A 70,380-nucleotide genomic window follows, 5' to 3' on the forward strand; every position below is an offset into this window, starting at 1 on the left:
TCTTACCGTTCTGATCACATGAAATATGCCATTCATTTTCCTGCTTGTTTACCTTCCTTTTTTATTATTTATGTTCCTTGTTCAGTTTTAAGAATATTTTTTCTTTGCATCCTTTAAATATGGATATGTGGGTTTCTCAAAAGAACACAGTTCCTTCTTACATAAATGTAATATTTTTATTTTCTTCTCTTTGGAATCGCACAACAAAGTGTTTGAGAATGAAGTTTAATGTACAAAAAGAGATTTATTTATTTGAATTCACCAACAGACAGTTCTGTAACACTAAGGAGATCACAATCTAAAAAACAAACCAAAAAGAGAGAGAAGAATCACAAACAGACGGTTAAAAGAACCCGATGAACCCACATGATTGTCGTCACCACATGCTCCCCGTGTACAGTTCAGTTATCTGATATAAAAACACACACAGCAGTGATTGTCTCTGATGGAAAGCAGCCGATAAAGACAAACGTACATCGGTGTTACGTCACATCCGACCGCCACACTTCCACACGTCATTTCTTAACTCACGAGTATGAGATCCTTCTGGTTCTCCGTCAACTTAGCGTCTGCAACGTGCTTCCAATAAAGACCGTTTCCAGCTCATTAAATCTACAACTTGAGTTTCGTTTGCGTCGATTAAAATGAAAATGTACTGAAAAGACCTTTTCAACGTTCGATCCCTTTAAGAGGTTACATCAGAGCTACAAGGCACTTGGAGATATGCAGCTTTCCCAGCATGCACACATATTACAGCGTAGCGTCGTGTATCTACATACGAATGTGTGTTTTGTCACAGTGTGGCTGAAACACTTAACGGTGTGGAGGGTTAGAACATTGCTGGCGTACAAAAAACAAAGCAGGATATAAAACAGCGTTGATACTGTAGACGTTCTACGGTATTAAATATGGTTTGGTTGCAGCGTGGCGTTCGCTCCCCTCTCTGCCTTGCCAGTACAGTTCAGTTCCAGTTGCTTTTTCATAGTTTCCATCCGATCTAGTTCACACTCTGTCACTGAAATGCAACGGTAATACATGAGACAAACGGGCTGGGAGAAAATAATAAACAAAAACACTTCAAAAGAATATAAACACTGAAATATCACGCGTGTGGAAATCAGTAAACCTTCCAAAATACCCTCTCTCTAAGAAGATTGTGTTTTGAAATCTGACGGCAAAAACAAAGTTCGGAGAGTTTACGTCGTGGTAAAAGCTGCGTGAGCCGTTACCAAGGCAACACACGCTGTCTGCTTGCAGCGATGACGTGGGCGGACTCCAGCCTTGTGCAGTGATGATGATGATGATGTCACGTGTCGGTTCCTGGGGACTACAGTTCAGTGTCGTTGTATCTCTGGGGGTTGTAGTATCCTCGCTTGGTCTGGTCGGCCAGCTGTCGGCGGTACTCGGCCTCGTCCTCCTCGTAGCCTCTGGACTCGGAGTACGGCGGTCTGAAGTGCTGATCGGGGTTGGAGCTGGAACTGATCACACACACAACACACACACAACACACACACGCACACGCACACAGCAATGATGCAACATTTCCTTACACAGGAATGAAAAGGTTAACGACATGCAATACCTTTTCATAAATATATCTTTTACGGTGAAGAGTGATGCTCTCACCCGATTGGCTGAGGACGGTTGAGGTTGGGTTTTGGCGCTTTCATTGGGACGGCGTAGATGTCTGGATGCTTCTGGGCGATTTCCAACTGTGAAGAAAGAAGACCGGGGTCAGAGTTCGCATTTTGACAGATTAAAACGGCGATAAGGTTTGAATTTTGGCCGAGGATGTGCAGTAGCGACCTGTAAATAAAACCATAAATAAAAATATATATATTATGCCATATTGAAGGAAACACTAGAATTTGAGCTCATTAACTCAACTGAGATAATAAATCAAATTAAATGTAGTCAGCTTCTCAGACTTCTATACAATTGGGCTTCTGAGTGGCAATTTTAAAAGGCACTTCGTCATTGGCTTCACTTTCCATCTGGTTACACTTGAAACAATGTGAACCGAGCGTATCCTTAAGGTTGTTAAATTATTGTTTGTTCATTATCCCTCCCCCCACCGCCGACTTCAGGCCGGAATATGAATAAAACCAATACTCACGCGAGCGTTTTCTGCCTCTTGCAGCTCCAGCATCCTCTGAGCTCGGGCCAGGTGGTCCATCTTCTCGAAAGCTTTGATCTACAGAAGAAAAAAAAAGTGATCAACCATCCAATTTTTTGATAATACAGAGTTAATACTCACATCCACACGGCATGATTCACATCACGGTGACATATGCGTGGGATAACGTGATGAAGTGACGATGATAAGACGAGTAATTAAGACGAATGCACACATTCAGTTACCTGATCACCCGTTTTCTATTTCATATTAGAAGCGACGGAAGAGAAAGAGGAGGAAGAACATAAGTAATCATTTAAAAGCCTCCATCTTAAAGACTAAATGCTGGGTTAGTCAGAAACAGTCAGACACACCTCCTTGTTTGGTGTAAAAACACAGTTTGATGACACTAACCTTGCCCAGGAAGGACTTGCTGGCGGGGTCCTCGGTCTCCTTCGGGGCCTGCTCCTCTGACGGGTGGCTGAGGCGGGACAGGGAGGGCTTCAGGGCCACGGGGGGAGGAGCCGGCTTGTTTACGGCCGCCACGTCGCTGCTGATGGTGCTGCTGGAGTGCGAGTCATAGCTCCGCGATGAGTCAGTCCGAGTCTGCGCCCGCACCTGTCACGGGAAAAGGACCGATTAGATACATCGAAATATTGTATTTAGCTGCCGGAGACGGGGCGTGCTCCTTCAAAATAAAACACCTCCACACCAGGAAAAACCACAGTACAACACAGCATCTTGGAAAGACATGGCTTTTTCAGTATTGCACCTGCAACTCTAACATTAGGTTTGTTATTTCCTCATTACTAGACAGCGTGAGGGGAGGGATCTCACCTTCGGGGGTTCGGGGACAAAAGGAGGGGGAGGGCTGGGATCTCTGTTGAGCATCTCTCTGCTGCCTGACCTCCTCATACGAGCCCGGGGTTCAGGATGAGGCTTCTACACACACACACACACACACACACACACACACACACACACACACACACACACAGAGGGGGGTTGTTAGGGTCACATTATGCAAACAGCGGTGAGGACTATATTAACAGCAGTAAGAACACTGGGCATCCCCACCTCGTCCGGCAGCACGGGCTCCGACGATCGGCTGATGGCCGACACCGGCTGGGGCTCGTCCAGCGTCTCGTCCAGCTCGTTGTCCGTGTAGGCCCCGCCCTCGTCCGCCGTGTCGTCGTAGTCGCTGGTCAGCCGGCTGTCCATGCTCAGGTAGTCCGCGCTCATTGCCGACAGGTAGGACATGCGGTCGTCGTGGAGGTCCAGGTCCTCGTCTGAACCGTCCAGCTGAGGGAAAGAGAAGACGCCACAAGGTCGATGCTGGGTTTGATTGTGAAGCTTCTTCGGAAACCCCGTGAAAACGTTTGGGAAGGACACGCCGCTGCAGGCGTTTCTCAGAGATAGACGATCAGACCCACCTTGCCCTCACACACCCACACAGCTCGGTCCTGCTGCTCCCGGATGGAATCTTTCACGCTGCCGTACCAGGCGTCGTTGGCCGAGGCCAGGTCGACGCTCGCTGCACAAACGGCACACACAATTAAGTCAATGATTCCTTAAATTGAAGCTGAAAACACAATAATAAAAATAATAAAACATGTATTTATAAAGCGCTTTCTATCAGAAAAAAAGAAAAAATTGTAAAATTACAATAAAAAACTAAACACAACTCAGGACTGTAGCAGTAAACAGGTGGGTCTTTAAATACATGAACAGTCTCCATAACCTGAAAACAGCTTCATCTCTGCAGAAGTAAATAAAAGGTGATTCTCAGTGTTTGACCTTGATATGATTATTATAAACCTACAGGTGAAGAGGTGCGAGCACGTCTTCCTCAGCTTGACCGCCTGCTCGTACAGCTTGCGGGCGCTGCGGTTGGATCCGGGGAGGAGGCGGTTCCTCATGGTCTTCACGCCTTGCTTGCTGTCCGGGTTCAGGAAGACGACGATGGGATACCACTGGGTGTAGTTCAGGGTGTCCACGGCTTTGGGAGTGACGTCCAGCAGAGCGTGGCGGTCCTGAGGAAACGACGTTAACGTTAGCTGGGTCAACAGTATTTTCAAATAACGGATAGTTTTTCCTTCCAGTAGACTTTACCTGTTCGATGATTTGTCTGATGGTGTTTAGTCTCACCACACCGGAGGATTTCTCACTTCCTGCGTCCTTGGGCTCCGTTTCTAATGATCACAATGCAGAATGACTTCCATGTGCAATAATCCATAAATACTAGAGTACTTTCACTGCCAACTATTTCCACTATATACTGTATATGACACTTACTGGCGACGACAAACTCGCTCGGCATGTCGTTGGCCAGTTTTTCATTCACCGCGTCGGAAATGGGCCCGAATATCACCACGGGCCTCTTGAAACCGGCTGATGGTTCAACAGAAAACACATTCAGTCACATAATATGCAGGAAAATTATATTTCACGTGCAGAGTGCAGAATGTTTTGGGTACCTTCACGTAAGACCACCCTCTCGTATGCAGGGAACTTCGTGGTGACCGGAGCCGCGCTCAGGTCCTCTCGGCTCTTGCGCAGGTCTTTCTTCTTCGCTGCCCTTTGACCTCTCAGCCTCCAGAAGTCTCCTCGGTCGTTGCCCGACGCTGCCCGAGCTGCGTTCTGGACGTTGGACATCTGCTCTGCCCTGTGAGGAGACAAATGTGATTTATCATGAAGAAACAGTCCTGTAGAGTTGATGGTAGGATCCGACGGCCGACAGCGACATCACCCCCGCACTAACCTGCTCTTGTTGGGGATGATGCCCTTCTCCTGCAGCTGGTTGTTTTTGTCAGAGCGGATTGCCAGCCAGTTGCCAAGTTTGCCGTCGTAAAGTGTGTCGGTCACTTTGAAGATCTCTCCTCTGGTGAAGGGAAGGCTCTGAGGAGCCTCCTTCTCGTACTCAAAGTGGGTCCTGATGAAGAACGAATCGCCTCGGCCCGAAGCTAAGATGTCCTTGTACACTGAAATACAAACAACAAGTCATTCTGGGTCGAAGATCCGTGTTCTCGTGGCTAAAAAAAAACAAAACAAAAAAACACGTTAACAGTACCTTCAGGTTTGCTTTGAGCCAGAATGGTGACGTCTTCTCCTTTGGGAATCTCCAGGAGGAAGAGGACAGCATCTTCACGCACCATGCCTCGGAAGTCCATGTTGTTCACCTGAAACAGACAAGACATACTATAGATGAGGAAAACACACTATAATAATGATAACTAAGACATGACCAGCGGGTCTAATAGGACAAAAGGAATAATATACCTGATCACTGGCAGTAGGGTTAAAGAAAAGCAGATAAAACAGTAGATTCTAATCCTGCTTTGGTTCACATTTACTGGGATCCTAAATGAGACGTATTAATACATTAACGTGGAATAAAGTAAGTTAGAAAGTAAAGCCTCGCCTTCATGATCTGGTCCCCCGTGCTGAGACCCTCCTGCTCGGCGGCGCTGTCCTCCTGAACGCCGGCGATGAAGATGCCGACGTCGTTGCCCCCGGCCAGCCTGAGGCCCACGCTGTCCCCCTTATGGAAACGCACCATCACCGTGTTGGGCCTGGGTGATGAAAGCAACATCTCGTTATACATATTCATAAAAAGGGTGAAGAGAAATGACTTCACATACAATTCAAACTCTATATACAGACCCGTATACGTCCTGGTCCTCCACGCTCGGCTTGAGTGGCACCTTAGGAGGCGGGTGGAACCTGGGGACGACAGCGACGGCTGGTACTGCAGAAACAAGGGAAGAAACATGTTCACTTCTTCTCCACATTTACTCAAACCTGGTAAATATATACAGAAGGAGGGCTTGAGTACCTGGTGGCGTTTCTGGTCGTGGCTCCTCCCTCTCCGCCTGCGAAGGAGCTGCGTCTTCCACAACCCTGTCGGGAAGTCTGAACGGCGTTGGCACGCCCAGTTTTGCCAGTCTGTTGGGCGGGTCCTCTCTGCTAATTTCACAAATTCAGGTATCAGCACATATATATGGATCTTTGTGCTTTTGATCTTAACAATACTCAATAATCAAGCAGTGAAATCTTTAGGTAAGGGGAAATAAATCCTTCCCGTGGCTCAAGATGTAACGGCGTTGTACCTGGGCTTCTCTCGGAGCCTCTCATTGGAGGAGTGGGAGGAGAGGTCGGAGTGGTGACCCCGCCTGTCGTCCTGCGGAGAGTAGGAGCGGTACGACTCGATCTCAGAGATATCTGCAACACAACAACAACAACAAGCAGGTTAAAAATGATCTGAACCTTTGGGTTTTAATATCGTCTTCATGTCAAGGAAACGAATATTTAAAACATTTTCTACTGCGATGCGCCTGCAGTTTTTTAATTACATAATTCACACGGTTCTAATGGCCCACAGGTCCTGGAAGCACAAAAGAGCACAAAAACAAAGGTGGCAAACAAATGAAGGTCACATCGCCACAAAATGGAGTAATTCTATGCATCACCGGCTCCAACCATCTTGACCAATGCATTTAAGCCTGAAGCAATCAAATTACAAAGATGCACTTCAGGCGATTTGAACCAGGCGGAGCCGAAACTCTCTCACACACACACACACACGCACACACGCACACACACACACGCACACACACAATCCTATTGTTCTCAGAGGTCTTTACACAGAGGGACACTCGACGGCTGCTGCAGTGGCGACCTTATCATAATGAAAGTCCGTCATATCCAGTAGCAGGATTATGATGGGGGATTAGATCACACTGCCTGAGGCGAGAGAGCACTTTCACACATGCAGACACATACACACACACACACACACACAGACACGCACGCACACACACACACACACACACACACACACACCCAAAACCAGACAAAGTGGGTCACAAGTCTTCAGGCTATCCGCCCCCCCCCCCTCCCTGCAAACATTTGGTCAGTGAACAATCCACTCACACCACTTAGCTAGATTGGTCCGGGCCAATGGCAGCACGGGGTCCGGTCATGTGACATTAAAACCAGGTATAAAAGAGTGCATGATCATGGCGGTGGAGGAATATCGACGGTGAGGTGGTGAATCTCTGGTTAGCTCATCGTGCTAGCGCTACTTTGTTATATATTTGTACACCTTTTAAATAACACTAAAAACTGATGTTAGTAAAGCTTTTATTTTATGAAGGGAAGACAGGATTGATGGAGAAATACAACAGCAACAGTGTTTCTACAGTCGATTCATATGAACTTCATAGGCGCTGGGTTTTATATACGACGATGGTCGCCAGGTTTACTCTGGATAGGAACTGCTGCTTGTCAGTTTGGAGTGTCTCTCACCATCGAGCTCCGAGTCGCTGTCGGCCATCGGCGGGACTCGGATCAGCACCTGCTGTTTGTCCCTCTGCACCACCAGCTGCAGCTTCCCTCGGGACTTCTCGATCAGCTTCCCCGCGTCGCTGAGAGACAGGTTTTCTGTCACTGTGCCATTAATCTGACAGACAGACAGACAGACAGGATCAGGAGACAGTTTACCACTGCACTAACTAAGAAACGTGCAGTTTTATTTTTCACATAAGAATTAAATGATCAATAAAAGAATAATGAATCCATCATTTCCAATTACATTCTGACATGAAGCGTGTTCCTCGTACCTTTAATATAATGTCTCCTTCCTGCAGGTTCCCATCTCTGCTGGCGAGTCCTGTGCTCGTCATCTCTTTGATGAAGAGCTGACTACCGAGACGGAGGCCGTACTCTGGAAAAGATGCATCCATCACACCATGTATCAACACATTAGAGGATACCCAGCCTTACGTATTTGCCGTTTTACTACACCACATGTTTGTCAGAATGGAGTCCAACAGATATTCATAGCTTGCTCACCTTCATTGGGCCGGTTCTTCAGCAGCAGCACATTCATGGGTTTCTCCAGGGCGTCCAGGTCCCGGGTCGGGCGGGGCAGAGGGATGGGCATGGCGGCGGGCGTCGGCAAAAGCTCCAGGTGGTCTCTGCTCCCGCTCCGCTTCGGCGGCTCCTCGTACTTCCTGGGCTCACTGGGGATGCGTTCGCGTCCTCGCTCCAAGCTGTGGTCGCGTCCGCGTCCTCGCTCGACGCTGTGGTCGCGTCCGTGGCCTCTCGCCGGGCTGTCGCGTCTGTGGCGCAGGTCCGGGCTGTTGGTGCGGTCCAGGGTCCGCTCGCTGCGGAAGCGTCTGTCGGGGCTGTGGTCCCGGTCGAGGGCCCGCTCGCTGCGGTAGCGCCGGTCGGGACTGTGGTCTCGGTCCAACGCCCGCTCGCTGCGGTACCTCCTGTCCGGGCTGTAGTCGCGGTCGGGCATGTGGTCGCCCCTGTATGGGCGGTCCGGGCTGCGCTCTCGGTCCAAAGTGCGCCCCCTGCTGCCCTCTCTCCTGTACGAGCGATCCGGGCTCAGCTCCCTCTCTGCGCTCCTGCCTCGTTCCTGCCAGTTGTAGTCCCTGTCGTAGTCCCGCTCACGCGTTTGATAGCCAGAATCCGTGTAGCCTCCCCCGCCGCGCTCCCTCTCCATGCTGTGGTCCCGCCCACCTCCACTCCGGCCGCTGTACACGCTGCGACGGTCCTGCTCGTAGTTGTAATCGTCGTTGTAGTCGTTGTTGAAGACTCGGTCGTCGGGGGACGCCGGGCGGTTCATATTGACGGGAACCTTCCGGGGCCTTTTGACTGTCTGTTGATTAGAAACAAAAAGGTCAGAGGTCACTTTAACAAAACGTACGGATAAATCATCATTTTAAATAGATGAGTTTGTATCCTGAGGTGGAAGAACACACGTGTGAAACAAAAGGAGAATAAGCTTCAACCGACAAACCGAAAGCTGCACTTACAATTTTTGCTACTTTGCCGCACTTCCTGAGAGTCTGGACGGCGAAGGAGTGGATGGCCCCCTCCATGGGGATGGCGTTCACCTGGATCACCCGATCGCTCTCACTAAAACACAAAACACGACTTTTGAGCTAAACGTAAAAGCTAATATTTAATAGACGAACGAAAACATGAAAAAAATGATTACTATTACTGTTGGTGCTAAATGTGGATGTTCATTCCGGATATTAAGACATAGCTTTTATACATATATTTAAATGTTATACTGATGAATAAAACTATTAAATGAATGGTTTGTTTTAGAGCGTCGTAAAAATACTTCAAATTGACCAGATGGGAATGTTTTGGCAAATCCTGTGAATCAAATAGTGTGCTGAAGTGTCGTCACGACACCTAAATAGTGGCTTCGATACAACATCTTGCCCAAATAGCTTGATACTGAAATAATACCAGGAAAATATTTAAAATGTCAGAAAAGATGCAGTTCCACAACTTCAACGCTAAATAGCTTTACATTAAGTAGTGTATGTAGTTTTCATGCCAAGTTATGACACCAACAGTACGTACAACAGCAGTCCGTCACCCGGTCCTCCCTGCAGGACGTCGGACACCACAATGGACGTCTCTCCGCTGTCCTCGTTGGGATTATCTCGGCCCCCCGACACCGCGATGCCGAAGCCCATCTTTGGATCCTGAGAGAAAAAAAAAGAAAGAAAACATGTAAATCATGTGGACTCTCCATCTGTGTGTGTGTGTGTGTGTGTGTGTGTGTGTGCGTGTGTGGTCCTGTAATCCCCACGGTGTGTGTCTGCTCATAGTGTATTATCATGGCTGTATGTGTATTGTATATGGTGATTAAAGGGATTTTGACTCTGATTGTGATTACTCTCGTGCATACTGGAGTCATGTGTGTGTGTGTGTGTGTGTGTGTGTGTGTGTGTGTGTGTGTGTGTGATAAACATCAAGGTTAATCCTAGGCTTCCTGATGTTTCCCTAGTGTCAAGTATGCACGAGCATGTTAGCGTTAACTGTACTTTTTCCCAAAAAAGGTGTAATTTTAATTAACAAACACACATCTGTGTGTTTTTTTAAAGGTTTCTATGGAAACGTATTTGGGCATTCACTGATTCCACCTGCCACTGCTCCAGTTAGCCCAGATGAGATTAGGACAGAGATTTGGTGACCCTGTCTCTTTATCCCCTCCCTTCCATCTGTACTTAAAAAAAAAAACACCATAGAATTCACCACTTGTCTCTAGCAGATGGCCGTGGAGGCAGAGGGAGGGCGAAGGTGGGAGCAGAGAAACCAACCAACGGAGAGAAAAATGAAGAATACGTAGATATAATAATAATATTGCTAAAAAAAATAGACCGTGGCTGCCAGACTCCAAATATAAAAGGTCATGGTGTGATCTTTGTTGTACAAATCATGTTTGACATGATGGGATCTTTTAAAAGGCTTTATGACCCCCAGAGCCCAGAGAGTATTCTCCATCCACTCACAAAAACACAGGCATTTTCAACCAATAGAAAAGGAGGAAAACCAACAAAATGTAAGAGGGTTTTTAAAATGACAAAGTCAGAGAGCTGCTGTGTAGTCGTCGTCTCCACCAGCGGTGAGAGAGAATGACTCTCATCTACGGCCACTTCTTGTTACTGTGTAAGCCATTCTTATTCAATTATAATATATAGTGGAAGTCTTAAAGCCTCGTAGACTTTTCCTTCGACGAGGTGAGAGAAAACACTAACAAACGGAGGAAGAGAATAAAAAGTAGACGTACAGAGCGTGGTGACAGCTGGCCGGGGCGGGGCTTAGAGTCAGGAGTCACATGCCCGCGGCAGACATTTTTCTTTTTTTTTGCACTAAATCTGCTTTTCTGGCTTCAGTGAATCGCAGGAGACAATGAGCTCGTCACGATGATTACCTAAGCTCGACTCGTTTGCTCTGCACGGTCGCACGTCTAACATCCACGGCGGTGCAGGACCTGGTGCAGTTGGCTGGTGGCAAGATGTGGCACCGATGTGACGAATACACAGATTTAACTGATGCTATAAGTAGTCATTATTCCCGCGGAGCAGCTAACGCAGGCATCGAGTGTCTGCTCAGATTTGATTCTCTGGTTCCCATTCTGAGGTCTTACACCTGCAGTCTGGGCAGGCTTTGCTCTCCGACTGTAAGCCGACTGAAACTTGTCAAGCTAATCATTTAAATGCACGTCGCCCTGCGGAGCATCGCGTTTGCATGAGGCTGAATATAATACATCTATGAAATACTGTAAATGAGATACGTTACGGTGTGTTTGGGGCTGCAGGTGGACTCACCCTCTGCAGGGTGACGGTGTACTGCTCCCACACCGTCTCCTCCATCACCGGGTTCTGAGGAGAGAAAGGAAAGTTTCACTTAACAGATTAATAATGAATGATGTGATGTAACGACAGAAGCTAGTTCACGTTACACAACCGGGAACTCCGAGGGGAACAATGGCGGATCTCTGCGGTTTGCAACAACAAACTTGAAACGACCAGTTAGTTTTCCTTTAACAGGCACTTAAAAATAATTCAGGATGAAAGTACTTCTTCTGACAGAGCGCTCCATGAAACAGGTAACATCCATCAACCAGAAGATACACACCTGCTAACCATCCAAGTCATTCAGTTACCAAGACAACGCAGTAAGGTGTAGGGCTGCAACTCACAATTATTTCCTTTCACTATCACTTAAAATAATCTATTCATCATTGAGGACAAATGAGAAACATTAAAACCAAAACTGATCTTGAATTTTAAATAAAAGTCAATAAAAACAAACAAAAAAAAGGTATTAAATTGTATAAAACAGAGAAGAATAACCAAATCTTTGCATTCAAGAAGCTGAAACCAGTCATTTCTTTTCAGTTTGAGTTTGACTTCTTAGGCTTCAACGCTGTGAAAATACCATATTTTCATTTTGTTGCAAAATTACAATTTGAGAGAGAAGTTGCCACTTTTCCCTGATTTCAGAACAAAACTCAACTCAAACCATTTCAATGTCAATTAAAACAAACAAACAAACAAAACCCACGACCAGAACAGGATCAGAACAGGACCAGCTTCCTGGCCCTCGCCACAGATCTGACCAAATCACACTCACGAGTCCCTGAAGGATACGTATGGTCTTGACCGCGTGGGCCCATTTCCTATGCAGGCTGAGGACGGTCTTCATGGTCGGCCTCTCCTCGTCTTCCCGTCTGCGTCGCTCCCCTGTTCACCGCCAGCGGTGCTCTGGCGAACTGATGTGCGCCACAGCCTCCTCCATGGTCACAGCTGTACAACCACCGGCAGCTCTCCTCCTGCATCTGCCCGCCCGCCCGCCCGCCCGCCCGCCTGCCTTTGACGTAAGAGGGATTCTGCTGGCCTACATTCAGCACAAATCCCACCGTCTGCAGACAGTGTAAACATACAGACACACCAACTTCTGGACAGGCAAGCGGCGATAAAAAAGCACCGAGCGTTCGTCCAAAAAACACAACGGCGAAGTCACATTTGGGATTTGATGTGAGCTCAGCTCTTTAAAGTTTCAGAAATGATTCAAGCAACATGAGAAATGGAAAGGGAACGCTAAACGTGGACAAAAGTGCAAAGCTGAGTTACCTACAGCACAATGTTTGGGATTTTAAGATGTTTTTTTTGTTAATAATTAAAGGGAAATGTGAAATCTGTGTGCTGCTGACATCTCAAGCCCGGGCTTAGTGAACGGAAACGGGGGCACGACTGGGGCTGGCAGCTCACCCATCATAACCCACTTTTTTATCTTCTAGCCTACAAGGGGAAACCAGATGACGAGCAGCGGCAGGGAGACTGGAGAGAGGCAATAAGACGGTCTGTGTCTCTGCAAACAGGACAAACGCTGCCTGTAGGCAACAGATGAGGGCAGAGAGTCCATCTTTGTTTTGGCGCCGACATTCGAAACGTCCACCCAGAAATTAATCTTTAACATACATTTTCTTTGTTTTAAAATTTTTGAAAAGTGACAATAATTTAAAAGTATAATATTATATCTTTGCATCAGAAAAAGGCCAAAGTTGGCTTGAACGAGAGAAATATAATTTGTGTGGACAGAGGAAACATCGTCGGATAAATGACTTCGAAGCAGACAATTAAAGTGCTTAGCAAGCTCAAAGTTTGAACCTCTGTACGATGCGATACGACTGTGAACGCTGCTCGCAGGCCGACACGCTGGCTAAGTCGTAGACTCCCGAGTGTCGGCCATTACATAACAAGACACAAACACATTTTCAGGGAGGGAGGGCTGAAATACTAGGTCAACAACGCAGAGTAGACCGTGAGAAATCTCTGTTGTGGTTTTTTTTTAATGTGTGTTGTCTCAGAAAAACACATCATCAAAATCAGTTATCTTGTATTATGTTATGGGTTCTCAGGGGTAATAACGTTACAACAGTTTTGCCATATAGGATGTTTGAGTCTAAGTACTTTTTTTTCAACATTTAATCTACTGATTCTTTTTTGATTCATCTTGTCAATAAACATTTCCATTTTTACTTAATGTCTTGTCAAAATGCCCAAATATTCCATCGCAATAATATTAAACAGAGAAAAGCGGCAATTCTTCAAACATGTTTGGACATTTTACTACAGAATTCAAACTACAAACACTGAAATTGCAGCTTTAAGCTTTGCAACTAAAGATGTTTGGCTTCAGCCAGATATTAAAATATGACTCAACATGTCAATGACATACTTTTGCTTGGTGACCATTTACCATTTGTAACTTGGAAGTTTGAATCAATACATTAACTATACGTCTCTTCGATTCAAAACTACACCACCGATCCTTTACTAGACAGTCCGGACGTTTCAATGTGCGGCTGATAACAGAAAAGTTTAACAAGTCTGCCCCCTGCTGTGGACAGAGCCACGTTACACTGTGGGGAGTGAGAACCAGGTCAGAAATAAAACCATTAAAATGCTTGCTTTGTGAAAGGTGCCTGCTTGATGCTAGTATGTATGCAATGTCATTGTATGCTGTTGTATGTTGTACATTTACTGTGTGCTCTGGTGGTCTACTGCCTGCATGCTTTATGCATGCCTTGCTTTTTGTACTGTATTTGCTTCAATGCTGCATCTTGTTTGTCCTGCATGCGTGTATTTTATGCCTCCGACTGCTCACCTGCTCACTCCAAAACGATCATATATATATATATTTTTAAATATGTAGATCTTATTAATGTGTTGCATTCACCCTGGATACCGTGTTTTTCTCTTCTCCTCACCCCTCCTCCCTTTTTCCACCAGGAACCAATTGTAACATCTGACCGGGGACTCATGATACTGGCATATTTGCAGACATGTTAATTAATATGTACTGTCCCTGTTAAATGAAGAGGAATAAAATACAAATAAAAATGATACTAACTTTGGATATTTGTAGTTTGCAGACCATAACAATTGTAACTGTTCCTCCTTAAAATACTAAATCTGAGTGTTTCTGCTAAGTGAACTAATGCTGCCTTCACGTGATATCTGAATTTTTGGGTACATACGAGACGCCGTCTCGGAAATTGTCGTAATTACGAGTTAGGTAATGGATCAGTATATATTATTTATCATTTAAAAAGGTAACAAGTCTTAGCCGTTGCTTGTGTACATAATTGTAATAAGTGTGCACACGTTACTTGCTATAAACAAGTGTATTTGTCGTATTATCCACTTCCCCCCTCTAGCATGTAACGGAATCATACATGTATTTTCCCCAAATACGCAGGTAAACAACAAATCCGCAATTCTTCAGTTAAATTCACCCCGACAACAAAGCACTTCAATTCCGACATCACAAGTGGGAAGTACGATCCTCTGACTGGCACGTGAAGGCAGCATAACGTTAACCTGCTAGCCGAGAGAGGCTAACGTTAGCTTAACATCACAGCAGGTGCAGCGGGGATGCAACAGGCGTCCGCGGTGATAACCGTTACTTCTCCTCTAAAACACGCACGTAGAAACACTAGCAGGGGTGTATCTGTGGTAGTATCTGTCAACTTGTGTGTATTTATGTACACTGAGTGAGTACTTACGGTGAAATACTGAGTTGCGTATCTGCTCAGCGAGAGCAGCCCCCCTCCGTTTACTGGCATCACGCACTTTGAACTGCCCCGGGACGGGTACTTCAGAGAGCACCGCAAAACTCCCAAATACTCCCGTCGGATGTAGGACAAAGTTTTTTGATGAAACTGAGAGTTTCAGAGTCTAAAAACTGTGAAAGTATCGCGTACTTCACTTCAGGTATCAGACTTTACCTTCTAAAAACATTAACATCAGACTTTCCGAGCAAAAAACAAAAAAAACTAGCGCCGACGGACCGGTTAGGATTGTACCAAAAGAGCGTGGGAGGGGAGGGGGGTTCAGTTTAAAAAGCAGCTGTGATGGATAACCGCAAACATCAACAACACGTTCCAACATCAACCTCGATGGAATTAACAACGATGACAATTTGGTTATCAGTAATAACCAATCGGTGATGACATTATAGATAGCCTACATGTGTAGATGGGGCCTGCACCTCTATTACCGCTGACATGGATCCGTCCAAAATTCCCATTGATTTTTTAGGGAGCCTGCTGTGAGGCTTCCAGACACACAGGCAGCACAAAACACATTTAATACCGAAGAACACAATTAAAAATAAAGACGTGAAGTTTATAAACCGCATGTGAGCAGACAGAAGGAGTTCATTTTGATATTTAATTTAGAGAAAACACATTTTTGTAAGGCCTATAAACTTATAGCAACCCTCCAGACAACAATGTTAGTTTAATGTGTATGAAATAGTCAAAGCTCTTATGGTTAAAGCAACCCAGAAAGATGAAACCTATAATTTCTTACTCCTTAACGATCTATAGTCTACCACTGTTGCTTTTTTGTCCAGCAATTGCTTGTTTACCCATTTCTCCTAATTCCCTCATGACTGCGGGCATTGTTTCATGGGTGTGGTTTTGTCAACAATGCGGTCTAGAAAATACTTTTGAAATAGCTGTGTAGTTCTAGAGATCATGGTCCATGAGTAAAAGTTACAGCTCTTCCTGTATATTGTTAAAAATACAGGAAGTATCACGTAATAAATGTTGCCTTTTTATCCTATTATTTATGCAGGGAGACCTTATGGATTTTAAGATAATTTGATTGTTTTTCACAACAACAACAAAAAAGATGTTCACTAAAGTGTTCTCTCTCTGTGAAGCAATAAAAAATATTTGTGTAAAGTGATACCAGTATGTTTTAGTACCATTTTTACCGTTTTTAAGCACATTTTGATGATTATCGGGATAATATCGCAATTCGCAACTGTTCTTATCATCCCATGCCTATGAGGTTGAGCTCGTGGGCTCGGTGCAGGCCAATCACGTTCTCCCACACCAAACTAAGAAAGACCATTTTCTTTATGGACCTGGCTCTGTGCACAGCGGCGTGTGAAAACAGGAATGGACCTTCAGCAAAACTACTGCAACAAAGTTGGAAGCACACTATTGTCAAAATGTTCACTGTACGATTTACTTCTACAAGAACCACGAAAAACCGCCCCAGATCAGACGTACTACAGATATATGTAGACGTAATATACACGAGCAGCTGAAGGAAAAGTCTAGACAAAATGTCCTCGTGTGCAGATGTCCCACAATAGCCTATTGTGTGTGTGTGTGTGTGTGTGTGTGTGTGTGTGTGTGTGTAATACTATCCACTCAATCCATTCAACCCCGATTTTATCGATGCAACAAGACAAATCACAGATAAGAACATCAGCTGACCACAAAAATGTCCAAAATCCAGAATATCTATCAAAGTTAACCATTTCTCTCGCTATCCACTATTTGAACAAATGACAGAAGCTTTTATACTCGTGACTTAAAGGACAACACAATTTCCCGAAGAAACATTTGTCTCAAGTCAAATCACCACAATTAATCAACAAAAAAAATGTGAAGTATGTCCTTAAAATGGGTCATCCTAATGCAAAGCAGCTTCACCGGCCTGAATAATTTGTGTGAGCAAGTCATTAAAACAATGAAGCTTCCGGGACACGACATGTCACTCTGGTTAGTCATCATCCTGGATGCAAGGAAGGGTCACCAAACATGGTTGTGTTCAAATAAAAGGGAAAAGAGTCTGGATATATGAGGTGACTCCCAAACTATTAATGCCTTGTTAGCTCACCAAGCATTTTCAGACAAAAAAAATCAAAGCGATGGCATTATGAAGGAATTTCACCAGATTAAAGTTCATGAAATTTCACGTGCAGATTGCAAACATAGAAATTGATGAAACAACAATCAGAACCGGGCTCTAAGCATCAGCACTAAATGTGACGTTAGCAACGTACCATCATGATGGCCGAGTAGCTGCGTGACGACAGGCGACGGAGATACAAGTACTGGGCTTCTCTGGACCAGCGGAACTTGCGGTTGGACTTGAGCAGGTCAGTGCTGGTCTGTTCGGAGGCAGGCAGGTCCCTACACACACACACACACACACACACACACACACACACACACACACACACACACACACACACACACACACACACACACACACACACACACACACACACACACACACACACACACACACACACACACACACACACACACACACACACACACACACACACACACACACACAGAGAGAAACTTTTATCTGACAACTCTTTACTACAAGTGTGATAAACATTTTTTTTAAATCAATAAGACAGAAATTAACCATGTCAAAGAGACGGCATATATTTAAGAGAAAGTAGGCAAATTGTTTGAAAGACGTGGTTACTCATCAGGTGGACCCACTGAGACTACAGACCTGTTACAGACCAGTGGTGGGACCCACTGAGACTACAGACCTGTTACAGACCAGTGGTGGGACCCACTGAGACTACAGAATTTCAACATTCATGCCAAGAATAAACCAAGTAGTTGTTAAAATACTTCAGTCTAGATTAAATTAGAGTCACCAACCAAAAATGCAAAAAAAAAAAAAAAAAAAAAAAAAAATGCAAAAGAAAAACAAACAAAAAATGCAAAAAAAAAAAAAATCAGTTCTAGCTTTTCAAATGTCCTCTGTTTTAAGGATTGGTAAATATATTTGTGCTTTGGACGACATGAAGTCGTCACCAGTCGTCTGGGATGTTGCGATGGATTTCTTCACATTGTTAACTTTTTGTGTCGTCTTTTGCACATTTAATAATGTAAGTATCTCCTTTTTGCACCACACTACTACTAACTAAACTAGTCATTGTCCAGGAAACGAAAACGAAATATTTCAAAAGCACGACGGGACCAGATGAGGAAACATCAAGCTATAAATAGAGAATAAAATGCCATGTTTCCCAGAACTAAGCTACCCATGTATGGCTCTGAGTAAAGCCACAGTAGACCCGGCTCACGCTGATACTACCCACTGTAATGCTATAATCTGCAGTCTCGCTTCGAGAGCGCCGTCTCTGACCTGATCGATAACATGTCGGAGCACGTGGCGTTCTCCGCCGAGCTGAGACAACTTCCTGGCGCTGAGTCAGAGGCGCTCAAACACCGTGTTGAGAGTGAAGGAAGCCGATTTGCCTCTGCATGACTAAAGCTGCTGCCATTTACACATTAAGCAGACATTCAAATCTGAGGGAACGAGTGGAAGAATCCAAAGGAATAACTCAGCAGCATAAAAGACAGATTTAGACCTCGGGTTGGGCAGAATTAACTCGTGTATGTACCCTGTCTAATCCATGTTCCCATTAAATGTTTGCTCAAGCAATCTGGTGTTGAACTTCTGCAAAGTCGAGGGACTCACAAGGGACAGATCCCAGTAGTTATCCCGACTTTTAGCCCCCAACTGTGGATCCTACAAAACTGCAGCAGTTGTTACAACATTAAGTCCACTATTGCTGTTGCACTGTCACAGTAAAAAGACACACACACACACACACACACACACACACACACAGACACAGACACACACACAGACAGACACACACACACACACACACACACACACACACACACACACAGCAGTTCTAACTCACCCCGGGGGTCTCCACAGCTTCCTGCCGGGTGGAAGGAGCTCCCGTTTGTTCAGGGGTACGATCCCTATGGCCGCCTGCATGATCGTGATGAACTTCTTAAACTTCATCTTCTATCTCTCCTCTCACGGCGACCGCATCACAAACACACACACTCTCACACACACACACACTCACACACACACCGCTGCTACACTTCCATCACTGATCATCAGTGCGAGTCCAGAGGTGGATTCAACATTCATCTCCCTTCCGTATCATCAAGACCTAAAAACTGGCCGTCTCCATGACAACGAGGCCACAGCTTCAGCACCGCGGAGCGGCGAAACGTCACCCGTGGACGAGCTGCTAGTGCGAGTCCCCCGTCCCCGACTCCGACAGATGTCCTTTTGGCTTGTGTGAGCGATGGGGAGGATGAGAGGGAAACAAACGGGCACGTTCCAGCCGGGCGGCGGTGGGCCGGCCGACAGCGGATGACGGCGCGTCACTCTTACATAATTCTGGAGCTTCTCTGGACATTACACTAATGAAAACGCAGCCTCTGCCACCACCGCCGCTGCTGCTGCTGCAGAAGTCACTGGAATAATTGTGGTACTAAGTCCTGACAGATCATGGATGCTCCCCGCCCCCTTTTCCTATAATCCCCCCATCCAGGCTTAGTCTTCTCACCATTTACACCCACACGGACCCATCGACTTCACCCTCACATCCTCACACACGCCCCTCCACCGGGGTCAACCCCCTCTACGGAGGTTCATTAACAACACAACTACTACTTAACACATTTAAGCTCTTATCAATCTGCACTTCCAAGATTTGAGGGGACGGATTTGTGGGTACGAAGAACACGTTCAGGGAACAACGTCCTGATATTGAGCATCTGCTCTCATGACTTTCTCCAGCTGCTCTGGTTGTCGTAACACGACAGATTATTCTCATTGTCGAACGCCAATGTTCTCATCATGAAGACCAACAATGTTCGTATTTTAAAAGTGTCTTACATTATGTCGTTTCATTTGTAAAAAGGCTCAGTAATTGTCTCAAACAGCTGGGTTTGCATCGTTTATCGGCTCGTCGATGCTACAAAGGAAAAATAGAGAGATGTTTCACTCGTCAGCTGCACCATCTGTGGCCGCAATTTTGGGAAAAACTGATCCATAAAGTGGAGCTGAAACCATTTCAAGAGTATCTAACGTCTGTTTTCTGACTAAAAACAGGATAGGCAGGCGGTGTGAAGATGGGAGGGATTCGTTGAAGAGCCGGAGTCGATTGATGAGCGATATCTTTGGTTGAAATAAGTTGGCACTTCCTGATGTAAGCACGCCATTCTTATAAATGTTTCTACAGTAAGAAAAAGATATTGGATGAGATGAAAATGTGGAGAATTAGATTTTATTTGTCATTTGTTAAGCACATTATGACCTTTAAGGGTTAAAAGGGCATTTTTCCATTTCGGCTCAACCTTAAGGGAGGAACTGCCTCAAGATAATACAGGCAACTCCGGGCATTTTCAGACCAAAGAGAAGCTATGAGAGACGCACTCTTATGACTAAGAGGTTGACACTAACAGGAAACACATTTGTTGCACCTCTCTCTTACTCATTCACTGCCATGACACTATCTAATAAAAAGAAATAAACCCTAGCCTCCAAATTCATTTCAGTGAGGCGACTGAAGTGACACAGCGTGGTTGTAGATGCAGGACAAAGAGGATGGCACCTGCAGGTCAAATCTGATGATAAGGAACACCCTCCTCAACTCCCACGCTTCAGAAAAAAACCTCGACTTGCACGCCACACACAGATTAAACCGTCGGCATCTCGTCGTCCCTGAGTCACCGGCCGGCAGCAGGCCCACCGTGTCCTGAGAGTTTGAAATAAATAAATTATCTCTGCGGCTTCTTGACGAGCTGCCAGCCGATGCAAAAACCCCCGGACAGGATTTATATTCCAGCAGCTTGGACGTCTGGATTACAGCTCTGGATGGTCGTGCCATGAGAGCTGCTGCAGATTTCACTGAGCAGCAGAAATCCCTCAGCAGTCCAAGCAGACACGAAAATAACGCACTCTATTTTTAAAAAAACATTGTGTAACAACAGCACAAAGGAAGGGGAAGATAAAAGGAGAGAGGGGTCGTCTCCCAGATTAGGAGCCTCGTCTGAAAGCACCGAGGAGCCCGGAACCAATGAGATGTGCAGAATTCACATTCACAGGCTGTTTTATCATAATCCAACACCTTACAGTAATCTCACGGAGACGGAGACCATCCAGCCCCAAGAACTCCATCCCGACAGATGAGCGAGCAAACACAGCACACAAAAGGCACACAGTCCACACCGGCAAGGTTTTCTTCAACCACCCTTGTTCTGCACATACAGATATATTCTGACATTATTTTCTTTTTATTGTTCAAATAAAAAGAGAAAAAAACGTTTTAGTTTTCTTGCTTCTGGATCTGAACCCATAACTTCCACTTCCTTCTCTGTTCTCCGTAGTCCAGATATACACATCTGGATTAAATAGACACATTATTTATCATTTACAGCAGAGATCGGAGGGGTGTCAATCCTCAGCAAATCATTATATTTCCCAAAAATGGCAAGCTATTCCATTTTAATATGGTTTCCCAGTCTCTGCCCTTTAAAACAACAGAATAAGCTTCTGGATCAATATAATAAAACAATTCTCAGCTATAGGGAACATTTCCGCCCTTTTTTTTTTTAGCTCACTTTTGATTTTATGGCACATTCACTGTTTGCTAAAGTCTCAGAGCTCGTATCTGTTTCCTTTCCAGCAGCAGTTTTCAGCAAACAAGCTCCGGTAAACCCACCATGCACGACTTCTCCTCCACCAAACGGCAAACCAATCCAACAACTAACCAGATATTTTGTTGCGACTAGTTGTTGGAGACGAACGGAGCTAAAAAGGGAGAGTATTGGAGAGATGATGTCGTACTCTCGTCTGCTGATTGTGGACGCAGGCAGCTGTTTGCAAGTCGCCATGACAACTATAAGGCGATAACAGGCTTTAATAGAGATTACAACACTGCCAGAATTGTTGTCAACTACCAAATAAGTACAGCCATCTGTTTCAAAAAACAGGATAAAACTGACAAACATCACTCCACAGCACATTAAATCTTCTTTTTCTTTTTTTTTAATCTCCCGTGCACAAACATTCAGTTTGCCCTGATTGTTTCCTACCCGAGATTTGAACATCTTACACTTTCTTTCCTTCCTTCTTTCCCTCCCTCCCTCTGCTGCTGCTGCAGTTTCATAAGTACAACATGAACCGTTTTAATCTTTTGGAACTTGGCAGTGAGCTCTAGTTTTCTCCTCGCATGTAAACTCCCACCAAGTCGCTGGCAATTTGTATCACGTTTATAGTGCAGACTAGATTTAATGGGTGTACTTTGCATTTTTTCCTCCGTCAAATCAACTCAAGCTCACGTTCTGAATTTTATGTATCAAACCTGAAGGTCTTCTACTTTTGAAAAGATCTTAAATTATGAAAGAAGAAGGAAAGTGACTCACTCTTCCCCCTAATCCCCTTTGTCACTGCATGTTATTTAATGAGAACGTCTTCTTTTTCCCCCCCCATGCTGGGCGAGCTAATGCAGCCGGAGTGGTTTGGGTCATCTTAATGCTTTTACATAAGCAGCTGGGTTTCTCTGGCCCTTGACACTTGGGCCCACGTGTCGGAGTGGCGCTGTGCTACTCAGGCCCGGGGGCCATTATGCAACGTCCATATGCAATGCATGCGTGAGACAGATGGAGAGACTGATGGTCTGTGATGAGAGAGAGAGAGCGAGGGATGGAGAGAGATTGGCAGGCACAGCGAGGAGAATCAGCGTGTGCACGTGCCCTCCACAGGTATAATCTGTGGACGGTGAACACGCGGTGACCCGGGGAGGCGGACTACAGGAACAAACTAAATAGATGTTTTCTGCATGAAACAAAAAGCCAGTTCTTCTTGTTGCAGGTTTTTTCCTTTTCGACGGACGGTAAAGTGAGACAATGAGAGAGCAGCTCAGCACAATAACGGCTGAAAGCTCCCGGCGAGGACACTCGCATTGTTCTCATCGTTTCTGTGGTTGACGGCCATGAAATTACACGCGTCGTTTTTTAGGCTGATTCTGAGCCAAATAGAAATAGCTTTACGTTTTTCCACTTTAAATTTCCATAATAGATAGCATGCCGGCGTTACAGAAATAAAAAAAAGATGCGTGACGTCTTGGTATCTAATATGTGTGTCTATTTCCTGCCAGCTGTCCATTTTTCAAGACTTAAATTTCGGCTTTGTTGCTCCCTCTGCTGGCGGGTTAATGGCAGGACAATTCAATAACGACGTGGAAAATCGTCGTGACTTACGGGGCGTGACAGAATTGTCGTTAAGGTGATGAGCAACACTTTTACTGCATTTACTACAAGTCAAATATATGCTGCGAAAAAAATGTTAATAGGATATTAAGCAGTATTTACACTTTAACGTTTACAGAAAGTGTGACTTAAAAATAATAATATCTTAGTATAAATATTAGTTTGATATATTGGCAACTAAAATTTACAAAATCCCCTGATATTTCATGACACGGCCCAATAAAAGATGATCAAATACCCTGACTTTCGAAGTCTGAAATTTTTTTTTTTTAAATTCCCTGATATTCCAGAAATCCTCCAAAATATCTTGCACCATCTTCTTATGATATTACTACCTCATTACTACAGTCAACTACTTCTACCTCAACAGCAAATAGACAAATGGACCATATCATATTTTTATATGCATACATTTTACATACATAACTTATATTTGGTGCCATTATTTATATGTTTATACTTATTTGACTACTTGTGGGTTACTTTTATAGGCTCTTTATTTATGAGCACATGACTCTCTCCTTCCTTGAGGGATTAAATTCTGATATTCCAGAAATCCCCTGATATTCCAGAAATCCCCTGACCCGTGGGAAACCCTGTAGGAACCTTGATAATAGCATAAAGGTGATAAACTTCTAAAAGTAGCCTTTGGTGTAAATGTAAGAACAAAGTGGAGCTTTAGAGCTTTTTAGAGCCGATACTGAATAAGTTTCACCTTCAGGTAACTTGAGCCCGAATAACAGTCTGCTAACCTGTAACAACACAATAGCTTTGGAGCAACAGTTGTTTACATTGCTGCTGATTACAATACATGCAGGAACACGGAGGCCCGAACCCTCAGCGGGTCACCTTTTTCAGGGCGTCGAACCAATAACCTGCAGAGCGGGTGAAGAGGTTCCGTATTATTTATCGGCCGGAATTAAACGTGTGTGAGTCCGAGCAGCAGCTCATATAACGCCCTACGAGGAGCGCGACGGAACAAGGTGCAAACATGTCCGACGGTGAGCTCGAACAATGCGCCATCTGCTTACCAGGTGTTTCCTGTTTTCACGCGACCGGAGAAGATTAATCCAAGAACCGGAGGCGGACGTGAAGGTCGCGAGGACGACGAGGGTCAACGGGACGAAGATTTGGTGCCTATTTGGGTTTCGTCTGTTCCCCCCCACGGGAAAAAAAGAGTCACTTCCTGGTTCTCGCAGGTATGTGGGCGTGTTTTTTTTTTTTTTTTTTTTACAATCTGCAGGTGTGTTGTGTGCAGGTCTGCGGGGTAGTTTCGACACGTGACTCCCTTTGGGTGCGGAAGGTGGTGACGTTCTCCTGAGTCACAGAGGTACGGAGCCCCTAAAGTGACATGGGGAAAGAAAAAAAAACTGAAACGTTTCTCGTGCGCACAAGATACTTTCTCGTGCTCACCAGATACTTTCTCGTGTGCACCAGATACTTTCTCGTGCGCACCAGATACTTTCTCGTGCGCACCAGATACTTTTCTCGTGCGCACCAGATACTTTCTCGTGCGCACCAGATACTTTCTCGTGCGCACCAGATACTTTCTCGTGCGCACCAGATACTTTTCTCGTGCTACTTTCTCGTGAGCACCAGATACTTTAGAAAGTATCGCATGCCCGCATGATGTCTGGGAGACCATCCACTGCATTTGGTTTGTGTTTTATGTGTGAAAATGACAGTACAGGAGTTAGTTCGGCTATATTTTAACTTGGGACTTCATTATAAGGACATTTCTGCTTTGCTTGCAAGTCGTCACCGCTATGTTGTGTCTGAAAGACATTTAAAACGAATTTTGAAGTCTTGTAATCTGTTTCGGCGCAAGGGATACGCCGCGTTGGATCGCATAGTTAATTTCATTAACGAACAGTTACAAACATCTGGCCAACTCTGTGGATATAGGTGGATGTACACAAAATGCAAGGAGAGTGGACTTCACGTAAAGAAAGAAGAGGTTCGCTTAATTCTAAAAGAACTTGACCCGAGGGGTGTTGAACTCAGAGGAAGGAGACGGCTCCATCGCCGAAGCTATTTTGCAAAGGGGCCCAATTATATCTGGCACTTGGACTCTTATGACAAACTCAAGCCATTTGGTATCTGTATCAATGGCTGCATTGATGGGTTTTCCCGGAAAATTATCTGGATGAATGCATTTACTACCAGCAGTGATCCAAAAATCATCGGAGGCTACTACATGGAGGCAGTCCAGAGATATGGTGGTTCTCCAAGGATTGTCAGAGGCGACCGGGGCACAGAGAATGTTAAAGTCAGAGACTTTCAGCGTTTTCTCCGTCCCAACATTCAAGACGGCTCCAGCATTGACAGCTACATCGAAGGGGCAAGCACAGCAAATCAGCGAATAGAGAGTTGGTGGGGCTTCCTCAGAAGGGAATCAATGGAATTCTACATCTCTCTGTTTAATGATCTGAAGGACCGTGGCTTGTTCGATGGTGCATATTTGGACAGAAATCTAATTCAGTTCTGCTTCATGGCTATCATTCAGGTAAGCTACACATGTATTATGTAAAACTTACTTTCATCTTAAATTGTGGCCCATAATTGTTTTTGTTACTGTCTTAATCACTGTCATCCATGCGGTGTCCTACAATAATAATTCATAATAAAAAGCGAAAATAGCTCTAACTGTTTTTTTTTTGTGCACGGAGCTACGGAGTTCACCGGTCTGCCAGACCGTCACATCATTTCATTGTTTGTGTTTACGAGCACAACAATAGGCCTAATGCTTTTTTAAAACAATGATTTTACCAGAAATGTATGTAAATAAACAAAATATTGTACAGCAAAAGCAGGATCAACATTCTCCTTGTTAAATGTGACGTTTTTCCTGCTCTGGATACGCGCAGACGCGCCACGGCTTCTTCATCATGAGTTATTTTTGCTTACTCTGAACTGCAATTTTACTCGAAGATAAATTTCCAAAGAATACTCAAATGATTGCTTTTTCTTCAATTAATCCAAAAGGCCTTCTTATTCTTTCTGATAGCTTTTCATTTCCTTCAGCCGTCTTCTCAATTTAACATGATGCGATCATGCAAAACACAAAAAAGTAACATGGAAGGCTGCTCATCCATCTCTCTGCTCTTCGAAATTTTGTTTATTTCCTATCATTTCTCCTAACTTCATCAGAAAATTCAACATTTAACATGATTTATTTCAAATCATGTCATATCTTATCTAAGGCCCACACCTCATGAGAATAACAAATTGCATATCAATTAACTTGTTTTCTTACTTTCTAATATATAATTTTTTCCAGGACGAATTAGATGAGACCATCCATGTGTGGGATTCACATGTCATCAGACCATCGAAGAATGACAGGGTACCCAGTGGTCGACCTCAAATCATGTACATGTTCCCAGAACTCTACACAAGTGATGACTGCATTTCCCCAGTGGACAGAGCTGATGTACAGTTGTGTCAGAGTAACTGCACATTTCGACCAGCAGTGCCATGTGACACAGACATCTACAGCATCTGCAACATTCTGATGGTGGAGTCACAGCTGCATCTTCCAGCTGATGCTCATCAAGCATTGGATTTGTACCTACATTTGAGGAATGAGATAAGATCTGCTCTCTAATTTGAGATGGTACTACATTTGTATCCATCTAAACTGAACACATGATCAGACAATTCTTCTGCAGTCAACCATGCTTTATTCACCAAACATTCTCAGTTGTAAAGTTTTTCCAGGAACTCTGTAGAAGCTATATTTGGAACTTTGGATTATTTCTCCTGGAAAAAGGATTGATCTGTCACTACGTGCTCACTGACTACACTAGACACACACAGAGACATTAAGAACATTTGCAGCAATATTGTGCACACAGTATTTCAAGGTACTTGGCAGATAACTTTCAGCAGATCGTGTGTGGATTTAGGCTGTCTCAGTTGCTTTTGTCTCTTCAGGTAATCCCAGACTGATTCAATGAAGCCCAGAACTGTACATTTTTCAAATGACAGAGTATTAGCTCTTATCAGTAATTTGTGCTAGAAATAGACTTCAATTTGTTGCACAGCATATAGGAGTATTGTCATAGATGTTTTACTTTGCCATCAGTCATGAACAGGAAACAAACAAAATCACAACAAAGAAAAACACCAAGGCAGAACATGAAAGTGGAATTTAATTTTTATTCAACAATATTGTGCTCCTGACAGTTACTGTCAGTATGTTTAACATATGAGGCTGCAACAATAACTGGGTAGCCATTTGAAATGTATGTGCCTCGAACAGGTATTACTATTTTGTTGAATGCTGAACTTCCTTCTGAATAACAATTGCAAAAAACATGCACATGAAAATGTGAAAATGATACAGGCCTGAAAAAAAGGGATGTTCACATATGAGAGCAGACCTTTCTGACTTATCATATTAAGTGTAATAAAGCAATGTCATCAGATAATGCATCTGATCTCATCTCCATTCCTTGTAGTACAACTCTTTCTAAGTTGCAATACATGAATGAACAAATAAAGTGTTTTAAATATAAATAAATGTAAATCTGTAGAAACAGTTTATTTCAGACAAATGCTATAACGATGTCAGTAGAAAAGGAACATGTGTAAGATCCCTTACATTCACTATACAATATCCATTGTAAAGCAATCGCCAGACAGGACATTGTCAAACTCCTGACGAAACTCTGGGTATGAGCTGTAGGTGCATGGTAACTCAAGAACTGCTCCACATGTGTGTGCTACAGGCCTGCGACTTAAACCACACAATCTATTAAAAGTTACTTCAATTGTGCCTGTGCACAGCACAGTGGACCCTGTGCAGAAGCGTAAGAAGATCTCCAGTTTTCTTTGGTCAATGCTTCTCACATACCGTAGCAGGTGGTTAAGAGCTGTCTGCTCTTGTGGATTTGGGATTTCAGTTGATGGCTTTATCATCTGTGCCACTTTCTTGTTAGTTGGCCGCTTAGATTCGTAAAGCTCCATTATGTTTTCTCTGGTTATGAGTGTTGGCACAGCATTGTGAATACTGGAGTGGAAACAGTCAATTATGAACTTCGGCTCTTGAAGAAGAGCTTTGTGTGCCATTGTTAAAATGGCAGCCCGTACGTTGTCTTTAGAGGGCAGGCAGTGTGAGCCCATTCTTGAGAAGATGTCGAGTAAGTCCTCCTCAACAGTTTCATCAATGTTGCCCTGTAGTGCTTTTTCAAGTGATGCACGCTCATTCCCTGACAGAAATCTGGCAAATGACATCATCAAGAGTTCTTCATCCACTGAACTAAGTCCTTGACAACAGGCAAGAACAAAAGCTGGTGACAGTCTGATTGGTATGATTTTGTGGTCCAGGTATCCTTTCAACCACACTCTTCCAAGAGCTTGCCATGCCTTCTCAGAATAATCTGGTCGTAGTCTGGGTACTCGTTCATCTTCCCCCTCACACTGTTCCAAGAAATGTTCCCAGAACGCGGAGTATACCTCTCTTGACACACCATCACTGTCCACAGCTTTCTCATTTGTAAACTCCATTTTAAGATTAGCATTCAGTACTTTTGGGTCCATGAAGATATTAAGGACATCATCAACAATGTTTACTCGTCTTAATTTCACAAGGAGGAGTTCTTTTTCAAATGGGTCTGGTGATGCTGGAAGACTGCTTGATGGTCCGTCATTCAGTGTAGAGTGCTGCAAGATTTTTTAAAAAGGAAATTAGGTGTGATTATTAATAGATTATTCAACTGGTGAACAGAAAATTAATCAACAACTTTGACAATCAATATATCAATTAGCATGCAAAAATGAATTATGCTGTGGTTCTAGATTTGCTGCTTTTATATTTATCTTTTGGTTTTGGAATGTTTAGATGAAAAAGTAATGAATAGTGAAAACTCTTGAAATTAATCAATGATGGCAGTAATATTTTTTGCAGCACTGTTAGAAAATAACTTAGTTCTACACTATACCTGCATACTGTTGAAGTCATGTGGATTCCAGGGAAGGGTGGAGTCTTGATTATCATCATCATCATCATCACAAACAGGTCCAAAGTCAACTTCAAAGTCCTCAAGAGATGCTTGGATGGCAAGGGCAAGAGGGTAATCCGACTTGTCACTTAACAACTGGTCTGCATCTTGATTTGACACAGGCATTAAACCGTCGTCTTCAGATCCATGCCTGCTTGTTGACTGCCGAGTATGATTGCCAACATCATCGGAAGATGGTGGATACAGGACCTCTGAGTCACTCATCTCAGAAGTTGCTGGTCCTGATTGGCTGATTGGTTCTCCTCTCTGTTTATAATTAAATAAAAAAAAACATACTTATTACCTTATCTGATCAAAGCCGTCATGTGTACTATCACATTCATGTGATTAAAACACCTTGCACCTGAGCAGATTTTTTGGTATATGCATATTGAGTTAATGTGGCATTGAACTCAAAACCTTTTGCCCACTTCCATCATCTTAGCTGCAGTTTAAATTTGAGATGGATTTGTTATTTGCAACAAAATCAAGGTCTCTTAAACCCCATCTCTGTGTCCTCATAGACTTCACGAGTTGAGAATTTTATCTTTGACATTACTTTTTTTGTTATAACTTTGTATTGATTGATTGATCAATTTTTGTTTCAAAGCATTGTTTGAACATTTTGGCACAAATTAATCTTCATACAACACAAGTTCCATACTGTATATCACAGACTGGGTCCATAAAAATGCAATAATGGGGCTTACTTTTTCATGGTTTTCCTGCATTGAGCCACTGGGTGCTGGATCTAAATCACTGGAGCTCTCTGTATGATCCACTCGATGATCAGTTCCAGTCCTCCAGTGATGACCTCTCCTGGTTTTGTTCCTCAAGGATCGTCTCTGCATTGTCCTAGTCTATAAAGATAGGCAAATTATAAGCTTATACAGCCATGATTGTTCAACTGTTCAAAACAAGTCTTTCTAAACTTATTGTGTTTGAACATGCACATAAGTGGAGAGAGAAGTGGAGCAAATATGTCTAGAAAACTGTATTTGCATCTCTTGACCCCCCCTTTTTTGCAGGCTTCATGTTCTTAATAGATTTGACATTGAGTTAAGACAATAGATTTATCCTCAAAAATCAGTGAGGCCGGCAGTGAATGTACAGTCATATTGAATAAGACCACAGGTAAGAAAGCTAAGGTGGACCTTATTAAACGTACTAATCTTTGGGAAAAAAATGTGTCAAATGCATACCTTTTTACAGTCTATATCTACTCATTGCATATGAGACAGGTGCGATATACAATGATAATCACACCAACCATAAAGGAAGTGATTCATTCTAGCTGTTCAATTTCATGAGGAGAAAGACAGAAAAACAACATGGCTGTAAGACTAAGATTATTTTGGCCAGATCCAGAAAGAATGAATTGCGCCTGCTATTTAATCACATCAAATGTCAATTTTAACCTTAAATTCATTAACTATTTATCACATGTGCATCGTGAACCTTGAGTACTTTCCATATCGTATAATCCATGTAACAGCACTTACATATGGATTTCACAAGAAACATCAGGCTATACTTATATTCCGTTTGTTGCCAACAGCCGGCTGCAGCATCACAGGGCAGCTCTAACTTTACGTGCATCGCTACACTAAGAGGCTGATGTGTGTGTGTGTTCGCACGGTGCTGAGGTTGCTTTATTAACATGCAGAGGCGATTCTAGAGTCTGTTGGGGCCCCAAGCAAAGTTTTCAGTGGGGCCCTTCTGACTAAACAATAACAATAATAATCTTCTAAATAATCTGACGCCAACGAAAGATGTATGAAACCAACGTTTTTTATATTCAAAATGTGCATATATAAATGTCAAGAACAATAAAAACAATATAATAACTAACTAAATAACAAGGTGCTTGTCTGCACATTTGGCATCAAATATAAAATTAACATTCATAAAACAGCCCTCGGGCCGAGTCTCGGGGGCCCCCTGGCAACTCGGGGCCCCAAGCAGTTGCCTGCCTTGCCTGTTCACAAACAGCGCCTCTGTTAACATGATCGGCCAGGATTTGATGATAATTAATGTTCTGTGTTCATAGGGGTCAGCTGTTACACACTGTTTAGGGGTTTATACAGATCTTATGGATCAATTCTTCTATTTTTTATTTTAAAATCTGAAATACATGTCAGCCTTTATATCACTATAAATTCAGTATCGACAGTGTATTGATAACAGAAATGTGGCAGAAGATAAATTACCTTCATTAGCCTCTCATCTGTGGGCTCGAAGTCCGATGATGCATCAGAGAGAAGTATTACGTCTTTAGCCTTGGAGGTTGTGTAGATGCGCAGCATTCGTAGCTTAGTCTGCTCGTACAGCTGACTCACTGTGACTTCAGGGGATACTGCATTGTGACTGTAATCACGAATATCAAACTCGAAGTCTTCCACTGGTCCTTTGGATGAATATCCATTTGTGAAAAACAAGCCCTTGCCCGTCTCCAGCAGTTCACCCACAGTTACTGATTTCTGGACAGACAGGTGCCGTGTTCCTCCTCCATTTTTGGTTTTGATCTGGTGATAAGTGCCGTTATCAAAATGGAGCCACCCCATTTCAACCCTCCGTGTGGCTTTGGCTGCATGTTTATTGCCAACAGTACCGGAGCCTTCTGTGTCTCTTTTGGCAAGAAGTTTCCGTGTTTCCCCGAGCCTGTCTCTTACTCTCTGCATGAGAGCGGACTTCACTGTCTCCACTTCTCCGGACTTTTCGTTTGTCACAGTTCTTTGACGACAAAATGCTCTGAGTGCAAGTCGGTCCCCATATCGTACAATATACTTTCCTAACTCCTCATCTGTCATAACACCTATGACGTTGATGTCGATCTGTAATAAGCAAGGCAAACGACAAAAACGTTTGAACAATTACGTTAACAGCAGCAAATTAAGCTATACATGAATTGCTTAGGTACTTTATGTGACTAAAGTTAACATTTATCTTTACCTTTTCATCTTTTAGTTGGTTGATGACACTATCAGGTATATTTCGCGTTTTCAGGAAAGAGAATAAATCCACTTCTGCTGCCATTCTTTGAGGTTAATGATCTTAATGGGCCTGGAGGCTTACACACAGGGCGCGAGAGTTCACAACTGAGGTTTCTCGCGAGCACGAGAAAGTATCTGGTGAGCACGAGAAAGTATCTGGTGAGCACGAGAAAGTATCTGGTGAGCACGAGAAAAGTATCTGGTGAGCACGAGAAAGTATCTGGTGAGCACGAGAAAAGTATCTCGCGAGCACGAGAAAGTATTTTGTGCGCACGAGAAACGTTTTTTTTTTTTTTTTTTTCCATGTCCCTTTAGGGGCTCCGTACAGAGGTGTCAAAAGTCATACGTATACTTATAGACTGCTGGTGAAAGTACAAGTACTGATTCAAGTACTTTACTCAAGTAAAAGTGTGAATGTACAGGCTATGAAAGTTTACATTTATACTTTATTTATAGTTTATAGAATTTATACTCTAAAACATTTTTTATTTTTTTTAATGTTTTATCATTTATATAATAATAATAATAATAATAATGATAATTAAAATAAGCATTAAAAATCAATTCTATTTTATTCTTTTTTATACTTTTTATAAAAAATATAAAAATAATAAAGTAAAATCATCCCTTAGGAGTAGGACATTTCTGCTGGCTGTTATAATAAAAATGCTACTTATATACAGTAACAAAGTATATTCATACTTCTGACGACTTATCACTTTTACTCCCTACATTTTAAAACAAATCTGTTCTTTCTTCTCCTCACATTTTTAAAACAGGCTCGTTATTTTAATTTGAATGCATTTGAGGGGAATTATTATTTTCTTTTTTATTAATAATATGAAGCAAGTTTCATTTAGCCTTGCAAAAAACAAACAGTGGTAATTTTTACTTTATACACTGAGTACATTTCAGAGACTGTACTTTTTCACTTTTACTTGAGTAAAGAAGTTGAATCAGTACTTCTACTTTTTTTTAACACAAGTTATGTACTTCTACTTGTGTACAGAACGCCTGTACTTTCACTATCGACTGTATCCTGTATATATGATTGTATTGTTGCTGCGCCCCCTTGTGTTTAAACAAAAGACAGTCATTTACTTCAGAATGTTGGATCTAGACAATACACTGATTTATAATTGTGGAGAAAAAGATGAAGATATAAGAACATAAAATATGAATTTATTTCACAGATACAAGTTTCAAATATTGCTATAATGCCGTTGTTGGCCTATAAATCACATATAAGCACAGATTTCTTTAAAAACGTTGATAAAACATACAATATATTCATTTATTTATCTTCGGTATTCAAAACAGTTTGAAGCAGGTTTTTTTAAAAAGATAGGGTGATGAAAATGAAGTGTACTTTCTCGAGAGAAAACACACATTTTCTCGACAGATGAATCCATCATTCAGATTCCCGACACCGTAACGATCACAGCTCATACGTAACTATACAATTTGAAGTAACAGCGGTATATTTCGCTGCAGCTGATTGAGGAACGAGAAGATTTATTCCCTCAGGGATCCAGCCGCTGAGGAGAGTAGAGATCAAACTTATTTTCTTTGTTGGTGCTGTAGTTAAAGGGACTATTCGCCCCCACATAAAATATATATATATTTCTCCCCTCTTACCTGTGTTGCTATTTATGATCGTGTGATGGAGATCAGCCAGAAAGATGCCTTCTCTCCAATATATTGGGACAACACTACAATAAGAGGGAAAATCTATATATGTTTTTATATCGGGGGTTAAGCGTCCCTTTAAATAAGCAGCAAAGTGCAAATTAAAGGTGAGGAGACGTCTTCATAGTGTTTAATATCAATACAGCGGTTTAGTGATCTAAAAACACATAAACACTGTATATCCCCGTCTGGTAATATTGGGATTTCTACAAAACAACCAGTGATTTGGCACATTTACTTCGACTCAGAAGAGGGATGTCGCAGACACTGTTGTGAGGTCCTGATGTCTCAACACAGTGGGACTGGGGGGTCAAAGGTCAAACGTCCAGGCTGCTCCTCACTAGAAAAACAAGAACAACAAAAAAGATGATTAGTTCCCTTTGAGTCAAACTAATTAAAAGACTTGAACATCAGGCCATGGCTGCGTTTCAAACAATTAAATTCCCACAAACCGTTGGATTGGATGATCTCTTTTTTTTTTTTTTAAGGCAAAGAAAGGTGATAGTGTGCATGTCCAAACCCAGTTACAGAACAGAAGTAGCATGCAAAAGAAAACAGGAGATAGTTCTGCTGCCCACTAAAGTATCAGGGTTCAGGTTTGGGTTTTTAAAAAGGGATTTCTGAAGAATGTCAAAGGGAACGTCAAATATAGTTAAGCATGTTTTATGTATTAATATCCTGATGGTCATACTTGACTGATTTCAAACTCCAACACAGTTTCAGTAAATCAGCAGTAATGTAAAGTTTATGCATTTAAGAATTTCATGCAAAACCACAGTTGTGGTCCTCTTTTGGTCAAAGGTTAAAAACGTGAACTCTCGAGTTGTGAAAACAAACAGAGAGGTCTGAGGTCTGGAGCCCTCGGTGGTTTTTTGAATCCCTCTGTCTTCTGTCAGAGGCTTTGGGATCAGATTAACTCCGACGTCTGCAGCGCGAGTGGAACTGCTTAATGTGGGTTTGAAGAACCGCTTGGTGTAAGCCTGGGTGAGGATTTTGTGGTTATGTAAGTGCTGTAGAGAAGGGAAAAATAAGGGATTCATGGAGGTTTCTCAGGCTGACACAGACGTAAGGACTTAGCTGAGTCATGCAGCATAAAGGTCACATACAGGGGCCTCGAGGAGCCGAGCTACCACCACCGAAGAAGAACTTTCCAGGAAGACCCGAATGCTGCTACAGCAGCGACTGAGCTATAATGAGGTCGCCTGGATAACAGGTTCACATGTGTCGGTGTAGGTGATTCTATAACTGGAAGACCCCAGAAGCAGAAAGAGTGTGTTTTTTTTTTTCTAAAAAGAGAAGATCAATAACAAAAATCAATAGATCATCTATGGATGTCGTTTTGCTGCTTACAGTTTACGGCCGCTGGGACTCAATCGACTGATGGACTCCAGCTGGGTCGCCTGGGTGAGTCTGTGTGAGGCTGAAAATGCAGAGACACCCAGTGACCGCCGGATTCATCATCACGACTGATCTCCCCAAATCCACCAGCACAAAAACCTATGATGCACACTGAGTCTTTTTGGTTTATTGAGAATAATGATGAAGTTATGATGATGCAGTCGACAGTTTGGGGAAAATAGCTATGATTTCAGGAATGTTGTCATGATATTAAATGGCGATTACTTCACTATTTAAAACCTCATTATCCACCCCTGACAAATTATTATAGATTATCTCATAATGGAGTCAGAAACGTGGTTTTCGTTCAGCGGTAAAAATATACTTATTCCGATCTTTGTGCTAAGCTAAGCTAGGCTAAGCGGCGGCACACCAATATGAGCGCAGCGTCGATCTGCTCTAACTGTCTGCTGAAAAGCAAATCAAAGTATTTCCTAACATGTTGGACTGTTGCATCAAAACCAGTGTGGAAATATTTCAAACATGCTCCAGCAGCTCCTCCAAAAGTCATAAACAAGTCAAAGATATTGGCTCCCGGGACTTTATGGTTCAGTTTAAGGTGTGAAGACACTGTCGTGGTGTCTGCTAGTAAAGGAGAAGGTTGGTGGTATTAGACAATAGGATAAATACTTAGTCATTAAAAACCTTTCATACCAAGTAGACATCCAGCTCAGAGTCTGACTGACTCCCGCTGAGAGACGGCAGAGGATCGTCCAGAGCGATCGTGGAACTGGAGGCTCGTCGGTCTTCACTGGAACACAAGTGAGCAGACGTTCTGCTTAGAGCTGCTAAACCTGAATTTCAAACTTCATTTTTTCTTCATTCTTGGGGAGACTTTGCTGCAGATACAGCACTGAATACATAAATACTGTATATCTGAGAGCTGCAAGTTGAACCGACCTGTTTTCAGCGTCCTCTTCTTTATTTCCGGTGGACTCGAAAGTAACTCTGGGAAGGAGATCCGGTTGCTTGGAGGAACTGTAAACTGTTGCAAGAACATCAACGTCACTCAAAACGTGACATAATGTTTATTAGAATATGGGGTTGAATGGATTCCTTACAGTTTCCATCCAGGTTGTCCAGGCTCTGGGCCTTCTTCTCCTCCTTCATCTCCTCCTTCGGTGGAGACAGGAACTCCTGAGAGGCTGCCTTCACCACATAGAGGGAACTCCTCTTCCTCTTCGAAGACGCTCCCCTTAAAGCTGAGAGACGTGGAGAAGGAGGGATTTTAACAGAGAGAGGCTCGCTAGCGTCACGCAGGATGAAGAACACGTTTCGTAACCATGGCGACTTACGATGCATCTTTTTGAACACAGTCGAGCCCATGAATTTCAGAAATCTGTCCGCGTAGAAGCCGGGCCTGTGAACCGATACGGTGTCCTGAGAAGCAAAGAATGCTGTCAGAATAACACACACACACACACACACACACACACACACACACACACACACACACACACACACACACACACACACACACACACACACACACACACACACACACACACACAGTTGCTGCAGGATTACGTACCCCATCATGTACAAGAGCTTTCCAGGAGTGTTCCACCTTCTTGATGAACCTTGAAGAAATAAATAATACAAAAACATGCATATCTCATCACCTGTTTAATTATAATAATCAAATATAAATTAGGCCTACTGTGTGTCTCTTTAAAAAAATATGTTATATGGAATAAGATTAGATTAGATAAGATTATTCGTTAGAGACAGAACAATTAAATTCAGCTACATTTTATATTTGTATTGTTTTAAATGTCTTTAAATATCTTACAACTGGTTTAAATAAATCCAAATAATTATTGAATTATTATTGAAAAAGTCTAATCAAATCAAAACTAACAGTATGTTTGTTGTGATTCTGTGAGCTCACCTGTAGGACTGAAGGATGTCGATGATCCCTAAAAAGATGAGAAGGTTCTCATCTTTATGTTTGGCAGGAATTCCACCCAATCTGAGATAAAAAAAGAAAGATGTCTTAATGAATAACAGAAACGTAATAGTCCTAATAATTCATCTCTATTTGGTGGACTAGTTAACGCTAAACAGTATAACTGTTTATTAAAAAGCTTTAAACACTTGCTACAGTGCAATCAGCACGAACGTCATCGCCGTTATCAAATACATGTCATCTGGAGGAGATCCAGTCATTGTGTAACATTTCACAACAGCGAGCTTTTGTTCATTGGAAAGCAATTTGTGTAAGAGGAGTGGAGAAAAGCAGAAGAGCAAAGAGAAGACACAAACAGACCTCATACAAACGGAGGGAGTGTTCTAGTATAATAGAACAACTCCATCTATCTGTATGCAAAGCAAACTCGAATATGAAGCCACGCTTTGAGTTGGAGCTGTATTTTCACATATAACATGCAGAAACAATAGCAGAGAAATGGTCTTAAAAATAAGCATTCTCACGTGTCATCACAGTCCACGGGTTCGGAGCTCTTGGCGTTCCCCTGGATGGACTCCAGGGCGGTGGAGTAGAGCACCTTCTGTCCCTTCCTGCTGTCACACCGGTTTTCTCGGACCAGCGGCTTCCGGTCCAAAACGTGGATCCCCAGCAGCAGACTGTAGTCCATGATCTTGAAGCTCTCCAGGACCTGACGGGGGAGGAGAGCAACGGCAGCGCTCAAAGATCTGTTCTTAAAATATGTATTGGACAGCTGTGGGGCTGACAGACACGTCCCATTTCATTTAAATGAATTTGAATGCTTATTTTTTGTTGTTCTCAGATCCTCAGACACACTACAGCACACAGAGAGTATTTAATATGCATAATGACATCTATTTTAGTTAGAAAATACTAGATATGTATATGTAAATCATTGTACATACTGCAGCTGCCCTCACAAAGGAGTTGTGCGTGACCTTTGACCGTGACCTTGTGCAACTCTTTTCCCCAACGATATTATGGATTTAATAATGCTAATAAAACACATGAATACGTCCACGGGTAAACAACAAGCTTTGTTGTGACCTCTCCCTCACCGAAGCGGGTTCCAGTGAGAGGGGGCTAAACCTTGATCCACGAACCCAAAGTACAGTACAAACGTAATCCCCAATCCCCGTGACCAAACGCTGATGTCATGAAGTAACCGCCGTAAACAAAGAGCCCCCTCACTTTGCACCGCGTTACCTAACACGCGAGCCGGGGCCCGATCGGAGCAGGTCTCACCCCCCCGGACGGGGCCAGTCTGAGTCCAGCTGCTCAGCTTGATCGTAAATTAATCCTCCATCAAGTGGACACTGCTGGTTCACGCTAATGAAATAACAGGCAGGAGCTGACGATTGTCACAGCTCACGGTTGTATAATGTTGTCTAATACGCCAGGTGTTTTTTTTTATTTATTTAATTGTGAATTAAATATATTTAGGGTTTTTTCACACTGGGTTCTTGGAACTTGGGATTGGCATTTTTCTCGTTTTTTTGTCATTTTGTAGAAAAACATTGATACATTAATACATAATGAAAATGATAATCAGCTGCAGTCATATTCTAAATAGCATAATGACATAATAACTTGCTGCTCCCTGATTTCTTGAATCAAATACCTTGATAATGTCTCGGCTACCTGCAGATTACTAACTAATTTGCTGTAGATATTCGTGGTCTTCACCGCAGGGATGGATCCTGCAGATTTTTGGGACCACTTGACCTTTTGTAAAGCTCCATTGTAAGGCTGAAATTCTCTTTGACCCAAGAAAGCTAATCTCAAAAACCCAAAGCTGGTCTTTAAAACAAATCTCAATCTCTATCTCACCCTGCCGTGGGGACGAATGCTGCCTCGCTGCTCATAATATGGAATCTTAATGTGAACACACCCGACAGTCCCTCTGCAGGGTCTTCATCAGGGCGCTGTAGGTGTCCTGGTCGAAGTGCAGGCCCTCGTGCATCTCCTGCAAGTCCAGGTCTTTGAACGTGGGCGACGCCTTGGTGCGCTCCTTGCGCGAGGCGCGGCGTTTGTACGAGGAGCCCTTCAGGTCGTACTTGTAGTGCATCCTGATGGCGCGCGGCAGCACGTTGTTCATCACCACCACGCGGACGGTGACGCCGCTGCACTGGATGCAGTAAAGGCCGTAGAACTTGGGCAGCAACGTCCTCGGGTTCTGGTTCAGATTCTAGGATAAACAGTTCAATCAGTTAAATCACCCCAAAATCATCCCGTGCTTTATGATCTATTTGACACTAAATTGACCATTTACTAAACAAACATCATGCTAGAGACTTCCTTTTGCAACTAGAGGAGTCGCCCCCTGATGGCCAGCAGAGAGAAAGCAGGTCTAAGGCACTTCTGCATTGGCTTCACTTTTTAGAGTTTGTTCAAGAAATCTGCACAGGGCGCCTTCAAGTCCAGAATGTCCCTTTAGCAGTTAGCTGTCTGTGCGTTGCCGTGCATGCAAACATGGACGGAGCTCACCATGTAGTAACCAGGGAGCAGCTTCTGCAGGAACTCCGCCTCTTTATGCTGCACCGTCTTAATGATGAACTCGTCGTCGCTGGTGAGGTAGAACCAGGAACTGCTGGCTCCGGGGTTGGTCAGCTCGATCAGAGGCTCGTTGCAGATGGAGTACTGAAATACAGAACGACGCCACGGACTTAGTAGTTGCAGTCGAAAACAACAACCCAAACTTCCGCCAACACGGTGCAAAACCACAATGATGGTGCGAATTTCCACACTGACCAGATAGTCATCTGGTTTGATGCCAAACAGCTCTCTGAAGTAGCGGAAGGCCAGCGGCGCGTACGTTTTCAGTCTGAAGTCTGGGTAGTGGTGAGCTGGAGTCAGGTTGCTGCCCTCACTGGAGAACAGAAGAAGAAAATGTGGACAGTAAAACATAAACAGTTTGCATCACGCAGGTCTTTTTTCACATTAGAGGAGTATACGTGTAAATAATAACATTAATGATGGCTGAATTCCATTTAGCTGCTTCAGGTTTAGGCTCCTGTTATTCTGCACTCTGGCTCACTGTCTCATGAAGTTGAATAGAGCAGAGCCACCATTAATGTTATTAGTAACACCATTTCTTTTCCTCATCGTCAACATGTCTGCAAAATTATATTGCTGAGATACATGGTTTGTTTTTTTCTTATTTACTAAACCAGGCGGATCAGGTTGTAAACTTTCAAAAGTGACTTTTTCTTAACATTAATACAAATGTGTATGCTGCTACATCTCTATATAGCATTTAAGTTATGTTAGATATTTGATAATACTTTGTCTTATGCGTCCCATAGTTTACATTCTCAATTTTCTAATTGTATTTTCTTTAATTAAAAAGTGTGCATGATTTGCTCCAAGAAGGGCTTGAAAAGTGTTGGAAAAAGTTTAAAAACACACATTTTCATTTCATTTTGGAATCTAAAAATCTCCAATCCTCTTGCTAGCATCTCCAATGTAACCGACCCAAACTCACACTTGACTTTGATGATGTGCATTAGTTGGAATTCCACGGTAAAGATGTGGGAGGGGCCTACCTGGGCAGGAAAATGCTCTCCACCACAGAGAAGTCCTGCATGAGAACATCTCGGTCCGGCTTGGAGCTCAGGTTTCCGACGGCGTAACCGATGCCCAGCTGGATGGCTCCTTTCAGGGCGCCCGCCGTGGGCTAACAGGGAAGAGGAAACAATGAATCCAACTACTTCTTCTAGCTTCCAATTCTACTGAAATCTGTTGAATGCATTTTAGCAACACTAGACATTCAACATTAAACGGGTTATTTTCTACCTGCAGAGGGTTTCGCTCCTCATAGTTATGAAGTGTCACTAGCAGAATGTGGGAGTATATAGAAATGTTTGGAGTCTAGGTTTAAAAATAGAGAATCATTAAAATCAACCCTCAAATGTGACGATGGTCTAGAAGTTCCTAATAGAAAAGCACTTCATTAAGGAGACAAGCATGACACGGCATTCTTATTTAGAAAGTAAATCTCTCAAATGCAATAAAACACAACATTTGTCATTGAGTTCATTAAGTAATATTCCTCCAACAAATCTGTCAACCTGCTCACCTTGTTCACTCCTGCTCTGTTCCTGCTGTTACATAATACTCTCTGGCAAAAACAACAGGTGTGGTTTCTCCGTGCTTCACCCATCTGCACTTTCACACGTTTATTTTGATTTTTGATGGAATTTTTAGTTTTATTTGTTTTTTTTTTTGCTCTCTAAATTTCTGAACAACAAACTGTTTACAATTGTGTTTTTTTGTGTCTTAATAAATTAAATCAACATAGAAGTTTCATTCACAAGAATTAGGAAGTCTCCTTAATATGAGATGAGTCCAGTGTAATAAATATCTACTGATTTGTGTTTATGACTTAATGACTTCAATTAATTTTTTTGATGCATTCAAAAAAGGGGATGTTCCAGATCTTTCCTTTCCAAGCAAAGCGTCTATAACATGAATGGCTCACCTTTTTGCTTCCTCTTCCTGCGCTGTCTACGGTGGCGGTTGACATCTTTCGGGCGCAGAGATGTTGATTAGAGGGAAGCTCGGCTGAGGCTGACTTCCTTCTTTCGCCTCAGTGATGAAAGACCAAAGGCATGGACTCCCCCCCTCCCCCCTTTTGAATGGGCTTCACCGAAACTGCTCTGTCCAGGTGCACTGCTCCTGTAAAAGGTGAGGTAGAGAGAGAGAGGAGGGGTGAGCTGCATTTGCATGGATGTCAATGCAAAGCACATGTAGGGAAAACCCGCACGGCTTTGACTGGTTACCCGCGATGCATTCGCATTTCAGGGTTTTTTCTCCTTCAGTTTGTCTCGTTCAAAGACTCCACGTTTGACTTACAGAGTCTTGAAATGTGCAGACGTCTCTGTCCGGCTGCACTGCTGAGTTCTGAGAGACCACCAGCGTTCGTTTTGAGTCTTTAAGTCCAGAATCCCTCACAACGACCCTTGGCCCTCATTAAGAAGGATTGGGAAACCATTACATGAACACATTCCCCCGGTTTTATAAGCGTAAGTAAAAAAGGGGGCTCAGTGCTTAGTTGTATTACGTATGTGACCCTCAACTTCCTAAGAAAAACAAAAAAGGTGGGAGGGATTACAAGAACAGAACGAGTTGTGCAGCGGAAATATTCCACGTGTTCATGGAATTGAAAATGATTCTCATACGACACATGGAAATGAACTTTTAACGGTGTATTCTAACAGTTTGGAAGCTCCAGATAAGGTTCAGGTTTATATCAACAAATCCACCTATTTATATAAAAACAAAACAAAATGAAAGCGGTTCAATGTGAGGACGCTAGTTTGACCGGGAGACCGAAGGGGTCAGGGAATCTGCTGGAGTTAAATCCCCTTCGTAAACAGACTTTTAGCGATTAGAGGGTCGAGTGAATGGGGTTAATTATCTGTTTTCAGGTGCAGCGCCTCACAGATTGAAATCAGCCAGAGTGACATAACGGCACAACGTGGTGGAGAACGCGTTGGATTAGACGTCCGTAAGTGCATTAGTTATCCTTCTGCATATCAGAGAACTATTAGCTGGCTTGCTTTCCATTGAAAACAATGACATTTTTTAAATTCTTTGTCTGCTGATGGCTGATTACTGACGCAAATGTGTCGTATCACAACAGAAGTCATCTCAGGACGCTGAACACATTGAGCAGGACTAGAATACGCTCAAGATTTCCAGAGTCAATACAATTTTAAAGTCCCAACATCACCCAGGGGCGTCACAGCGACAGGTGAGAATAAACTGCCTTAATAGGCTTTTAGGCAGAAATCTGGTGCAGCCCAGGCCCTTGTGTTCCAACTGTATTTGGTGTTGGTAGTAGTATAGTAGTAGCAGTAGTATTAACAGCAGTGGTGGTATTAACAAAAGCAATAGTGTTTGACTATGTGATAAATAATCCAACAACTCTTATTAAGTGTTGCCCAGTTTATTCAACTCATGCGATTATTGGTCAACAAGACATTTGAGCTACGTGCTAACATATGCTAGCATGCACACATGACAGCAATGCTAACATACTGATACATAGATAACATACAGTGTTACACAATCATGGTTTAGCATAAACAGTACACGTGTCAGTAGTTTTCCAGGCCATAAACCAAAGCATCGTAGCTGCAAAGTTACATTTTGGCCTGATGACACTTGATTTAAGAGTCCGAGGGTCTCCAGAGGAAGTTTCCACGACAATCGACCCGAGGTATTATACTCAAGATCAAACATGTCTCAGCTTGGCAGTCAGGAGATCACCAAACATCAAGCAGATGTTGAGATATCTCATGGGATAAAGTAAAAGTGTGACCTGCTGGTGGAATATCGAGGAAAGGTCAAGGGATCACCAAAGTTAGTTCCTCCTCTGGTGACCATGAGAGTTGTAGAGAAAAATGTAATAAGATATTTCAGTCTGGACCAACCGACAGACAGAAATTATTAATTTAACTTAACGTTGGTAACATCATGCAGTACATTGAACAGTAAAACTTAACATAAAATATTGTATAATCCATCCTGAAAATAAGTAAAACAGAAAGTGAACCCCTTCCTGAAGGAGGATTTCTCAAAGCTTTTAGCAGGCTGCATATTGTGACTCTCACACGACATCTTTTGCATACATGTAAATACCCTCGGCCCATTCGTGCTCAGTGGAGACATATTTATTTTCTCTCTGACTGAAGTGCAATTCATTTCCTCTTGTGATTGCCATCAGATCGTCTTCCTAGTGATCGACGCCACAGACGGCCTGTACGCTCTGTGTGTGACACTATCATAATAATCGTGATTATTCTTAGACGACGACCAAAAAACCTGCAGCTCAGACATTGAAACAGACACACAGGAGTGAAAGAAGTGGCTCCGTCTTCACTCGACGACAGGAAGAAGAAGAGAGGAAGACTTCTTACCTTAACAGGCATACTGGAGTGATGAATGCAGCCGATGCTTGTGTGAACTCTGTGGCAGACTGACTGTGGTGAGATGAGCAGCAGAACTGTTGCAGCGACTGTCGAGCATCCTCACCACTTCCTCCCCCTCCCTCCCTCCCTCTCTCTCTCTCTCTCTCTCTCCACCTACCTGTTGCATTGTTCCTCAGAAGCTACATGAGTCACACTCATGTAGTCATCATAGACGTAGTAGAAGTCTGTGGGAGAAAAACGTGTGTGAGACCAGAGCCTTAACACCGTTTTCTGGCTCCTTTTTATTTTATTTGTATTAATTTAATTTTAATTTTTATTAATTAAATTGTATTCTATTTTGTTTTGTATTTTTCTGGCTCCTTTTTATTTTATTTGTATTAATTTAATTTAATTTTTATATATTTTATTTGTATTAATTTAATTTAATTTTTATATATTTTATTTGTATTAATTTTATTATATTTTGTATTTTTCTGGCTTGTTTGTAATACGTGTATTAATCTTTATTTAATCAGGCTGAGACAAGAAACCTACACAATAAACTAGAGTTACAAGAATCATATCATATCAGATAATAAAGCTTTAAAATCTCCAAGGAGAATACAAGACCGAGGGCCGTTTCAGTTCATTCCATTTAAAAGAAAAAGAGGGAGGAAAGTACCTGAAATGTTGGTGAGTACATGAGGGATATCTATGGCTGAGTAGATGAGAAAGACATGCGACAGCAGAGCTTTTTAAATGACTCAACAAGAGTAACTTGAGTGCAAAGTGTGTTTAAGTCCAATTGTTAATACAATGAATAATTTCAAAATGCATTTTTAGTTCAATAATGCTTGGGAGTTAACGATCGGCAGGTTTATAGTTATGATCATCTATTTTCTGTACACTTCTCTCTCTCCTGCTTTGTCTTTCCCTCACTTCATTTAATGTACAGTAATATTGCTGCTCCACTGTACGTTGGCCTCTAGAGGGTGCTGTTGCAGCTCTGACACACCTGCCAAACCCTCCAATTCCAAATGGATCATCGCTTATCATTGTCATGATTGGTTTCCACGTAGAGCCACCCTGCTGTGTTATAATCTGTCCTCATCCGACCTGCTGTGTGTTTTCTTCCTCAATTCACACATTTTAATTCCTCACTTCAAGTTCCATCTTCATCTTTTTCCTCTCTCTCATTTACTCCTGAGAACGCCGTCTCCCTGATTCCCAGCTCGATGTCACCTTTCCTCTAAGTGGGACAGAGTTCGACTTGTTGGAGGTTTGTTTGGGAACACCAGACGGGGGACGGGCTGCCTGCCGACTCGGCCGTCAGGACGCTGACTATCAGCTCGCTCCTCCGAGGTTCAACACACGACCTTTGTCACATTTGGCTGAGACTCAGATGTGTGTGAGAATGTGTTTCTCCCTAATCTACTGAAGGAATTTTCAACCCAGTCGGTAGTATTGATCGTTTCTGCAAACATGCGATGCCACGTGGGTTAATGTCGTGAAAGGATTGGTACGGTTGACGACACACTTTAATTTTAGGGTTAAGTTTGAAAGAAAGATCATGGTTTCCGTTGAAAATAATAAAACGACAGTAAATGAATAGCATCCGTCCTGAGCGGACTTTCTTGGACACGAAAAGCGGTCTCCTGGGTGAAAGTCCCGTTTGTTTGACCGATTCACCACTCACACTTATTACTTGATATTAAAGCAGGTAACAATCAATAACAGCTGCTCCATTTGCTCTTTATTACTCGTTATGATACTTGAAAAAACAAAAAACACCCACATTAAATGTCTCAGAACAGAAAAATGAATACTGGGCTTTAATATTCCACTGTGTTCGAGTGTACAACCGATAATATGAGTTAAGTTACACCAAAAACAGAAGTGGGATCAGATTTTGAGTATTTTTAGCCTCAGCCGTGTGTGTTTTGGGTCTGAAGGTTCCTCCGACTCCAGTGTGTCGTCTGTTTATTTGGGTGAGCAAAGTATCGTCGTCTCATATTGTGGAAGTCGGAGCCACAACACCATGACTTTTTAACTGTGAACCATCTTTAAACAGAGGCGTGTCTCAGAAATGCTCAAAGCAACCTATAACACAGGTTGTTGTTCTGTAACCCAAAGTGTATTTATCCAAATCACGAGCACATTTTGTGGATTGTGACACATCCTTTTTTGAGGTTTCAGAGCGGTTTATTTTGTCAGCTTTACAAAAGTCGTTGTCATGGAAACCGTGTTGATGCAGCTGCGCTCGTCATCAGACGCAGTGGGAGTCAGAATCTGTCCTCGATGCTGCTGGGAGGCTCTCGGACAGCTAAAACAAACACACAGGGACACGTGGGAGATCAACCTGACGTCCAGCGTGGTCATGAGGTTTCACCAGACAGTAACGGGACCCCGGTGCAGGACTAGAGCTCATGTTGATGCTGCATTTACTGGATCCACCTCGGGGCTCTGGACCAATCACAATGCAGAGCTGACAATCTGCACCTCGCTTACAACTTTTGCAAGAATTTGCAAAAACGTGGCAAAGTTGCTTCGAAACTTTTACCATATTTGACCTCACCTACTACATTGTTATTAATTTATCAATAATTGCATTTATAATTAAATCTTACAATCTTAAAAATGATCTTTTAATGCATCATCATTGCAGATAAAGAATATAAATGAAATAGCTGAGATTATTTTAAACAATTAAAAAATATAATAATAAGAATAATTGTTTTTCTTCTTGAGAGGTCAGAGGTCATGCGTCAGTTTAAAACAACATTTCCCATGCATAGATTCCCTTAAACGTTACAGCTATAAGTCAGAGAGTTACATGTCTACGTACCCGTTTCTCCAGCTTCTCAATATGCTGAAGGCGCCTGTCGATCATTCTGTCTTGAGCAGAAACCTGTGAAGTCAGACCGGCGAGCCGTCTGCTCTGTTTATCCATGAAAACCTACGACGCAACAAAGACGCCTCATCTGTCACTTAACAAAGTTAGGCTTTGATTGGGATTGTTTGTTCGTGGGTCACGTTCTTGGTTTTTCTGCTCACCTTCATGGAGCCCACGTCCAGCTGAGTCCGACCCCGTGACCTCAGCTCGCTCAGCCTCTTCACTTTCTGGAGGATCCGGTCCGTCCGGTGCTGCACGGCTCCCTGCTCCGTCTCCAGATCCTGCAGCCCCTTCTGCAGGTCTTTGGCCACCCTCCACAGCCGGTCCCCCTTGGCACTCAGAACCTGCAGCTCCTTCCTCACCTCCAACAAAAGAACCTTGTTTTTCACATCTGTATGTTCCTATTAGAGTATTTCTCCTCTGACTCTCTCTGGAAAACCTTAAAACCAACTACAGGATAGAAATCTCACTGCCTGAGCCAAATATGACAATTAATTTTATACATTTTACATTAAAAAAATACCCAGAATAAATCAAATCTCTGCACTACGAAACATTGAGGAGCTTCTATCACTGACAAAAGCACGTTGTGCAGCTCACCTGAGGATTTATTACAAAAATACTTTAAAATCTAGAAGAGAACCCAAAGTTTCATGAAGTATCAAATATTTCAGGTTGAATCACATCTAGAAGGAAATATGTTAAAGAGAAGAAAAACAGATGCTCGCCATGTTTAGTATTTCTGCTTTTAACGTGACAGCCTCAAAAGTCATGGTGGCAAAAAACACTTCAATAAAATAAGAAGGAGAAGACAAAATAAATTAGATAGATGTTTCCAGAAACAAACAAACAAAGAAGATGGAAGTAAAATAACAGCTGTAAAACAGAGACAGGTATGAAATTGGTTGATTTTTTTCACTATTTTCATTATATTTTAGATTTGAGGAAGAAAGATTAAAAAATAGTCGAAAATAATTGATTTGAAAATGAAAATCAATGTCCCAGGCTTCCAAAAACCCTGTTTGTGGGCTTGTTCATCTGAGTCGCTCCTCACCTGCCTGTGAGTCCGTCCTGCCTGGAAACTCTGCTTCCGAAGACTCTCCAGTCTCTCGGTGGCTCCGTCCAGCTCGGCCTCCACCTGCTCTCCCTGCCGCTCCAGCTGCTCGGCGTTCTCCTCCACCCCCTGCAGCAGATGAGCCAGGCCCAAGGAGAGCATCCTCAGCTGGGCCACGGGGACCCCGTCGGCCCCCTGCGACGCGGAGGATGGAGGTCCACGGTGGGCCTGACACAGTCCCGCCAACAGAAGTGAAAGCTGCAGCGCCCGGCTCACCCTCATACCCCAGGATTTCATCACTATAAGTCCCTTTCTGCACAGGTCTAGATCCTAAATCTTGAGGGGCCCAGAACCAGATCTGATCACCATGCCAGATCTGTGGCTTCACACGGTGGCTGCTTAAAAGCTCAGGAGAAGAATCCACATCTGCTGGGACTCTGGAGTCCCGATGTGCCTCGGATGTTCCCTGAGAAGGTCTGGACCGTAATAAAGGATCGAGGGCTCCGGAGAGGGAGCATGAGACGGAGACAAGGGGGGAGTTCCCAGACTGACGCCCGGACTACAGACCAGGAACATTTTTATTCTAGTTCAAACAACCTGAACCGGTCCCAACAACATTAATGAAATAACAAAGTTTGGGTTAAATGCTGATAAAGTGCACAAGTACACCTGTAGTGAAAGCTGCAGGTTTACAGCAGTCAACACTTTACAATTCTGTTCTCAGCCTGTTGTTGGATTTATACCTGAAAATAAAGCAAGAGCGACATCTGGTGGCTGTTCGAGGAGCTGCAACAAGCGTCCTTCCTCCAAGGCTTTTGAAATTGTCCTGATTACATATGCTGTGTTGGAAATAACTAAATCAAATATGTTAATGTCATCCAAAAAAATACATAAACGAGACCTGGTGAAGCACCTCTAACTGACAACGGATCACACAGCTTGTATATGAAACGGGTCCCTCATACGGACAAACCCACAGAGAATCATCACCCAACTCTGCAGCTCTACGGAGCTTTATGGTGTCTTTCAGTTTATTGTTTTGGTTTTTCATTCAGTTTTATTCCCATATTTCACTCTCACTGTTTTGCTGGTGTCGTTTGCCACCCTCTGTGCTCTACCTGCTCAGGCACAGTGGAGCATGTGGGGCCTAGAGGGGCAGTTATTACCCCTCAGGAGGTGGTGGAGACCAAACCAGAGGTAAAAGGTTATGGTGCTCTGTGTGTGCTGGTTGTGTTTATAAAGGCTGTTTGCCATACAAACTTAATAGTGGGAATAATAGCAGGTCAGGTTATTTTGGGACTACCCTAAAGTACACACAGAACCAGTACACTTCCCCGACCACAGGCTCTGTTTTTTCCTTCGCCAGATACATGAATATGAAAATACATCCGCCTCCGCTGCTAATGCACATTCTTCAAGCGTCACTAAGTGAGTCCGTCTGCGGCGGCAGGTAGAGTACAGTGAGTTTCTCAGAGATCCGTCTGCCAGTGGAAACAAGCACGATGACCATCAGGGAACGTCCTGCCGGGGAGAATTTGAGGGACAATAACGTGACTTCCTACACTCGGACTGGCTGAATGAGGCGCTTTGTGCCAACGAGAGCCAGACCCACAAACTGTCCTTTGAACTGTTGTGGAGTCGAGGCAGGCCCCTAATGCACAAACGGCACTGTCAACTCATAAAGCCTGATTTATACGAGGGGAGAAAAGGCGTCAGCCTCAGCCCACTCCTTCCTGCCAGTCAGGGTGCAGGGAAGGCTGCAGCGAGGCCACGGACCACACATATACAGTAAGTTCATCATTTTAACCGACATTCGGATCCGTTTTGGTGAGATGATTTTAAACAAAAGAACACATATTTAAAGATACTAAAGTTTTCAGATGAAGACGTCGTTTCTCAAAAAGTAAGATTGACATTGTTTTCTGTATATTTTCTATAATCCATGTTGTAGTTCCTTTAATATGCATCATAACGTGGAACTGCTTGTAATCCTTTCATTTACAGATAATTTAAAAAACATATTTCCACTTATCTTAATTGAAAAGAATGCAACATTTTGGCAAATGCACTTGTTTGCTACACAAACAGAAATATAATAAATACGTTCCTTGGTGCATTGAGTGTAAAGAGTGCATTAATCCACTGAGTCAAGGTTGTGGTTACTTGTGTGTGTGGACGCCGGTGCTGCTGCATTTCAGCCAAAACACGAAGATGCTATGAATATCTGGTGTGTTCATGCATGTGTGTTTGAATGTGTGCTAAATATAAATCCACTTGTGAGTGAGACGGAGGCACGGAGGAGCGAGACGGCACGCAGGCGTGTGGTCGATCGAAGCGTCACGTGATCTCACGATGTTTCTGTGTTCAATCATTCATTTCAGTTGATCTATCCATTTATTATTCAGATGTTGGAACACTCCCCGGGGTTCAATGTTGACCGTTTCAGTCATATTTTTGTATAAATAAAAGTCACCTTCTACCTTCTTCTTCGACATCCCCTTTAAATGTACTAAATGTAAACGTTATACTGTAAATATTCCGTACTCGTGGCTCAGCTTTAGGTGTTTAAGATATTAGACATCAGAATCACAATATCCGTCATAAAAAGCAACATATTTTATACTTACTATAAAGGTTTCTATTTAAATGTTCCTTGGAGATAAAACGTTGAAATTATTCATTTTAATTCATATATATATTTACATTTCTTGTTGAAAATCATTTGAAATGTCTTACAATTATTATGGAAATTTTAAAAAGGGAACATTTAAATGCTGTTTGTGGAAAACACCCTTTCATATAATCTCTCTAGGAATGCAGGAACATGCGTTATCTCCCCTTTAATGTGTTATTATTGGTGCCATGTGCCGAGGCACAGCCAGGAATTCAAACGTGTTCTTCCACCAAGTTGCCCTAATGCCTCTAACACCACCCCTCCGTCACCGGGCGCCTCCACCAAGTCAAGCATGGTTTTGATCCTGACTCTCGGGGGAGGGGTTCAGAGGTCAGAGGTACACGGTGACTGAACAGCTGGCGGGGATCACATGCCGAGATCACGCTCGGTGCGTCCTGCCTCTGTGGATCAAACGTGTAAAAAGTGAAACCCCAGCAAGCGGCGGCGAGCGTGTTGTTGTAGTGTGATTCCCGTTAGTGAAGCTCCAGCAGTCGCCGGCCAACCGGAGCGGCGTCCAGTGGGATCGTGGCGTGGGGTTTTAGCACGAGAAAAACGCCTCTCAGTTCACCTTGAACTCTGAGCACACATGTGAGGAACCGGGAGGAGTGACGGGGTTAAAGGCACGCGGCTGTCGGGGGCAGCTATGAAGACATAAATCACTGCTGATTAGTTGAGGAGATGATTTATTCAGTATGTTTACATCCACGTCACATAAATGGAGCCAAACAAATTCTGAATTCAAATTCTAGATCTGATAGCTTCGGGTCAAAACTGATCATTATGATTAAGGAGATCTTTTATCCCTCACATGCAATCTGAACCAAACCCACCGAAGCCATCTGGTCCCGGTCTTCCATGAATAATGTATGTAGAAATACATGTTCAATAAAACATATAAGACCTTTGACAAACTGCAGGTAACATTGTTCCGTGTGGATGTAACGTTCCTAGTTTGTGAATCCAGGATCGTTCCGTCTTTCCGTGGTTGTCCAGAGGGGGTTGTGTTGAATACCTTGGAGGTAGAGGCTGCTTCCTCCATGGTGAGTAGGTGTTGTATTAGGTGGGTGGTGGATTGTTTGCCGGTTCGGGTGTTGTAGCGGTGGTGTGAGAGGCGGGTGGACAGGCTGTTTCGTGTCTCGCCCACATTTCTTACATCTGATCAGGTAGATGCAGTTCTGGTGCTTCAGGTGGATGTTTTTCTGTAAGGTGTGTGTTTTGAGGTTGGGTTGGTAGCTGACCTGAGATGGTCAAGTGAGCTGGTTTGTGTCATTGTTGAGGGGAGTTTCGCCCGGACCAGCATGTCCTTGAGATTGGGGTTCCGTTTGAATGAGATGGGATAACGTCAATCCTTTCATTAAGTGGTGTCCCCTCCATAATGGTGTCAAAGTTCTTTTTCGCTCTCCGTATGGCCTGTGTGGTGTATCGGGAGCTACAAAGGTTGTTTTTTTTGTTTTGTCCCACCTTGCGTCTCTTCCCCATGTTGTGGCTGGGATGTTGTTCTTCCATAAACCTCTTTTCTTGCAGACCGGAGCAGGGATCTAGGGTAACCTCTTTTCCTGAGGGCTTTGAACAGAGTGGCGGTGGCCAAGACGCGATTTTCGGTTTCGGAACAGATCCTTTGGAAAGGGATAAGTTGGGGTTTTAGGAAACCCTGAAAGGTATGTCGTGGGTGGAAGCTGGTGCGTCGGTGGGCTTGAAAAAACCTTTTGTGCTCAGTTGTCCTGTTGTCTGATAGTCCTTGTTTTTGCATGTGGTTACATCTAAAAAGTCTATTTCTCTGTCATTAGTTTTGGCTGTTACCTTGATGGAGGGGTGGTGGGAGTTAAGGGTGTCCATGAATGTCTTGAAGTCCTCATCTGTGTGAGGCCAGATGCCCCAAATATCATCCAAGTACCGGTGGTAGTGCGAAGGTGTTTTGTCACATTTGGGGAGAATGGTGTCCTCCCAAGTGGCCATGTAGATGTTTGCATAGGCTGAGGCAAAATCTTTTCCCATTGCTGTACCTTTAATTTGAAGGTAACTTTGTCTGTTGAACTCAAAATCGTTCCTGGTAAGGCTGAGGTGTAAGAGTTTCAGGACGTCTTGATCTGGTCGGTCTGGGTGTTTTTCCATCACTGATTTTACCGCTTCCATCCCCATCCGGGTGTCGATGTTGGTGTAGAGGCTTTCTACGTGCATGGTGAATAGTAGGCAGGGTTCCTGTGTTTTTGTTGTTCTTACTTTGTTTAGGTATGTGTCCTTTAGCTGTCGCGTTGGGTGGAAAGGGGGTTTAGATGGTGGTCGATGAAGCTTTCACTACCACAATCCGACACGATTGGTCTTCCGGCGTGTAGCGTCCCCGGCTGATCGATGGTCGGACTCTTTGACTGATGGTTCACAAGAGCTACGGAATGAAACAAAAATAAAGTATTACCATCTTTGTAATAGCATGTTCAACAATATGAAAATAACCTTTAACAGAAAGTTAATCCTCATTTACAATCATTAAATATCCCTATTTAAGTTTAACTACAACCTCAGAATAGAGAGCAATAAACAAATATATTTAACTTAAAAATGTATATTTTAACAGCCATTTTGCAGCTTTAACCTCAAAGAATTATTATAAAATGTACACAAAAAAGAATGCTGCATTTAATAAATACCGTCCCTTTCAGACCGACTGACATGCCCTATATCACGGCCAAACAGCGTTTTTGCTAGCTTAAAATACACGTGGATAAAACGATGCCAAACAATAAAAAACAGTAAAACAATCACATTTTGATAAAAGCATTAAGCAACACATTAAAACGAAATGATGACAAACCTTGTGCCCTTATCAGCCAGGTGCTAAACAAACTTCTTACTCGACATTTTGTGAACTTTTTTGCCCTTTTTAACAGACCCGTTTGCCGTGCACGTCACTTCCGACGTCTTTTCCGGTTACACGCTATCAAAATAAAAGCACCAACCTCAAAACAGGAAATAACGGTAAAAAATAAACTAATTTTAAGAGACTATTTAGAAAATGAACACTTATTGAAAAAACACTTTATGGGAATATGCTGTGCCAAGGTCATTTACACGGGGGTGCATTTTGAAGGGAACTGGCCAGGTCTCCGGGGGTTTGTGGATCTTGGGGAGAAGGTAGCAACTTTTCCTTGGTGTGTCCTTTAAAAGCTGCGATAATCTGATAAATTCTTCATTAAAAACAGATTCAATAAATATGCGTTTGTTAAACAGTTCCCTTATAGTGACGAAGCCACAAGTAATCTGCAGCAGGTCTACATACATGACGAGAACCTGAACCTTCGTGGCCCAGCTGAGCTCACAGAGGTGGGTCCTCAGACCAAGAGGAGGTTTCATAACCGGAACCAAAAACCCTCATGGATTCAGTTCATTTAACTCCATTTAGCTCCAATTCTTCCCAAGTTAGACGAGGAAGTAAGCTTCTTTTCTCTTCGGTACAACTGGGGCAGTGTAATAAAATCTCTTGCCTCCATTATGTCAGGATTAAGGAGTTGCTGGAGAATTGGGCCCAAAAGTGATGATGGTCTTGGTCCAGTCGTCTCGTTGTATTCTTTGCTCAGCTTGAATTTGATCTCTGTGGTCTTGAAAGTTAAATTTCGGCATCCTCCTTGCTTATCACCAGGGTCCAACAAACTGCTCCACCATGATGCCTGCTACAAGAAGAGGTCTCTGTATTGCAGAGTTATGACATCACAACCTTACGGAAAACTCCTCACAGCTCTTTTAAAGGGGCTGTGTGTTTCTTCATGGAGCACAAACAGCACAAGAAATCTCACTTTCTTATAATATGGGACCTTTTGGATGAAATAAATCTCCCACCCTTTTATGTTGAAATACAAGGTGAGGATAAGAGACAACAGATGGAGGCAGAAAGGGTTTTCTCATTTTATCCAATGAATGAATGAATGTTTAAGCCCTCACACCTGCTGCCCGGCGGAGCGAGGGGTCGATTATCATTAGTTACTATCAGTGCAGCACGCTGTCATTTCTCTCCGGAGCCAGACTTCCTCGGGCCTCTCTGGAGCTCCTGATATAGTCGTAGCACTTAATGAGGGAAATACCCAAAGTTAAACCGAGCATGGGAGCCTGAGAGGGCAGAGCAGGGGGGGAGGGAGGATCGGAGGAACGTGAGAGAGAGAAAAGAGTAGCAGGAGGAGAGAGAAAGGAGCGAGAGATGACGGGAGGAGGTGCAGAGCTGGGCGCCGGTGTCTCGGCCGTGGCGGTGTGGGTCTCTGGCATGATGATTTGGGACAGAACATTAAAATCACATTGCCAGGGATTACTACACTGCTATGGTGTCGGCTACTGCTGATGGTGGATCTGGAGGAGCATACTTGTTTTTAGGAGAGTCCAGCTTTGCAACGTCTGGGAGAAGAATTATTCAAGCCGGGCTGTGGAGCAGAGCTTTGAAGGCAAGAGCGTGTGTATTAGTGCGTTTGTGTATCTGCTGGTTCTGATCAGGTGCAGAGCTTAGTCGACTGATGAACAGGGAGACTTAGCAATTTGTTCACAGTGGCTAAGTTCTGCACTTGTTCAGAGATGAGAGGGAGGGGGGGAGTGTTTGACAAAGTAGTTCCTCACTTACTGATGTGTTTATAATCTTGTAAAAAAAAAAGAGATCTTTATAATGATTTTGTACTACAAAATAACCAGTTTGTGTGCGCGCTAGTCGTTGAAGGATGGCAGCATAAAGTTAATATAAATGGTTATAACAATGAACTGATCCGTATTGTGTGTTTATCAAAAACCTCTCTGTGCTTCAGAGCTAAAAAAATAAAGAAATAAATTCAGTGCCCTTCTTTTTATTCATGGGATCTTTTTAAAGATTGGTTCTGTATTTAACTGCCTATTACTGAAACAGCTGAAGATTAAAATGTTTTGTACTTGCATTAAATGTAAATTAATATATATTATAAATGAACATGTGTTTATTAAATAAATTAAAAAAATTCAAGACTTGATAATAATACATCTCCCTGTGATAGAGTATCTTCAAGCAGCACAACAAAACAAATGGATTCAATAATTCAACAATAAGATGACTGTCTTCAATGGAGAAAAGAAATGTGTTTATTTTCCTCAGGACTGATGTTAACAGATAAGATGATATCATTATGCAAAAAATATTGTTTGATGTTTGGTTCCCTCAAATAATAAATGCGTTTCTCGTGGAAATTAAATTTCCTGTCGTGTCTTGATAAATGTGCAGAATCCGACCAGAGGGCGACAGTCTCGTGACGGCAGCGTCACTCTGAGGAAACATGTGGCCTCCCTCTTGTGCTTCTGAGCTGACAGCAGTTCGATCAAACTCACTGGCTCAGTTCAGCAGCAACAGGAGTCCAGTCAACACGCATCATGTTGTCATGTTTAATAAGCAAATGAGCTGTGGTGACATCTGGGCCTATTTGTATGTATAATGGCAGGTCATTGAGCCTGATGCCATTGCATGTGTTTGGTTATATTTAAGGATAGTTTATGCACAAGTACTATTATGTAAGATACTGTCCTAACAATGCATTATTTCCATATTAATGCATATTATAAGATTGTGTAACTGTCTTCCCTGAAGCTGGTGCAGTTACTGGTTGTGCTCAGCGTATTCAGAATCATGAATGTACACTGCTCTCTAGTGGTCATAGGGAGGAACTACAAGAGCACACTAAAATGTATGTACCGAGCTCCAGGAAAATAGACCGAGACCAATCATAAAAAACAGAGGAACAGCAATAATATTAACTGATTATATTTAAAGAAAAAATAAAGAAAAAAATAATGAAAAACAGATTATGGAAGCCCATTTCAGCCACTGTCAGAAAAAAAAGAGAAACGCTCTGAAAATAATGGCTTGGTATATCAAAATATTGACATACAGCACTAACTCATTATTTTGAGATACTAACTAATTATTTTCAGAAAGTTTCTCATTATTTTCAGAAAGTTTCTCTTTTATTCTGGCAGAAATGGGCTTCCATACCAGACATCTATCAAGAAAGGAATCATAATGGCATGACGCTGTAGCTTTTCTCCTCCAGGGGGCAGCAGTCCTCCAGCTCTGCCGTATATTATCACACGAAGAAGAAATAGCGGAACAATAACAAGCTGAGTTTTAACAAGTTGCTCCGAGCAGAAAACAACGTTTTGCTTCCTAAAAATAAATAAATTACACCGTCAAGTTACTCACAAACATGTCCGGGCTGGAGGCGTTAGAGAGCCGGATCTCCGCTCTGATGGAGACCGTGGTTGAAGCGGCGGTGATGGAGCTCGGCAGGCTGCTGGAGAAGCGCTCCACCTCGGCTAACGTCGCGGCCGCTCGACGCCCCTCTGTCGCGGCTCCGGTGAAGGACATGAAGACCGAAAAGGAGGAGAGCGAAGTGACTTCGCCCGACGAGACGCACCTGTTTAATAAAGCCATAACGGTGACGTAACACGCGCGAGCGAACATCGGTGTCAAACGTTAGCCGAGCGAGTTGGCAGGTAGCTAGCTAGCTAGCTTTTTAAAATTCTGTTTTAATAAACCTTATTTAGAATTTACAAACATTCAGTCATCTCTGTTCATGACAATACATATTTATAAAAATAAATGATATACATACAAATAAAACTTCTGGTTATGGACGTTAAACACATTCAAGTCGTGGAATAAAATATTAAAATGACATTTTATTTTGAACTTTTGTTATTTAACGTTACCGGTATATTATTAAGCTCATTAGCTTCAAATATTTTTAGATTTTGGTGTAGCTAAAGCTGCTAAAGGCTCACAACAGCGTCATAACCGGTTCATGTTGACTCAAGGCAATTTTGTAACTTAGATGAAGATTGATGAAGTGAAACAACAAGCACATTTTATTTTTTAACGATGAACCAATAAACTACAGTCTGAAACCCAAGGTGACCCCTCTACACGCTTTTGTTGTCCAATCAAGACATCCCATTGACAATAACATTAAGCAGCATATTGTTACATTTGATACACAACCATAACCCAAATATATGGTGCTTTTTTTTCTTGATACATTTCCTAAAAGCATTATTTGTGTGTCAACAGTTGACTTATTGTTCAACCACCAGATTTTCCACGCGTTGCTCTTCATTCTTTCTTACCCATGATTCCACAGGACCAGTTTGCATCCCACATGGAGACGTCAGCCAAAGATGCCGTGGAAAAAATACTGATGATGCTGAAAGCGTCCGTGTGTGAGGTCGAGGACGAGCCCGCCGCGGAGCGGAGGGCTGGGCTGAACGAAAAGGCGACACAATGCAGCGAGACGCCGGAAGCAGCGCGAGGGACTGGGTCCAAAAGGCGTAAGTCAGTCGACGGCTGAGACACTTTTTGTGTTGACATACTGGCATTTTATGTATTTAAAACAAGGTTTTATTTATGTTGCTTATTTACAGAATCTGCATTCAGAAGCTCTCGTCTGAAAAGAATGAAAATTGAGGGAGTGTCCAAACCAGTGGAGCAGAATGACCACATGTACTACCGAGGTATCACAGCTTCGGTTTTAGTCTGACTTCAGAATTCAATGATGTTGAAATTAACAATATGATGACAGTTTGAATCCCTCTCAATGCAACTGCTGTCTGCTTCCATTCATGCCAACAAACCTTTCCAAAAGTATTCAGACATATCGTAGCTTTCCATCAGTTTAAATTTTCAAAATGATATGTTCAGGTGATGCAGCCGTCCAAAAAATTCAGTGCTTCGCAATCACATTTGCATTTGTAATAGCCGACTGGAGTTGGATAGATGGCTCTGATTGGACAAACTTGGCTCCCAGAATGAAAGATTCACTGATTTCATGTTTTGTTTTTTCAGAGGAGCAACGTGCCAAAGAAACGACAGCATCAGAGACCAAACCTGGTAACCACAAACCAGCAGAACAGATACTCTTCACACTACTTTTTTAATCATGTATTTCTCACTTCAAGGAGCCTAATGGAGCGTTTTGTTTGTTTCAGCTGACCCAGCCACACACGAGACTAACCGCGGCTCCCCGTCTCCACCTGAAGCAGCCCCAGAGCGGGCCTCCAATGTCAGCGGGGAAGATGGCGTCCAGGAGGATGCAGTCGCTTCAACCGCCTCATCCAGAGCTAAGAAGAAGAACGCCACGGGCCCGCTGAAATGTCCTTCCTGTGACAAATCATTTGCTCTGAAGTGTTTGCTGGACAGACACTACCTGAGTCACTCCAAGCCTCACCTCTGCTCGGAGTGTGGGAAACGCTTCGCCGGACGGCGGGGGCTCGTCGCACATTCGAGACGCCACACTGGGGAGAAACCTTACAAGTGCTCAGACTGCGGGACAGAGTTCGCTTACAAATACACCTTGGAGAGACACATGCGTCAGCACAGCCTGAAGAAACTGAGCACGTGCGCGCTGTGCGAGAACCAGTTCAGCGGCGTGTCGGCGCTCCAGCGACACAGGTGCTGTGCCTTGAAGAAGACGTTTGTCTGCTCGCTTTGCCCCGAGACCTTCGAGTGCAGGCAGAGTTTGGCCGACCATGAGAATCTACACTCGGGAGAGAGAGATTTCGTCTGCGAGACGTGCGGCGAGAGTTTCTTCTCGTCCTCTTCCTTGGCGACGCACCGGGTCACTCACGCACACCAGGAGAACTGCTGCGACGTGCTCGGCCTCGGCTGCAGCGACTTCAGCGTTCTTAAGAATCACCTGAGCAAACACACCGGGGAGAAACTCTTCTCCTGCGAGGTCTGCGGCAAAGGTTGCAGTCACCGCAGCGCTCTGAAGCACCACATGCTGACCCACACGGGCGAGAAACCGTACGTCTGCGAGACCTGCGGGAAACGCTGCGGCCACGCCAGCGCGCTCCAGAACCACCTGAGGATCCACACGGGCAAGAAGCCGGGCCAGCATCTGGTCTGCAACGTGTGCGGCAAGAAGTTCCGCCGCACAATCAATCTCAAGTATCACATGAGCGTCCACACGGGGGAGAAACCGTACGCCTGCAACCAGTGCGACAAGAAATTCAGCAACCCCAGCAATCTCAAGTTGCACTTGGTGACTCACACGGGGGAGAAGATGTACGGGTGCAACATCTGCGGCAGGAGGTTCACTCAGTCCAGCAGCCTGAGGCTGCACCGGCGCGTCCACACGGGGGAGAAGCCGTACTGCTGCGTCGTCTGTGGGAAAGGATTCATGCACAACAGCGACTTCAGTAAACACCAGAGGGGTCACCTGCCAGACGAGCCAGGAGACGGGCAGGCCGAATCAACTGATGTAAAAATCTAAAACTTCATGTACTTACATGTTGACATGCTGTGGACACTGGAAATCGAGCAATGTGACAATAAATACTGTGAGATTATAATAGATATTGTCAAATCCTCAAACCTTTTGTAATCCTTCTTCAGAGTTCCCCTGGCTGTATTACAAGATTGCACACTTCAGCAGAATAAATTCACAAGATTGACCAAAAATGATAAAACCGTTGCACAATCAACCGGCGCTCGACTGCCATTCACAACAATTTTGACACATTGGCAACTAATTCTGCTGCTATCAGGGGTAAACATTTCTTAAACATTATAAAATAGGAACAGCAAAAAGAAAAACTGAAACGGGGGCTGTGTCCGAAATCCACTATATAGGGAGTAGGGAGTGATTTCGGACACAGCCCTCGGGTGATTCGTCTGTCTAAGGAGAACCAAGACGGCTTAGAGGTCATCAGTAGAAATGATGGCTAAGTTTCACTTGAGAGACTCACAGTTCAAGACATAAATGCTGAAAGGCCAATAGATCACTTGGTTTGATCGTACACAGCTAAGAACAATAACTATAATTGTGTTCAGAAGTCGTTAATTGAGTGTGAATCCAACCAAAACCATTAAGTTTGTGTGTTCTGTTGAGTCGTCCACTAGATGGCGGTAGAAGATCAGCACACAAACTGCAGTGTGAACATTAAAGGGGAACTATGCCCATTTTCAAAAAGAATGATTATTATTCCTGCGGTTTAAGTCCAAAAATATTTGCAAACTCCTAAATAAAAGAAAAACACTCAAAGTTTTGTTGCAATCAAGTATTAAGTGTGGAGACGTCGCAACAAAAGCCAAACCAGACAAGAAATTGCACAGAAAGGAGACAGCAATTCAACAAAAACTGGCAAAATCAATCAAGATCATTTATAAAATAGGACTCTTTAATCATTTTTGAAAGTGGATTGGATGTGATCAATACTGGAGTCATTACCTGTCTCTTTTTCAACAGTTGTTTCATGGAAAATGAAAATAATATCGGTTTGAGCTCCAGAAAACTGAAATGAAACCTTTTTCCTGACTGTGAAAAGCTCCGTGTAACTTGTGGCTGCAGCAACGCCAACTGTTTCCCTGTGTGACGCCGTCTTAGTTCTGCGCTAAGCAGGTCACAAACTTGTAATACCAGTTTATTGCATTTAGTATAACCTTCACGCCAGCACGATTTAATGCTGCGAAGAATTCAGAGTTTCTACGGAGATTAACCTCCCACTGACACTGAGGTGAGCTGCTCTGCAGGGGAATTGTCTAAAATTCCTCAGGTAGTGTATATATATATATGTAAAGCCCAGGATTTTCAGTGATGACCGACAGCGTATCAAAAGCACGCTTTGAATCTTGCGTGAGAATCGATACAGCAGCATTTCACCAATTTTAAAAGCGGCTAAAATTCCGTTTAGTTGCTGTTTGCGTGACATTTTCAGTTGAAAAAGAAGCCATTTTCAGCAAAGCTCGTTGTATACTAGCTGCTTAGCACCAAAAAAAGGCAGTCAGACACAGTTAGCCACTAACCGGGGAACGTAGTTAAATATTTAACAGGTTAAGTGCCGGATATTCCCCCTCGGAGTTGGAGGAGGAGACCAAAATCAGAGCTAAAAGGAGAGTGAACATTGGACTGAAATTTGGATGATGGGTAAAAAAACAGGATTTAAGATTTTAAAGATATATTGATATTTGTCAAAGTAAAGTGTAGAAATACATTTTAGTATCTTGTATTTAGAGAAGTACCGTGTTCCAAGATGGCCCCCCATTTGTTTCCATGAAAGTTGCCCACTAGGTTCATATGCCCAAAACTTTTTTCCCACTTTCAGGGGGTTTGATTTAGTCTTCTACAGCTGTTCCTTTGATAAACATCCCGTTTGGGAAACATTCTTCTTGGGCAAGCGTAATCGGCCGTGTTGCCCCATCGATCCGTTTGCATACAGAACGTTGTTGCTTCAGTTCATTCCTGAAACATCAGCAGCTCGGCCGCCTGCAGACAAACCTGCCGCTGCCTGCCAGATTGACCTCCAGTGGCTTTCATTTTTCCGTCCACTATGGTTCCCTGCGTGTTGTCTAACTGTGATTAATGGAAGACGGTTTCAGGGGTCACTAGCCTGACGGTCAGCTGGAGCCGTGCGGTGACAGAGTGTCACTGACTGCAGAGTGATGAACTGTGGGGACGGGGGAAAAAGGCGATCGGCATGCAGAGGCGCTTTCCTCCCGACTGTTGGATGCCAGGTCCAGATTTAGTCACGCAGGTAATCGTACCTTCACTGTCGGGGCTCCTGGACTCTGGAGGGACCGGTCTGACGGGATCAGAGAAGATAACCCAATTAGTTCTTTTAAACCTCATTTAAAGACCCACTTTTACAAGTTAGTGTAGCGTTGTAGTTCTTTTATTATTTGCTTCCTTGACTATAGTTTAATGTTCTGCCATTGAGTTTTTATAGTTAGAAAATGTATAGTTATTTGAATATGAAAGGATTATTATTGATGGATGGATGGATGGACGGATGGATGGACGGATGGATGGATGGATGGATGGATGGATGGATGGATGGATGGATGGATGGATGGATGGATGGATAGATGGATGGATGGATGGATGGATGGATGGATAAATGTTAGGATGGATAAAACAATGGATGGATGACATGATGTATGAATATTGGATTGGGTAAAATGATGGATGGGTGGTTGATAAGTTAATGGATGGAGGCAGGGATGAATGGATGGATCGATGATGTGATGTATTATTATTAGATTGGGTAAAATAATGGATAGATTGATGATAAATTCTAGGTGGGATAAAAGAATGGTTGGATGATGTAACGTATGATTGTTAGATTGGTTAAAGAAAGGATGGATGGATGATGTAACACATGAATGTTAGATTGGGTAAAATGATGGATGGATGGTAGGTTATTGGTTAAAGAATGGATGGAAGGATGAATGAATGAATGTAGTTCTACCTATGGGGTAGTATTTGGATACCAGTAGATCTATATGGATTAAGGGCCCGGCTGGATCTGGTATCTGGGGTGTTGTCCGAGGCCACGGAACCAGATCGATGTGCGTCACGCTGGGCATGTGGCTGTGTGAGAGCAGCACGTGATCAATCAATTCGAGGGCCACGGCTCACTGACACGACGACTCTGACCTTGGGTAGACACCATTAATTAAAACTCTGTCGAGCTCTTTATCACTCACTGCCCCCCCCCACCCTCGTAGACGTCCCATCAGTCAGCCAGCGGCCGTCAGCATTGAGGAGGATAATGTGAGTGTTTAGCGTTCTTACATCACTGCATTATGCAACAATCACAATCGTATGTGGGGAGAATCCTAAACAGCCGGCTGAGCTCGGAGCTCAGGGACGATGTGGATGTTCGCACATCAATATGTTGTTAATATTATGGTATTGTATATACTGAAGCTTTTATCTCTGAAAGGTGCAGTGTGATGGGGTTCGTTTCTATGACAACATGCTGACGTATGAGGGACTAGACACACCGCTTATATTTTTCAAACTATTGTTTTTTGTTGGACAGTTTTGCCCCAGCATGTCACATTTATTTGTTACTGCAAAAAGTAATATATTACTGTAAAGTGTTCCTTTTGAAACACTGTTTATGAAACAACAACAACGTGGAGGCCCTGTAATCCAAATCTAAAACTTTATCACTGCTTTCAACTTTGACAAAGAGATCCGATCCACTCCTTCCATTCTGAACATTCACAATATACATTAATATTCACATGGAGTATTAAAATGTCACTTACGACAGGTTTAGGGAGGGATTTGTAAGTAAAGGACATTAGAAAACAATTAAAGACGGAGAGAAGAGAAGCGAGCTCCTGTTCCTGATATGTTGAGTTAATTCCAGCTGTCAGATACAGAAGAGTGGACTAAAAATGACAATATTCCAATTTGAAATGTAGTGGAAAGGAGGTTAAAAAAAAAAACTCCCAAAATTGAAAATATTACAGTAAAAGTAATTCCAGCAAAACGGTACCACCCACCTGTGAAATGACAGTACAATCAGCACAAACATTTCAGTCGTGACCAAAAGTATATTTGCCTCCTTCGCAAAGCGAAAATTGAGATTTGCGATATTGGGCTTTATAAATAAAAATTGCCTCAACTTGGCTTAAAAATGCAAACTGAATTTCCACGCGCCGGTAAAACCAATAACAACAGGATGTCAGTGATCGAGCTGTTCAGAATCAATGGTTTTTATAGCGAATGTGCAGCAGCAGCAAACGATGGAATCATTTTTCCCTTTTCCTGATGAAAGGAGAGTTAATTTCATAGACTGAGGGAAAAGGCCAGAGTGGGGGGGGGGTGCCGACCCCCAAGCCTTAAAAGATGGAGTGATATTTCGTGTGAAGAAATCCAAACAAGGCATCTAAATGGAGCCCACGGGGACGAGACGCTCAGCTGCATTATTGACAGCAGAAGAAGAAGAAGAGGAAGGAGCTCACTCAGAAACGAGGGGCGCGGAGGGATCACGTCTGACATTCATTCAGCTGATTTCCCACTTGGTTTCCGTATCCTCTTACCTGTGGACGACATTTCATCAATCCTGCATTTATTAATGACTGGAGGAAGGTCTCACTCCAGATGCAAAACTAATTCTGCTGTTGTATTTTGAAATTAAAGGGACATATTAAAGAGGAGTAAATAGGTGGGAGTGGTATATAAAACATCTTGAATAAATATAGATATATTGATATATATGTCATGCAAAAACAACATGCATATATACATGCTATTGATACACATTATCCTTTCTGGTAGGTCCAGTAATGCTCCTGCCATAATTTGCTTTTTCATATTATCAGTCATTGTTTCTTTTTCGAGGATAAGAAAGAACAGCTTTATGATGTCTGTGTCTTGAAGTGGTTTTCAAGGACGAAGGACGATCCGTCCTCTGATCCGGTAAAAGCAACATTTCAAACGCTCCTTTATAAACGTGTAAGCCGTGACCTCAGTGGTTCAACACATCCTCACTCACCAGCTCAACAAATACAGATGCCAGACCACCACGAGTCTCTTCTCCGAATACACAGAACGACAGTGAAATACAGTAAATCAACACAAAGTGACAATAACAGCAGTCTCCTGAGTGAAAGTCCTGTGTTTGTTTCTCGTGGACTTCCTCGGTCTTTACACTCTGATGTTCAGGCCTGCGTACACTACTTTGCACACCTGCATAAATCACAAGTCATTTCTAAAAATAGACAGGAAAAGCAGAGCAGGGTTTGGCCGCTCGCCCTCGACGAGGAACGGAGGCGCTCAGGATCGCCATCATCCTCTAAATCATTTCCAAAGACCTGTCTGTATTTATTTAATTATGCTTCTATCCCCCCCCATCCTTGTCTTCTCTTCTCTACGGTTAGATTACGGATTCACTTAATAGAAATTACTTTTCCAAGCACTCGTTCAGCTTCACTTATGTCACCATTTCTCAGCCATATTAGTATAGCACAGGGTGCCATAACACATATTTCAAGGAAGCCTCAACACTTTTTCTTTCTGACTGCCTTCACAGCCCGAGCGCGTAAGTTAGTGCGAGCGCATGTGAGTGTGCCTTGGCGTGTGACTAATCTACCTGCTCTAATGGCCCCATTAGAGGGTTTCATCGGGGGCTCAAATCGGCCGAGGCCCCGCTCCTAATGGAGGCTACGCGGCTACGCGGCCGAAAGCACAGTCCGGTGGCTGCAGAAGGACATTTGGCTCCGGCAATAATAAGATCTGCAAATTGTTCAAATAGCAAAATCAATACTAAACTGAAACGTTGCCATGGACACGTGGAAGCTGGCGGAGGTGAGAGTGGAAAGGCACCAGTAATCCGGCGCCGGTCACATTGTAGTTGGAGTGTTGCACCGGGGCATTTATCTTCCGTGACGGAAGAAAAGTGGCTGAAAGTGCAAAAATCATTTTTGAAAATATCTGGCCTCCTCAGAACAAAAAGGACTTCATATGGCCTCGATGAAAATGTGGTGCTTTAGCCTCCGCTTTAGGTTCATTTATTTGTTTGATTTGAGTCACAAAACCCTAGATTTCAATTCCAATTTGGCGAAAGGGAGTTTTGGATTGTTCTGCCATGTTGCCATTTACAAATACTTAATCTTGCTCCCATTACGCCATAAACAGAAATGTTATATTACTGGCAGATGGACACCTCACGATGGATAAACAATCTAAGAAATCAGGATTCTTCTTCAATGCAGCTCTTTGTGATCTAGAAGTCTTCATGGGTTCTCTTAGTTCAGAGAGAAGAAGACTCTTGAAGCTTTAAAAACAGTTTCTATTACTATAATAACAAAGTTAAAGGTTTGTGAGGTGTCGGTGGAGGTCAACATGTGTGCGAGTATTTGAACTACGTTGAACAACATTTATGCCCTTTGACTTTGCCCTCTCCTCCCGAGACGCTCTCATTCCAAACTCATCACATACTGATGTTTGTCAGGTCTCTTTCTAATGTAACATGTGGTTAATGTTGAGAAATTCAAATAAAACCACTTATGTTTGGGGAAAACATCATAAAATAACATAAAATAACTATGTAAATGTGAGCAACAAGTACGTAAAACATGTCACAAGCTTCCAAATAACTCAACACCCCTTTGGAACAGGAACACCGGCCTCCTGCGTGAAAGTCCTGTGTTTGTTTGACCCATCCACCCTGTAAATGGAGAAAAATGAAGTAGACTGCATCGTCGCTTCGTTTGCAACATACTGAGGCACAGCTGCAGATTATTCTGCAGGACTATAGAAAATCAACCGATGGTAACCATGGAGCCCTTTCTTCACACGCAGGGTGAAATGTACGAACGCTACTTACGTCACATGCAGAAGCCTGTAGAGCCACGTTACCGCGGAGATATTTAATACCGTTGACGGACAAAGGATTACAAAATAAGGGATGATGAAGATGCTGTTTTCTGTCCCTCAGTCGGACTGCTGAGCAGATTTAGAGGTAAAAGAGAGGCTTGTTTTCTCTCTCTTTCTCCGGCTCTGAATGTCAGGTACTCCGTTAATGAGAAAAATGTGGATGTCAGAGCCTGAACTCGTGGGCCCTTTCTGCCCATCTCCAAGGAAACAATTAAGACTCTCTCTCTTCATGGACAACCATAGCCCTCCCTTTCATTTAAGAGTAGGCTTAAAACCTTTCTCTTTGACACCGCTTATAGCTAGGGCTGGCTCAGGTTTGCCCTGAGCCAGCTCTTGGTTAAGCTGCTATAGGCCTAGACTGCTGGGGGATTATAGTGACACACTGAGCCCTCTCTCTCTCTCTCTCTCTCTCTCTCTCTCTCTCTCTCTCTCTCTCTCTCTCTCTCTCTCTCTCTCTCTCTCTCTCTCTCTCTCGCACGCGCGCGCTCTCTCTCACTGTGTATGTTCCCCCGGAGTCCCTGTGCTCTCTTGCCTAGCAGGTCTCCCTGGACCGTGGTGGAACCTGATCCGGACTGCACCGATGTTGTGGTCTTGTTTGCCTCTTACCGCCTGTATTTTTAATTAAAGTAATTGACTAAAATCGGCATCTCTACTGTCACTAACTTGACTACTCCCGGGATCACTCCCGGGAGTCTGGCTATGCTTTCTGGTCCAGCAGAGTCCACTGAGGTCCTGACCGATGCAGACTGCTAACTGGCCTGATGCTGGAAACACCACATTGTAGCTCCACCTGCCCGCTGTGTGACTGCTCAACTACTCCTGCTTTCTGGTCTACGGCGACGTGGTTGGGATGGATCCATCTCGGCGTGGCTGTGCCTGCTGCCATGGACTACTACTGTTGATACTATTGCTACTGTTAATACCACCGCTACTGTTAATGCTACTACTACCATACTACCAACACCAAATGCAGTTGGAACCCAAGGGCCTGGGCTGCACGAGATTTCTGCCTAAAAGCCTATTAAGGCAGTTTTTTCTCGCCACTGTCGCTGTAACGCTTGCCCCTGGGTGATGTTGGGAATTTGAAATTGTGTTGACTCTTGAAATTTTGAGCGTATTCTAGTCCTGCTCAATGTGTTAAGTGTCCTGAGATGACTTCTGTTGTGATTTGACACTATAAATAAAATTGAATTGAATTGAATTGAATTTCAGCATGCAGGACATCTCTCTCTCTTTTCTCTCCTCTCTATAGAACTCATCTATTAGGGACATTTCAGAGAGTCAGAATATGACATTTGGCAAAAGCGCAATTAATAAAGTTCAGTTTTTGTGTCTTTTCAAAGTGAGTTGTTAGCAATGTTTGTTCAGATTTGGAATCCCATGAGGATTTTTTTTTTTTTTTTGGCATTCAAGACCAAGCCATTGTGTGTGTTTTTGCATGTTTTCATTGTTATGATAATGCGGTTGGAAAATGTAAATGATGCCGTGGTTGTTTTCACAGATACGGTTAGATGACTGACAGCTGAAGCTCCACGAGGCTCGAATGATCAAGAAACCGTCTCCGGGTGAACGACCGTGTTGTGGTCCGGTTCTTTTAATGGGAGTCAAAGATACAAGAGTGTGTAAACAGAAAGCTCCCAGGGAGAAGTGAACTACTACTCCCAGGGGCATTGTCGGCACACGGTAACACCTCCAATCAACCGCTAACAACCTGAAGCTAACAGACCCGACTGAACATTCAGAAGTTTATCAGCTAACTTACTACACTGTTCGTGTCTCATTTTGAATTTGCAACATGTATAATTCATGCATCCGACTGGCTTCTTCTGCACAGCGATGCTCCGGAGCCGCCGCCGCCGCAGCGAGGTTGCAGACCTGTCGTCGGCGGGCATTAGCATTAGCGGGCGTTAGCATCCCGCGCTACAGCACCGCTCTGTGTGAGTGCAGCTTCACGGAGCAGCTCGCGTCACTACAGACTTAATTAGGATCTGCAGGATTCTCCAAAGTGAAAACAGTCGGACAGGAGGGAACACTGTTTCACACACACACACACACACACACACACACACACACACACACACACACACACACACACACTTTTTTCTTTCTTTTCCTCACACTTTCCATTCATTCTGCATCTTTGTGGGATCAGCCTCAAGGTTATCCTTTAACTGCAGGTGTGTGTGTGTGTGTGTGTGTGTGTGTGTGTGTGTGTGTGTGTGTGTGTGTGCGTGTGTGTGTGTGTGTGTGATGCTCAAAAGAACCTGTAGTATTGATTGAGACTGCGGGGAGAAGAAGCTATCAGCAGCCTTGAGTCCTGATGAACAGCACAGGGACATGCAAGTAAAGACAGATTTCACATCATATTTATCTGCTGCTTCTATAACCTTTCACACTTGTTTAAAATGACATTTCTACACTGTTATTTTCCAAACTTCTCACAAACTTCTTGTTGGAACGCCACCCAAGCTAATTCAAGCTCATTTGTTAAAAATGATTAAAAAAAAAATGCCAAAAATGACTGTTGTCTCATATTGTAGATGCTATCTGTGGTCAACAATCACATTGTATTTCCTGTGGCTGCTTCACAATAAAAGTTATATCCGTGTTTTCGCCATTTGAAGGCTTTAAATGCAGTCGCAGTTGGAAAATGTTTGCATTAGCAGTCATTTATTACAATGTTTTATCTATGTTTCACATGCTGCCTTTTAAAAAAAGCAAACGAAGAATTTCAATGATCAGGGAAACACGTTTCTTTACTGTGCATATGACAATAAACCCTTTAATCTTGAATCTTGAAATGACGATACAAATACACTACAAAATGCAACTTGCAACACAGGAAGCAAAGGCTGATATCTGTTCTAAACATCAGGAAAATACATATAAAATAATAATAAGCTAAAAGCACAGTGATACAGTTACTGTTAAGTGAACTGTTCTTCATACAGAGTCCCTGTACGTCCCCACGGGGCCCCGTCGTCCACCCACATACGTCCACACATTCTCTGCTCAACACTCTCCATCTATTTCCTCGAAGTGATGTGACAAACGTTTCACCTTTTTCTTTCTTTTTTTTTAAAGAAAATGTCCCAACGTCTGAATCACCCCGGCAGCAGCACAAGACACAGCGGTCACCACACAGATTGCCGTCTAAGTGGATTTATGCGATGTCATCTCTGCTGATTCATGGGGAAAACCGTTTGCCAAGATGAAGTGCCGGAGCAGAGCTTGTCAAATTCCCCCCTAATAAATTTCTTTGGAGATGTCTTTGAAAATGGCTCCGCTG

The 70,380-nt window shown here is 43.2% G+C and overlaps 5 protein-coding genes across 13 annotated transcripts; 1 reads left to right on the forward strand and 4 right to left on the reverse strand.

The window, feature by feature from the left end:
* Nucleotides 1-224: 224 nt before the first annotated feature.
* On the reverse strand, nt 225-24,524 carry tjp2a (tight junction protein 2a (zona occludens 2)). 7 transcript variants are annotated; one of them, XM_084035852.1, is made up of 25 exons: nt 24,395-24,524; nt 17,306-17,435; nt 11,260-11,313; nt 9,506-9,630; nt 8,941-9,043; nt 7,970-8,783; nt 7,738-7,841; nt 7,424-7,577; nt 6,226-6,337; nt 5,952-6,082; nt 5,780-5,864; nt 5,538-5,688; nt 5,187-5,295; nt 4,878-5,097; nt 4,594-4,781; nt 4,412-4,507; nt 4,229-4,308; nt 3,939-4,149; nt 3,550-3,650; nt 3,194-3,418; nt 2,954-3,058; nt 2,531-2,734; nt 2,117-2,194; nt 1,627-1,712; nt 225-1,478 (listed from the first exon to the last, which is right to left on the reverse strand). In XM_084035852.1, the coding sequence occupies exons 2-25, from the start codon at nt 17,309-17,311 to the stop codon at nt 1,328-1,330; spliced, it is 3,693 nt and encodes a 1,230-aa protein (XP_083891978.1). In that variant the 5' UTR covers nt 17,312-17,435; nt 24,395-24,524; the 3' UTR covers nt 225-1,327. The 7 variants fall into 7 exon arrangements, with proteins under 7 accessions (XP_083891978.1, XP_083891973.1, XP_083891972.1 ...); XM_084035847.1 differs by lacking the exon at nt 24,395-24,524 and adding an exon at nt 18,989-19,172 and having other exon boundaries at nt 5,952-6,079; XM_084035846.1 differs by lacking the exon at nt 24,395-24,524 and adding an exon at nt 18,989-19,172.
* Nucleotides 24,525-27,228: 2,704 nt separating this feature from the next.
* On the reverse strand, nt 27,229-32,466 carry LOC311030216 (uncharacterized protein). Its single transcript, XM_084035853.1, has 5 exons — nt 32,321-32,466; nt 31,579-32,202; nt 30,079-30,228; nt 29,309-29,635; nt 27,229-29,030 (listed from the first exon to the last, which is right to left on the reverse strand). The coding sequence occupies exons 1-5, from the start codon at nt 32,402-32,404 to the stop codon at nt 27,975-27,977; spliced, it is 2,241 nt and encodes a 746-aa protein (XP_083891979.1). The 5' UTR covers nt 32,405-32,466; the 3' UTR covers nt 27,229-27,974.
* A 1,057-nt stretch (nt 32,467-33,523) lies between these two features.
* Nucleotides 33,524-44,438, reverse strand: pip5k1ba (phosphatidylinositol-4-phosphate 5-kinase, type I, beta a). The gene is made up of 15 exons (XM_084035763.1): nt 44,320-44,438; nt 41,877-42,073; nt 40,942-41,072; nt 40,148-40,265; nt 39,884-40,036; nt 39,288-39,584; nt 37,882-38,066; nt 37,340-37,420; nt 36,980-37,028; nt 36,744-36,828; nt 36,510-36,650; nt 36,349-36,433; nt 36,103-36,199; nt 35,401-35,470; nt 33,524-34,390 (listed from the first exon to the last, which is right to left on the reverse strand). Exons 2-14 carry the CDS (start codon nt 41,919-41,921, stop codon nt 35,420-35,422), a joined length of 1,518 nt encoding a protein of 505 aa, XP_083891889.1. The 5' UTR covers nt 41,922-42,073; nt 44,320-44,438; the 3' UTR covers nt 33,524-34,390; nt 35,401-35,419.
* Nucleotides 44,439-46,479: 2,041 nt separating this feature from the next.
* Nucleotides 46,480-49,948, reverse strand: LOC311030411 (uncharacterized protein). Of its 2 annotated transcripts, none has more exons than XM_084036145.1 (4): nt 48,258-49,196; nt 47,365-47,565; nt 47,152-47,266; nt 46,480-46,622 (listed from the first exon to the last, which is right to left on the reverse strand). In XM_084036145.1, the coding sequence occupies exons 1-4, from the start codon at nt 48,552-48,554 to the stop codon at nt 46,513-46,515; spliced, it is 723 nt and encodes a 240-aa protein (XP_083892271.1). In that variant the 5' UTR covers nt 48,555-49,196; the 3' UTR covers nt 46,480-46,512. The 2 variants fall into 2 exon arrangements, with proteins under 2 accessions (XP_083892271.1, XP_083892272.1); XM_084036146.1 differs by having other exon boundaries at nt 46,498-46,626; nt 47,156-47,266; nt 48,258-49,948.
* Nucleotides 49,949-57,009: 7,061 nt separating this feature from the next.
* On the forward strand, nt 57,010-60,454 carry LOC311030410 (uncharacterized protein). 2 transcript variants are annotated; one of them, XM_084036143.1, is made up of 5 exons: nt 57,010-57,359; nt 58,062-58,248; nt 58,342-58,431; nt 58,763-58,807; nt 58,906-60,454. In XM_084036143.1, the coding sequence occupies exons 1-5, from the start codon at nt 57,129-57,131 to the stop codon at nt 60,189-60,191; spliced, it is 1,839 nt and encodes a 612-aa protein (XP_083892269.1). In that variant the 5' UTR covers nt 57,010-57,128; the 3' UTR covers nt 60,192-60,454. The 2 variants fall into 2 exon arrangements, with proteins under 2 accessions (XP_083892269.1, XP_083892270.1); XM_084036144.1 differs by having other exon boundaries at nt 57,217-57,417; nt 58,906-60,450.
* The last annotated feature ends 9,926 nt before the right edge of the window (nt 60,455-70,380 follow it).

The sequence above is a fragment of the Eutrigla gurnardus genome, assembly GCF_963514095.1.
Source record: "Eutrigla gurnardus genome assembly, chromosome: 19".
Lineage (NCBI taxonomy): Eukaryota > Metazoa > Chordata > Actinopteri > Perciformes > Triglidae > Eutrigla > Eutrigla gurnardus.

Bases quoted from the DNA above. Each gene is read 5' to 3' on its own strand.
- tjp2a (XM_084035846.1), bottom strand. From the start codon at position 19,095: ATGAAGTTTAAGAAGTTCATCACGATCATGCAGGCGGCCATAGGGATC. The intron at 8,784-8,940 runs GTAAGTGCAGCT...TCTAATCAACAG, and splicing joins GCGGCAAAGTAGCAAAAATT to ACAGTCAAAAGGCCCCGGAA. The intron at 5,296-5,537 runs GCGAGGCTTTAC...TGTCTGTTTCAG, and splicing joins CGGGGGACCAGATCATGAAG to GTGAACAACATGGACTTCCG.
- pip5k1ba (XM_084035763.1), bottom strand. From the start codon at position 41,921: ATGTCAACCGCCACCGTAGACAGCGCAGGAAGAGGAAGCAAAAAG. The intron at 39,585-39,883 runs GTGAGCTCCGTC...TGTTTATCCTAG, and splicing joins TGCTCCCTGGTTACTACATG to AATCTGAACCAGAACCCGAG. The intron at 36,434-36,509 runs GTAAGGAATCCA...TTCTTGCAACAG, and splicing joins GGACAACCTGGATGGAAACT to TTTACAGTTCCTCCAAGCAA.
- LOC311030216 (XM_084035853.1), bottom strand. From the start codon at position 32,404: ATGGCAGCAGAAGTGGATTTATTCTCTTTCCTGAAAACGCGAAATATA. The intron at 30,229-31,578 runs GTAATTTATCTT...CTATCTTTATAG, and splicing joins CAGATGAGAGGCTAATGAAG to ACTAGGACAATGCAGAGACG. The intron at 29,031-29,308 runs GTATAGTGTAGA...AAAATCTTGCAG, and splicing joins ATGACTTCAACAGTATGCAG to CACTCTACACTGAATGACGG.
- LOC311030410 (XM_084036143.1), top strand. From the start codon at position 57,129: ATGTCCGGGCTGGAGGCGTTAGAGAGCCGGATCTCCGCTCTGATGGAG. The intron at 57,360-58,061 runs GTGACGTAACAC...ATGATTCCACAG, and splicing joins TGTTTAATAAAGCCATAACG to GACCAGTTTGCATCCCACAT. The intron at 58,432-58,762 runs GTATCACAGCTT...TTGTTTTTTCAG, and splicing joins TGACCACATGTACTACCGAG to AGGAGCAACGTGCCAAAGAA.
- LOC311030411 (XM_084036145.1), bottom strand. From the start codon at position 48,554: ATGAAATCCTGGGGTATGAGGGTGAGCCGGGCGCTGCAGCTTTCACTT. The intron at 47,267-47,364 runs GTGAGCAGAAAA...GTTGCGTCGTAG, and splicing joins TGGACGTGGGCTCCATGAAG to GTTTTCATGGATAAACAGAG. The intron at 46,623-47,151 runs GTAGACATGTAA...GCTGTCCGAGAG, and splicing joins GAAGCTGGAGAAACGGGTAC to CCTCCCAGCAGCATCGAGGA.